General features: G+C 44.7%; 1 protein-coding gene across 1 annotated transcript; it reads left to right on the top strand.

Annotated features, from left to right (window-relative positions):
* Nucleotides 1–33,620: 33,620 nt before the first annotated feature.
* Nucleotides 33,621–60,718, top strand: LOC136143111 (glycine receptor subunit alpha-4). Its single transcript, XM_065901400.1, has 9 exons — nucleotides 33,621–33,691; nucleotides 35,465–35,595; nucleotides 35,881–35,948; nucleotides 36,577–36,800; nucleotides 36,928–37,010; nucleotides 38,731–38,871; nucleotides 41,758–41,972; nucleotides 54,842–54,991; nucleotides 60,428–60,718. Exons 1-9 carry the CDS (start codon nucleotides 33,621–33,623, stop codon nucleotides 60,716–60,718), a joined length of 1,374 nt encoding a protein of 457 aa, XP_065757472.1.
* The last annotated feature ends 11,371 nt before the right edge of the window (nucleotides 60,719–72,089 follow it).

Raw genomic sequence — 72,089 nt, 5'->3', positions numbered from 1 at the left:
CCCAGCCCACACCCACTCCTTCCAAGCAGCATTGACTGTGACATGGATAAAAAATAATTGTTGATTGCATTAAACCACTGAGATTTGGGGGTTGTTTGTTACAATATTTATCCTATCCTATCTGGACTAATACAATCAAGAAATTCTTTTTCCCTAGAGTGTTTCCTGGGACAAAGATTCTGAGGAGTTGACACTGAGGAGCATCTGTGTAGTATAATGAGCACCAGCTTCAAAGTCAGACAGAACTAGATTCAAATCTCAGTTCTGTACAAGCTATGCCACTCTGGGCAAGTCACTTAACTCTTCTGAGCTTCTGTTGCCTAATTTAAAAGTGGACATAATAATGCCAAACTCAAAGAGTCATTGTGCAGATTAAGTGAGATCATGAACAGAAAAGTGTCTGACACACAGTAGGTGCTTGTTAAAAGGTAGCTATTATCATTTCAGGAAAGCCCTGGCACTCTGTCTGGCACATAATAATAAGGACCTAAGAGGGAGAGGACTGGGGTTGGCTGCATGAACACAGCCTGAAGGGGGCTAGTGTGCCACAGCTAGCCGGTAAGGAGTCCGGGAAAAGGTCTGGAACTGCCTAAGAGGCAAGAGACCATTGTTTCAGGGTGTGCGAGGAGGGGGGATTCAGAGCACCACCTAAACGAGCTCCAGAGACTGGCACGAGCCGCGGCTATCAGAGCGGACACCAGAGACGGGCATGAGACGCTAAGGCTGCTGCTGCCGCCACCAAGAAGCCTGTGTGCAAGTACAGGTCACTCTCCACACCTCCCCTCCCGGGAGCCTGTGCAGCCCGCCACTGCCAGGGTCCCGGGATCCAGGGACAACTTCCCCGGGAGAACACACGGCGCGCCTCAGGCTGGGGCAACATCATGCCGGCCTCTGCCGCCGCAGGCTCGCCCCGCATCCGTACCCCTCCCTCCCCCCGGCCTGAGTGAGCCAGAGCCCCCGAATCAGCTGCTTCTTTAACCGCGCATCCTGTCTGGACAGGGAACAGACGCCCTCAGGCGACCTAATGCAGAGGCAGGGCCAACTCCAAAGCTGAACCCCGGGAGCTGTGCAAACAAAGAAGAGAAAGGGAAATCTCTCCATGCAGCCACAGGAGCAGCTGGTTAAATGTCCACAATCAAATTGATGCACCGTGCATCTGTGGAATACCTGGATAGACAACGAATCATCCCAAAACTGAGGTGGTGGACTTTGGGAGCAATTGTAGACATGCGGTTTGCTTTCTCTATCTAATTTGTTTCTGGTTTTATGTTTATCATAGTTTAGTACTTAGAGTTTATTATCACTGGTAGATTTGTTTATTGATTTCATTGCTCTCCATATATAATATATATATATATATATATATATATATATATATATACTTTTCCCTTTTCTCCTTTTGTGAGTGTGTTAATGTATGATTCTTTGTCTGATTTTGTCTGTATACCTTTGTTTTTACCATTTGTCCTAGGGTTCTGTGTTTTTTCGTTTTTAGTATAGTTTTTAGTGCTTGTTATCATTGGTGGATTTATTTTTTGGTTTGGTTGCTCTCTTCTTTCCTTCTTTCTTTTTTTATTACTCTTTTATTTTTAATAATATTTGTTTTATTTTTATTTTAATAACTTTATTTTTCTTTCTTTCTTTCTTACTTTTTCTCCCTTTTCTTCTTAGCCGCGTGGTTGACAGCATCTTGGTGCTCTGTCAAGGTGTCAGGCCTGAGCCTCTGAGGTGCAAGAGCTGAGTTCAGGAAACTGGTCCACCAGAGACCACCCAGCCCCACATAATATCAAATGGCAAAAGCTTTCTCAGAGATCTCCATCTCACTGCTAAGACCCAGCTCCATTCAACGAACAGCAAGCTATAGTGCTGGACTGCCGAGGTCCAGCCTCAGCAGGACAGGATTGCCTGAGGGGAGACGGAGTCGGCGAGGACAGAAGACACAACACCTCTTAGGATGCAGGAATTCTGACAAACTTTATTGCACACACTATACTTTTTTTATACTTTCAAAACAATAAACTAATTTTAGTTTATTACTTTATCAATCATCACCATCATTTTCTCAGACCAAAAAGAACCTTTTACATAAGCATTTCACATACGCAGTTTACATAATTTTCTTATTATGTCTGTAATTGTCCCTTGTGATTGAGAGCATTTGTCCCTTGTGGCTAAAAACGTCCTTTGTGGTTTCCTCAAAATTCTCAAAAGTCGTCATGTCCTTTTCCTTGGTCCGCTTTGCTTCAGTGCTTTACTCCCACATACTCTGCGTCAGCGCCCTTTTCTTTGTACGTTTCGCCTCAGTGGTGCAGGTAAGAAGCCTTGTCACGTCTCACTCTTGGCTTAACCTAAAAAGACTCTTAAAGCTTTTTAATGTTTAATCATCATTAAATCAAAAGCATTTCATCAAAGCATTCTTAAAACTTCTTAATTTTATTTATATACATTTTCATAAAACACGAAAATATATACTAACAGGTGGACACGATTTATGTGGCCACTCACTACACGTACGGGGAAGCCAAAGCGGTGGGTTTGGGGGCCATGGTGGTGGACATTGAATCTTTAATCTAGACTTTAGATCTTCCTGAAAATATTTACAATAGATCTTTTGTCCCTTATACTTATTAATATAAAACCCAGGTTTACAATTTAACTTTAACGTTGCAGCTGTATGTTCCATTAAAAAGTGTTTCATCATAACTTTATTTCTTATTAAACTTCCCTTGTGCCAATACCAATGTACTCCAAATATATCTTGCACTCCCCATTTTGGTCATATATCATCTAACTTTTCCATTAACGTAGGCTGTTGCAATATAAACATTCCTATAGCATTACTTTTAATCCAATATGCAGGTCAATAAGTAGGAACAGCTGGTGTAGTTGGAGGGGGATTTTTAGGTTTTTCCCATTTTACTCTATATTGAGGCCTTTCTTTGAATCCCCCATGAGTAATGGGAATATTAGTACTAATACAAGCAAATACTCAGAGCTTTTATTATATACATGGGAAATTGAGGGAATCCACGCTGTGGGAAGCTTTGCTTTCCCATGACGTACATACCCATGCCTGCCATGCAAGCACTATCGGTCTCAGCCTTGCTGAGGCCCAGCAGTACTCTTCAGGGGTCTCAGCTTTGCTGAGACCCAGCAATAATCTTCAGGTGGCTCTCCACATCGGACAAACTATTCCAAACAACTAGCAAGACAGAAACATAACTCCACCCATTAGCAGAGAGGCTGCCTAAAATCATAATAAGTTCACAGACACCCCTACACACACCATCGGACACGGTCCTTCCCAGCAGAAAGACAAGGTACAGCTTCATCCACCAGAACACAGACACCAGTCCCTTCCACCAGGAAGCCTACAAAACCCACTGAACCAAACTTACCCACTGGGGGCAGACACCAAAAACAACGGGAACTACAATCCTGAAGGCTACAAAAAGGAGACCCCAAACACAGTAACTTAAGCAAAATGAAAAGACAGAGAAATACACAGAAGATGAAGGAGCAAGGTAAAAACCCACCAAACCAAACAAATGAAGAGGAAATAGGCAGTCTACCTGAAAAAGAATTCAGAGTAATGATAGTAAATATGATCCAAAATCTTGGAAATAGAATGGAGAAAATGCAAGAAATGTTTCACAAGGACCTAGAACTAAAGAGCAAACAAACAATGATGAAAAACACAATAAATGAAATTTAAAATTCTCTAGAAGGAATCAATAGCAGAATAACTGAGGCAGAAGAATGGATGTGACCTGGAAGATAAAATAGTGGAAATTACTACCACAGAATAGAATAAAGAAAAAAGAATGAAAACAATTGAGGACAGTCTCAGAGACCTCTCGGGCAATGTTAAACTCACCAACATTCAAATTATAGGGGTCCCAGAAGAAGAAGAGAAAAAAAAAAGGGACTGAGAAAATATTTGAAGAGTTAAAGTTGAAAACTTCCCTAATATGGGAAAGGAAATAGTCAATCAAGTCCAGGAAGCACAGAGAGTCCCATACAGGAAAAATCCAAGGAGAAACATGCCAACACACATAATAGTCAAACTATCAAAAATAAAATACAAAGAAAAAATATTAAAAAGCAGCAAGGGAAAAGCAACAAATAACATACAAGGGAATCCCCATAAGCTTAACAGCTGTCTTTCAGCAGAAACTCTGCAAACCAGAAGGGAGTGGCAAGACATATTTAAAGTGATGAAAGAGAAAAACTTACAACCAAGATTACTCCACACAGCAAGGATCTCATTCAGATTCAACCGAGAAATTAAAATCTTTACAGACAAGCAAAAGCTAAGAGAATTCACCACCACCAAACCAGCTTTACAGCAAATCCTAAAGGAACTTCTCTAGGCAGGAAACACAAGAGAAGGAAAAGACCTACAGTAACAAACCCCAAACAATTAAGAAAATGGTAATAAGAACACACATATCGATAACTACCTTAAATGTAAATGGAGTAAATGCTCCAACCAAAAGACATAGACCGGATAAATGGATAAAGAAAACAAGACCCGTATATATACTGTCTAGAAGAGACCCACTTCAGACCTAGGGACACATACAGACTGAAAGTGAGGGGATGGAAAAAGATATTCCATGCAAATGGAAATCAAAAGAAAGATGGAGGAGGAATACTAATATCAGACAAAATAGACTTTAAAGCAAAGACTATTAGAAGAGACAAAGAAGAACACTACATAATGATCAAGGGATCAATCCAAGAAGAAGCTATAACAATTGTACACATTTATGCACCCAAAATAGGAGTACCTCAATATATAAGGCAAATACTAACAGCCATAAAATGGGAAATTGATAGTAACACAGTCATAGTAGGGGACTTTAACACCCCACTTTCACCAATGGACAGATCATCCAAAATGAAAATAAAGAAAGAAACACATGCTTTAAATGACACATTAAACAAGATGGACTTAACTGATATTTATAGGACATTCCATCCAAAAACAACTGAATACACTTTCTGCTCAAGTGCTCATGGAACATTCTCCAAGATAGATTATATCTTGGGTCACAAATCAAGCCTTGGTAAATTTAAGAAAATTGAAATCATATCAAGTATCTTTTCCGATCACAACGCTATAAGACTAGATATCAATTACAGGATAAAAACTGTACAAAATACAAACACATGGAGGCAAAACCGTACGCTACTAAATAACCAAAAGATCACTGAAGAAATCAAAGAGGAAATTTTAAAAATACCTAGAAACAAATGACAATGAAGACAACCCAAAACCTATGGGATGCAGTAAAAGCAGTTCTAAGAGGGAAGTTTATAGCAATACAATCAATCCTACGTCAAGAAACAAAAACAATCTCAAATAAACAACTTAACCTTACACTTAAAGCAATGAGAGAAAGAAGAACAAAAAAAACCAAAGTTAGCAGAAGGAAAGAAATCATGAAGATCCAATCAGAAATAAATGAAAGAGAAATGAAGGAAACAATAGCAAAGATCAATAAAACGAGAAGCTGGTTCTCTGAGAAGATAAGAAAAAAACAATAAACCATTAGCTCGACTCATCAAGAAAAAAAGGGAGAAGACTCAAATCAATACAATTAAAAATGAAAAAGGAGAAGTAACAACTGACACTGCAGAAATACAAAGAATCATGAGAGATTACTACAAGCAACTATATGCCAATAAAATGGACAACCTGGAAAAAATGGACAAATTCTTAGGAAAGCACAATCTTCCAAGACTGAACAAGGAAGAAATAGAAAATATAAACAGACCAAACATAGGCACTGAAATTGAAATTATGAGTAAAAATCTTCCAACAAACGAAAGCCCAGGACCAGATGGCTTCACAGGCGAATTCTATCAAACATTTAGGGAAGAGCTAACATCTATGCTTCTCAAAGTCTTCCAAAATATAGCAGAGGGAGGAACACTCCCAACCTCACTCTACGAGGCCACCATCACCCTGATACCAAAACCAGACAAAGATGTCACAAAAAAAGAAAACTACAGGCCAATATCACTGATGAACATACATGCAAAAATCCTCAACAACATACTAACAAACCAAATCTAACAGCACATTAAAAGGATCATACACCATAGTCAATTGGGGTTTATGCCAGGAATGCAAGGATTCTTCAATATACACAAATCAATCAATGTGATAAACCATATTAATGAATCGAAGGAGAAAAACCATATGATCATCTCAATAGATTCAGGAAAACCTTTAGACAAAATTCAACACCCATTTATGATTAAAACCCTCCAGAAAGTAGGCATAGAGGAAACTTACCTCAAAATAATAAAGGCCATATATGACAAACCCACAGCCAACATCGTTCTCAATGGTGAAAAACTGAAACCATTTCCACCAAGGTCAGGAATAAGACAAGGCTGTCCACTCTCACCACTATTATTCAACATAGATTTGGAAGTTATAGCCACAGCAATCAGAGAAGAAAAAGAAATAAATGGAATCCTAATCAGAAAAGAAGAATTAAAGCTGTCACTGTTTGCAGATGACATGATACTATACATAGAGAATCCTAAAGATGCTACCAGAAAACGACTAGAGCTAATCAATGAATTTGGTAAAGTAGCAGCATACAAAATTAATGCACAGGAATCTCTGGCATTCCTATACACTAATGATGAAAAATCTGAAGGAGAAATTAAGGAAACACTCCCATTTACCATTGCAACAAAAAGAATAAAATACCTAGGAACACTCCTACCAAAGGAGACAAAAGACCTGTATGCAGAAAACTATAAAAGACTGATGAAGGAAATTAAAGATGATACAAACAGATGGAGAGATATACCATGTTCTTGGATTGGAAGAATCAACTTTGTGAAAATGACTCTACTACCCAAAGCAATCTACAGATTCAATGCAATCCCTATCAAACTACCCATGGCATTTTTCACAGAACTAGAACAAATAATTTCACAATTTGTATGGAAACACAAAAGAAACCCAAATAGCCAAAGCAATCTTGAGAACGAAAAACGGAGCTGGAGGAATCAAGCTCCCAGACTTCAGACTACACTACAAAGCTACAGTAATCAAGACAGTATGGCACTGGCACAAAAACAGGAATATAGATCAGTGGAACAGGATAGAAAGCCCAGAGGCAAACCCATGCACATATGGTCACCATATTTTTGGTAAAGGAGGCAAGAATATACATTGGAGAAAAGGCAGCCTCTTCAGTAAGTGATGCTGGGAAAACTGGAGACCTACATGGAAAATTATGAAATTTGAACACTTCCTAACACCATACATAAAAATAAACTCAAAATGGATTAAAGACCTAAATGTAAGGCCAGACACTCTAAAACTCTTAGAGGAAAACATAGGCAGAATACTCTATGACATAAATCACAGCAAGATCCTTTTTGACCTACCTCCTAGAGAAATGGAAATAAAAACAAAAATAAACAAATGGGACCTAATGAAACTTAAAAGCTTTTGCACAGCAAATGAAAACATAAACAAGACGAAAAGACAACCCTCAGAATGGGAGAAAATATTTGCAAATGAAGCAACTGACAAAGGATTAATCTCCAAAATTTACAAGCAGCTCATGCAGCTCATTATCAAACAAAAAACACCCCAATCCAAAAATGGGCAGAAGACCTAAATCGACATTTCTCCAAAGAAGATATAGATTGCCTACAAGCACAGGAAAGGATGCTCAACCTCACTAATCATTAGAGAAATGCAAATCAAAACTACAATGAGGTATCACCTCACACCGGTCAGCATGGCCATCATCAAAACATCTACAAACAGTAAACACTGGAGAGGGTGTGGAGAAAAGGGAACCCTCTTGCACTGTTGATGGGAATGTAAACTGATACACCCACTATGGAGAACAGTATGGAGGTTCCTTAAGAAAGTAAAAATAGAAGTACCATATGACCCAGCAATCCCACTACTGGGCATATACCCTGAGAAAACCATAATTCAAAAAGAGTCATGTACGACAATGTTCATTGCAGCTCTGTTTACAATAGCCAGGACATGGAAGCAACCTCAGTGTCCATTGACAGATGAATGGATAAAGAAGATGTGGCACGTGTATACAGTGGGATATTACTTAGCCATGAAAAGAAACGAAATTGAGTTATTTGTAGTGAGGTGGATGGACCTAGAGGGTGTCATACAGAGTGAAATAAGTCAAAAAGAGGAAGACAAATACCGTATGCTAGCACATATATATGGAATCTAAAAAAAAATAAATAATCGTCCTGAAGAACCTAGGGGCAGCACAGGAATAAAGACGCAGACGTAGAGAATGGACTTGAGGACACGGGGAGGGGGAAGGGTAAGCTGGGATGAAGAGAGAGAGTAGTATTGACATATATACACTACCAAATGTAAAATAGATAGCTAGTGGGAAGCAGCCGCATAGCACAGGGAGATCAGCTTGGTGCTTTGTGTCCACCTAGAGGGGTGGGTTAGAGAGGGAGGGAGACGCAAGAAGGAGGCAATATGGGGATATATGTATTTGTATAGCTGATTCACTTTGTTATAAAGCAGAAACTAACACACCATTGTAAAGCAATTATACTCCAATAAGGATGTTAAAGAAAAAAAGAAATACTGTATAATAAATATTCAGTTACTAAGAGAAAAAACTAATAATAAGGACCTAATAAAGAGTAGCTCCCTTCTCTTTAATTCCTTCCCACATCCCCATAGCCTAAGGGCTGGCTTGACTTGGCAAACACCTTGTTGGGATTTCTACCCTCCCAGTTCCCTCCTAACCCTTGTCTTCTTGGCAGCTCCTCCCTTTACCACACCTTCCGGAGCTGGTCCATGCCCCATTCTCATCCTATCCCGGACAACCCACCAAACGCCAAGCGAAATGACTCTCTACTGAAGACCTGCATCTTTAAAAGGTTTTGTGGAGTGAATAGTGTCCCTCTTCCCAAATCAAGCCCTCAGCTCCAAGCTCCTCTGGCACCCTCTGAGCTGACTCTGATGGCTGGGATGTGCTAGGGCTATGCTGCCACCCTCCACTTCCAGTGTCCAATCTAATGCTACCTTCAGTGTACTGGGACCAAATGTGAATTCTTCAAGTGTCAGCCAACGTGGTGCCGCTGAATCCTGCAAATGGGCAAGCCCAGGGAAGACCTGAATTTGCAACAGCTGCAGAGAGAAGGCTAGGGGTGGTGAGGAGGGAGTGCCCACTTCACAGAGAATTCTCGCAGTGAGGGGATCCTTGACCTGTGGTGATATGCGACCACTCCAGGCAGTGATCCAGAAAATTGAATTCACATCTGCTCACCTCTTTCTGGAGCAGACAGAACAAATGGTTCTTGCTTCCTGTCCATATCCAGCACCCTCCTAATTCCCCCCAAAAAAAGAGGGGAAAAATCCAGCTATTTTTAATTCTCTGCTTCTTCAAAGTTGGCCTAGATCTCTCAACTGTTTTTCCTCTTCCCTCTGTGCTGGCCTTTTCTTTGATTTGAGACTCTCTTATTCCGTCAGGCTGATCAACCTCCTGAGATTACCTCTTTGGAGGGTTGCGTTAGTGGGTGTCCATGGGGACCGTGCTCTTGCTGGGGACATGGAGAGCCTTCCCTCAGTCCTTGCAAGCCATGACCTCCTCCTGGGCTCCCTCTAGCCCTGTTCTAACCGCTCTATAGACAATAACGTGTTGAATCTGTAAAGAAAAAGACCCTATAAGGAAGGTCTTATTATTGTCCTCATTTTAGGCGGAAGGCAACTGAGGCATAGAGAAGTTTCACAGCTGGTAGGATAAGAACCGAGGTTTGAACCTAGACCATCTGCCTTCCAATCCCATGCTCCTAACCAGTATGCATACTGCCTGGCTAGTGTGCTGCTGTGTGGATGAGCTCTCCCCCCTGCCTTTAGCCTCCTAAGTTACTCCCTCTCCTCTCAGACCAATTGCCTATGCTTGGGACTTCATCTACTTCAGAGAAAATCCTAATGATTTTCCCTAGTAAGGCCCTGGGCCAGTATGACCTTAGGGCACAGAGCAGGGAGCCCCTCGCAGTAATCTGAGAAGGGCCAGGAAAGGAAAGGGGGGAGAGTAGCTAAATTCCATGTCTGGAGAAGGAGGCAGCTAGTGAAGTAACTGGAAAGCTGGAAAGCCAGAGAGAATCCCCTCCCCTCCTCCTGTCCCCAAGCAATACAACTGCTCCCCCAGCCCCTCACACACACACACACACACACACACACTCACATGCACAGACATCTGTGCTCAATTATTCCAGCAGAAGGGCAGAGCAGGGCTGCCAGAGAAGAGATTGCTTGTTAGTGAGGGAGCTTGGCAAACGTGCCCTCCAGCTTTGTTTTTGAAAGCAGCCTGAGTGTTGGGGGCTGGGTGACCTGCAGAACTCCTGAGGCTCAGAGAGCACCCCTAGTGAGGGCAGATGCTGAGGAGACACTCAGCTGTTGTGCAGGATTGGTTTATTCAAGACTCTGTGGCTAGCCTCCTGGACTCCAAATCAAGTCCTAAGGCTCTATTCTGGAACCTTCCTAAGGCAGACTCAATAGGGTTATGCAGAGGAAGCCTCGTTCCCTGTTGACTCTGCTTATCCTGCAGAACCCCCTCCGTCTTCTCAACCAGTGGGCTAGCTGAGGACACGCTCAGGCCCCGTCAGCTCCTGAGACTTCGAGTCCTCTGTGTAAAGTACAGTCCTGGTGCCTGGCCCTTCAGTTCCCTGACAATAAGCCTGAAGACATATAGCAAAGCTTCCCACGATGCTTCTCTCCCAACAGCAAACCACCCTGTGTCGTTAGAAGCCGTCCACTTCACATCATCACACATCTCTGGAGTTGCCACCTACTCTTCTTACTTTTCTACCTTCACAGGCACATGGTCTCACATGTACTTACACGACTCAGTTTACTCATCTGTCAAATGAAGGCGATACTGCCCAGCAATCTCCTAGAAGTTTTGAGAATCTGATGAGATACAGTTCCAAATGATCTCGTAAAGTACACAAAAGGCTGCACGTGCTAGGAGACAACGTTTGTCTCACCCACCAGCCTGTGAGCGTCTCATCTACCTGATTGTTCCTTTCCTAGTGCCCAGCAGAGTATTCTGCACATAGTAAATTACCCAATAAAATGGTGCTTCACGAATTCAAGCTATGACTAGGAGTGTAGCATTTTAGGGCTGCAAATGACAAACCTCTGTTCCATGAGCTGTTTCCCAGACTAAGCCTGGGACCAAGACTTTCCCATATCCCCAACAGCAGCAATAGGTGACACCAAGTGAAGCCAATGTCACTCATTTTTCTTCAGAGGGGTCCAGTGGGAGTAGGGTTGTGCTGGGCTGTAAGATTGGAGCAAGGCACAATCTTTCTGCCATTTCATGGCAAGGAGCAGGGGAAAGGCAATACCTGGGACCAGTGCTGTGGTGATAGACGGTGAAAAGGGGACAGCAGCAGACACGGAGACTCGGCTCTGGCTCTGTGTTCGTTTCAAACCATTTCAGACCCAGTCAATGTGAGCACAGTGAAGGAAGAAGACTGCATGGGACCATTTCACGCTAGCAGCAGGCAGATGGCCTAAGACTTGAGAGAGTAGAAATAATCACAGACCCACAGACCTGGAGGGGTGGGACCTTTGAAGCCACCTCCTTCATTTTACACTTGAAGCCCAGAAACCCGAAGTCATTCATCCAAGGTCACAGAACCAGAGAAGTTCACAGCCATGACTGCAAACAGGCAGCTCGACTCACAGACCGGTGTTTGTTCTAATCCCCGTCTTCCTACAAAGGGGAATAGTTCTTTATTCTTTCATATCCCTCAACCCATTTGATCTTCATGGCAATCCCAGGAGTCAGGAAGGACAAGGGCTGTCATTCCCATTTGGTACCAGAGGAAACTGAGGCCCAGAGAGGTTTTTGCATTAATAGCCACAAATATTGGTGACACGGCCTAGTACTCCAGACAAAGGCAGCTGAGTGATTAAGGGCACTGCAGCTAGAGTCAGACAAACCTGGCTTTCAGTCTTAGCTCCACATATTACTGTCCCTGAAACTTTGGGGTAGTTATCTATCCTTTTGGGGCTTCAGTTTTTTCAACTATAAACTGGGGAATGTTAATAGTACTAACCTCAGAGGCACAGGTAATTAATACTCTATAACTCTTAATAATTCTTCTTTTCTCTCTGTGCCATGCCCCCAGCCTCAGTGCCTCTCTCTTCAGCAGGAGTCCAGTGGGAAGAAGAGGAGGGGCAGTTGATAACAAAAGCCAAGAAAGTGAGCTTTGGAACACATGACGACAGTGCTTCCCTAACACCTGGCCCCAGCCCCTCCTTCCTCCCTCCTCCCACCAAGGACGCTAGATAAAAGAATACTCTTTTATGAATGGATAAAGAAGATGTGGTACATATATAAAATGGAATATTACTCAGCCATGAAAAGAAACGAAATTGAGTTATTTGTAGTGAGGTGGATGGGCCTAGAGTCTGTCATACAGAGTGAAGTAAGTCAGAAAGAGAAAACAAGTACCATATGCTAACACATATATATGGAATCTAAGAAAAAAAATGTCATGAAGAACCTAGGGGTAAGACGGGAATAAAGACACAGACTTACTAGAGAATGGACTTGAGGGTATGGGGAGGGGGAAGGGTAAGCTGTGACAAAGTGAGAGAGTGGCATGGACATATATACACTACCAAACGTAAAATAGATAGCTAGTGGGAAGCAGCCGCATAGCACATGGAGATCAGCTCGGTGCTTTGTGACGGCCTGGAGGGGTGGGATAGGGAGGGTGAGAGGGAGGGAGACGCAAGAGGAAAGAGATATGGGAACATATGTATATGTATAACTGATTCACTTTGTTATAAAGCAGAAACTAACACACCATTGTAAAGGAATTATACTCCAATAAAGATGTTAAAAAATATATACTCTGAGTGGACTGGCACTCCCCATGCCATTTGTGTTCCTGGGCAGGCAGCCTGCAAAATCTTTAAATGCAAATAAAAAAAATAAATCAGCAAATCCCAATTGCCTGACCTTGGAAGTAAAGAGACAGACAGGTAAACAACAGATGTAGAGGAATGAGCCAGGAGGACTGCGGGTCCCACAGCTTGGGGGTGGGGGAGGAGGTGAAGGTGAAGATAAAATGAAGGCAAGGAGATAAGTGGGCATAAATACAGATGCTCACCACATGTCTGAACCTCTTTTCTCCCAGACAGACAGCCAAGCAGCTTTGTGGCCTCGTAGGGCCAGGCCTCCATCTCCCTTAGCACCACCAAAACCAAGGTCATTGCCAAGTCCTGACACTGGCCCAGTGAGAATCCCAGGAAGCAGGATCTTGGTTCAGAAGAGAAGAATGATAAACAATTGCTCTTTCCAGAAGCCCTTCCCCTTTATGCCCTCATGTGTACTTGTGTGTTCCTTTCCCATCTATACCATTCGCCAGGTTCTTAGAACACTGGCCTGGTTCTGTCCTGGGCCCTCTACCAAGGAAAGTCATCCCTCAGCTACAAAATAGGTCAGAGCCAGAGTGGAGACTTCAGGCTTTCCTGTCTGGTTGCTTCCACTGTCACGACTCGAGTCTCACAAGTTGCTCTTCCTAAACCATACCCTTGGGAAGAGGGTTTTCCCATTCCTTCTCTTACTTCTCTTCTTTGGCAACAGGTCCTTGAAGGTTACTATAGTCAGAACTGGCCCTGTTCAGGCTGAGCCAGGCTGGGCTAAACTGATAGGCCTCCAGCAGAAATTTAGCCTGAGGCAAGTGAAAAGCAGGTTTTCCAAGTACCTCTCTGCTAGGGACCCTTCAGCTCAGCATGTGGGCTAAGTCTCTTCAACAGTATCACTGCCTTTGGTTTTGTTTCCTCTGTCCCTATACAGGGAATGCAGTATCCTCAAACCACCTGTCAGGTTGTCTCAGCCCTCAGGTTCCTGAGCTATGGAGCCCATTTCTCAGAGCAGCCAGGGGGTCTCTGGACAGGTGTAGTGTTGGATCAGTCAGGAGAAGAGCTAAAGCTTCTCCCCACCCTTGAGCAAACAGGGAGGCTAGTCTCAGTGGATCCAAGACGGCCAAGCTGGCAATGCAGTTGATTGGGCTCCTTGGGTCAAGTTCTCAATACAAAGATGGTGAGATTGTGGACATGAAGAGAAAAGGGAGCTCACACCCCAATGAATAACATTCAGGATGTGGAGGCCTCTTGCTGGTTTCTAACCACATGTCCTCATTTCACTTTTGCTGTCCTCCAGCAGGGGCACCTCCTCCAGGTGGACCAACTGGCATCCATGGACAGATCCAAATGCCCAGGTGTTTGGCTTCTGGGTTCTTAGTACTCCCTACTCACAGCCACTTCTCTCTCAAAGAAGAAAAAAGAATCAGGAGAAAGGAAACTCACAATTACTGAGCAAGTATTGGTTGCCAAACACTGTCTTGGGTACTTTCCTATACCTTCTCCAATTTCTTTCTTTCTATTTTCTATTTTTTCTTTGGTGGGGAGGGGGAGTTGTACGTCAGCTGCAAAGAATGGCATTGCTTGGAATTTTGTTAGAGTCACACTTTTTATTGAAGTATAGTTGACTTACAATGTTGTGTTAGTTTCAGGTGTACAGCAAAGTGATTCAGTATATACATATATATATATACATATATATCAGTATATATGTATATATACATATTCTTTTCCATTATAGGTTATTACAAGATATTGAATATAGTTCCCTGTGCTACACAATATATTGGTCCTTGTTTATTTATTCATCTTACTTTATTTCTTTCCCTCTTTATCGTCTTTCCCAGTGCCATTTCTTTTCCTGATGGACACCCACTCTTTTTTTTCTTATGTGTTTGATTTACATAAGTAATATTATCTGTACATCTTTTTTCTGCTTCTTTATTTCACACAGTATCACAATTATAGAGAAATAATTATGTTGATATCTATGGATCTAGTGTGATCATTTTGATTACTGAATAGTATTCTAAGATTTGCATATTTGTTCCCCTGTTGATGAACATTTAGGTTGTTTCTAATTCTGCAATATTGCAATGGACATTTTCATACAAGCCACTTTGTGTACCTGTGAGAGAAGTTCTTGTGGGATATACATCCAGAAGTAGAATTGCTCTGTCATAGGGTATGTACAAATTTTCTAAATATTTGCAAATTCCTCTACAAAATGGCTGTATCCATTTACATAATTCCCTGTTTCCCTACATTGTTATTAACACTTGTTATTAGCTTACTCTTTTTAAATGTTTTGCAGTCTGATGGATATAAAAGAATATCTTGTTGCTGTTTTAATTTGCCTTTTCCTAATGATAATGAGGTTGAACATTTCTTCAAATGATTATGATCCACTTACTGGAGCTTCCCCTTCTGTAAATTGCCTATTTGTACATTTGCTGTTTTCTCTATCAAATTTCCCATCTCTTTCTTGCCCTACATATTCTGGATATTAATCTGTTTTGCTCATATATATTACAAATATTTTCTCCAAATCTGTTACCTGTCTGTTCAATTTGCTCATTGTGTCCTCTGTAGAAAAGAAATCTTTATTCTTAATGGACTTTAATCAAATCCATCCACTTTTGCCTTTATGGTTTGTGCTCTCTACCCCTTAGGAAAACATTCCCACCCCCATGCTGCAAAGATATTCTCCTACATTTTCTACCAAGAGTTGTATAGTTGCTTTTTATGTTTAAGTCTTCAATATCTTTAAGAGTTTATTTTGTATATGGCATGAGAAAAGCATTTAATCTTATTTTTCTTTATAATAAGCCAATTTTCCCACTATTGCTACATTATGTCAGTTCTACATAGAATAGACTCTTCCTGTGGTCTTCAGTTTTGATCAGTAAGTCAAGATCCATTATCAAGCTCCTATTGTGTTCCAAAGCCCTGAAGAGGAAGTCTAGTGGAGCTTATGACACAGAACTTGCCTTTAGGAAACGTGTTATCTAGCTAGAAGAATAAAACATGGACACAGGGACCTGAGAATATGCACAAAGCAACACCTAGGTAAGGGTAAGTAAAGACCTTGGAAGCTGAGAATACAAGTTTAGAGGGTTAAAAAGGGAGCAGGTTCCCTATTCCCAGGCTAGGATGGATAAAAGTTTTGGACTAGTGGTACAGGGACAGCATTTGATGTCATCACTCTGAGATACTCATCCAATCAGGCTAGCTTTATGCAGTTGCCACAGGATGAAAGAGATAGGAACCACTAAGACTTCACCATTTGCCATGATCTGGACTTGCTGGTACACTCGGGGTTTCTTTCCCATGCCCTTTTCCCTTTGTATAGCTCCCAAGCCCCAGGGTACCAATTAAGAAGGAAGCAAAGTCATTTTTGACTAGAGTCCAAGCGCCCAGTCCACAAAATCCCCCTGAATCAGCTTTTCAGAGAAATGGACTGAATTGAAGGGAAACTATTTATAAAATAATAATAATAATAATACCCTCACAACCCTTCTGGAGCCCACATATTTTCCACAAATATGTTCTACCTTGGTCACCACTGGGAAAGGAGGCAGCCGACAGAGGGAGATTTTTGTGGACTGAATGCCTGGACTCTTGTCAAAGGACTTTGGGGTCAGGGAGACACCAGACAGGAGTTCCCAGACTGACAGGACTGAGCTGCCTCCATTTTTCCAGAGGCCTCCCTCTTTCCAGAGGCCTCCCTCCACCCAAACTCCTGGCATCTAAATAGTTTGTCTATGCATTTCTTATTCTGTGGCCAGAAAACTATGGAGGCTTCAGAGAGAGTCAGCGAAGCCTCCTCCCCCAGCAGTCCCCCTCTGCCTCAGGATGCCACATCATGCCACAAAGGTGTAACCTCTTGCTTTCCAAACGTGGCCCTCCCAGGAGTCTGCACTGCAAAGCACACGCCAATTATGCTCAGCAGGGCAGCATGTATTTAGTGTAGCCCGCATCAGGAGCTGATTTTGCTTCTAGTAATCTCCTTCTGCTTTAGTGCTTTGAGACTTTGGTGGGGTGGGTGGGAGGGGAATGGAGGGAAAGAGGGGTAGGGGAAGAAAAGCCAACAGAACTCATCAAAAGCAACAAACAATAAAGTGCAAGCTCCTAACTCCTTAATCCCCTCAGGGACCAGTCCTCACCATAGCAACCAGTAAGTCTCCAGGCCTCCTCAGTCTCCAGTCCAGTTGTTAGTGAAGAGTGGAGGCTGGCTGCTTTGGCTGGGATAATTGCAATACTAGGCAAATTAAACTGGTCCTGAGGAGATGTGGAAGTTGAAGGAGGGGGCGGCGGCAGAGAGAGGAGAAGGAACACTGAGGTGAGGAATGGCAGGTTTCCATCAGGCAGCATCTCTCAGGAGCTCTCTCAGGAGCTCTCTTGGGAAGGTGGAGAGGACCTCCAGTGCCAACTTGGATTAACCCTCAGAGGTCCTGGGTGAAGGCTGGCTCACTCCACTCTCTTCCCCCTTCCCCTCAGGCAAGTCTCTGCAATCTGAGGGATACTTCAGGGTGGGTGGATACCAGTCAGCTCTTTGTAGCCCAAAGTGACACACTCCTTCTTTGGCCAAAAGCAGAAAGAGGAGCTAGGAAGTAAAAGTCGGCAGGGTTCCCACTTTTACCTCGCCCAGGAGGTAGCTGGTCATTTGTGAGAGTCTCTCTCCCGAGAGGAACAGGAGGCATGCTCCTCAGGAAAGATTCCCGGCAATTCAGCTCCTCTGACCAATAACTCTGCCACCCCAGGCCTCCCAAAGGCACCATTGCTATAGCCTTCTTTTGGTTCACTCTGTCCACTAAAGGGCACTGACCGCCATGGATAGACAGCCATCTGCCAAGAAGGGAGTCTTCAAGTCTTATCAGAGTCTCTATACCTCCCGCTGGCAACTGCCTTGGCAACTACTTTCCTAAGAAACTGAGGCTGGAGCTGGGTATGGGGCTGGAATAGAGTCACTGACACACATAATGAGCTGGGCCTGGACTCGGAAATCAGACCCAAGGCTAATCCCCAGGCAGCTCACACTGGCCCTACCCCATAGCAATATGGATGAATTCTTAGTTCTTTTCCTAAATGCATGCTTTGACAAGGAAAGGGGAGGCAGTAAGTTGGGGAGGAAAGACTCAGGGAAGGCCCTTAGGTGTTTTGCTCACGTCCACAACTAGTGAAGGGTTGCTTCCTCAATTTGTTCCTAGTGGGTTTGATTTCCCCTATCGCAAATGGAACTGAATACTCTTTCCTCTTTAAAAACACTACCTTGGGGCTTCCCTGGTAGCACAGTGGTTAAGAATCCACCTGCCAGTGCAGGGGACATGGGTTTGAGCCCTGGTCCGGGAAGATCCCACATGCCGCGGAGCAACTAAGCCCGCGTGCCACAACTACTGAGCCTGCGTGCCACAACTACTGAAGTCCACGTGCCTAGAGCCTGTGCTCTGCAACGAGAAGCCACCGCAGTGAGAAGCCTGCGCACTACAACGAAGAGTAGCCCCCACTCGCTGCAACTAGAGGAAAAAAAAAAGCCCACGCACAGCAACGAAGACCCAACGCAGCCAAAAATTAATTAATTTTTTTAAAAAAACCCACTACCTTCCTTCCTCTCTATGTGCCCCTGTGCCTGATACCATCTGCACACTCTTTCCATTCCCTTAGTGAGGGGCAGAGTCCCAGAGTGTGAAAATATAATCATCTTCCCTTTAGCCTCAACCTCCAAGGCCTTAACACCTTAGACTTACTAATTTCTGAGTCAGGATGGAGTCTTGATTCCACTCACACGCTCACTCACCATTTACTGAAAGTCACTAGACTAATGTCCATAAGGGCAGAGGTCATGTCTGATTTTGCTCATCAGTGTGTCTCCAGTGGCTGCTTGGCATGCAGTAGGTATTCACTGAAGATTTTTTTGAATGAAACCTACTATGTGTATAATCTCAGAGTCTCTTGATCACTTAAGACAACAGCAGCATCTAAAGCTTCCCTTTATTGAACAACTACTATGAGCCAGATCCTGTGTTAAGTACTTCAGATGCACACTCTAATTTAAACCTTGTGACAACACTGAGGGGTAGAAACTATTATTTAATTCCATTCCATATATGAGAATAATGAAGCTCAAGGACATTAATTAATTTTTTCCAACTCACATGGTTAGTAAGTGGCAGAGCCTGGTACCAAACCCAGGCCCCTTGGACTCCAAAGCCTGCCTCCCTATGCTGGGGTTAGGGAAGTGCCACTGAGATTAAAGTTACTATTTGGCTCCCCAAAATGCCAGTTAACTTTTCATAGAGATAGTTACTCGGCCACATACTTTATTCCCAACACTGGCAAATCAGTTTGTCTGAAGGGCCCCAGGTGAGACAGTGTGGGTTGCTAAGTGTGCCTTTCTACTTGTCAATACCCCTTACCCAAGTACAAAGTTTTATAGTTTACAAACTTATCCCTCTTATAGTCCTCACAGCAATCAGAAAAGTGAGTTCAGTTACTATTCTTCACTTTACAAATAAGGAACCTGAGGCTCAAAGGAGGTGATACAAATTGCCTAAGATCACAGAGCCAAGAAGTAGTCTAGCTGGGGCTAAAATCCACTGTTTTCTGACTCTAAAATCCCTGAGCATAAGCCACTGGGTCTCCTTGGCATGCAAAGCATTGGAAATCTTGCTTTCTGGCATGTGCCAATTCCCACTAAAAAACTGCTGCCTTCTCTTCAGACAAAGATGATCTAGGGCACCAGTGATGCGTCCCAAACTGCCAACTGGGAAGAAGCTTGGCATCTCTCACACACCTTCAGAAGTAGAAATGCATCACCTGGCAGGAAAACCTTTTGATGCTTTCTCCTCAAAGGTGCTGTCTAAGAATTAGCCTCCCCCCACCCCACTACCCGCCAAACTAGGCAGGGATATGTGCTCAGATGCAGTGCAAGCTGTCAAGGGCTTCTGCAAGGTCTGTTTGTTTTCCCCTGGCACCGAAATGAGGACGAGGAATGCATGTCACTTCTTCCCTCCATCAGTCCTCTTTCCCCTCTGAGAACTCTTAATCATTTCTAAAGTCCAATGAATAAAGAAAACAGGCCACCACACCTATAGATTACAGCACTGCTCTCTGGAAGTAGGCATTGGTCATAAAGAGATCACTGCTGGATGGGGCAAAAGCCAACAGATTAGTGGGGATTTGCACCAGCCTAAGTAGGCTTACCTCCTAAGTGGCAAAGTGGCTTGGACAAGGATCCCTCAGAATTCAGTTAGTGACTTCTGTACAGCCTTCGTTCTCCTCCCCCTCCTCTCCCATACGGCTGTCACCCCTCCCCCATCTCTCCCAGAATAAGATGCAGTCCTTTTCTGTCTCTCCCACTGTCAGTGGACTGAAAGAATAACATTCCCTGTGCTCCCTTTGCTGAATTATTCATCTTTGCTGCCTGAGCATGACAAAACTTCTCATTAAAAGCCCTGGGTGGGGGTGACCCACCGGGCCCCAGGCCACACAGCTAGCCGGAGAGAAAGCCAAGGGGAGGAAGAGTGGCCGGCGTGGAAGGTTCCCCCAAAGGGCCTGTGAGACGGAGTCCTTGAGACCCGGGGACTCGGGAGGGTGATGGGGCACAGGCATGCTCTTCGCTGTAGGGTGACCAGCGTGGTGGTCTGGGGTGTCAGCCTTCTCAAAAGCTTTGGACAAACACAGAAGGCCTGACCCACCATGCTTCTCAGCCCTAGAACGTCCGAGTGCTGAGCAGTCAAAGAAATACTGTCACGAAATTGAAGAGAGCTCGGTTTCTGCCGTTAGCACTCTGCTTGGCTGGATAAAGTAGGGCAAGTTGTCCATCCCTATTGTACCTAGAGGGACAGAGCCATGTGGGGTAGAGAGCCGGAGTGAGAAGAGGAGACCTAATTTCTGGTTCCAGCTCTGCCATTAACCAGCTGTGTGACCCTGGGCACACCGCTTGGCTTCTCTGTGCCTGAGTTTTCACTTGTACAAGGGAGGCAATACAGATGGTGCGGCGATTCAGGGCGTGGACTCTGGAACCAGGCTGCCCGGGTTCACATCTCAGCTCTGTCTCTTCCGAGGTACGTGACAGTAACAAACCTGCTTAGCCCGACAAAGCCTCAGTCTTCTCATCTGTAAAACAGGGACAATAGTGCCCGCCTCAAAAGATTGCTGCAAACTGTACAGCAGTCAGCACACAGCCTTGAGGGACACTCAGTAGACGGTAGCTATGTGCATCTCATCAGATCCTCGTTCTCCAGAGTTTGATCTGTTCAAGTCACTGGGACCTGGCTTTTCACTCCAGAAGGAGCACGACATTCTGGTGATGAGAACATGTGGTTTGCAAGTTGCCTGGGCCAGCCCTTCAGAATATGTCCCTATGGGTGCACACCCCATGTGATGTCCTGCAAACGCTCGTGTGGGCCTCCTCATTTTCAAGGCATCCTGGGGAACACTGCCATGGAGACCAGTGCTCGTGGGCATACAGGACATTTGCCCACAACTCTGAATAGGACAGAGCAAGGGCTGTGGGGGAGGAAACATAATTTCCCTCTATCCTTCTGGGTTCTTAGCTGAGACCACCCCCACCCTGTAATAAAAGACAGATTAACAGGAGAAAAATGGGCTGCTTCCCTTGGCCTCTTACCCCAGACCTGGCTGCCTTGGCTTCTGTTTGCTTTCCATTTGGGGAGTGACCGAGGATTCTGCCAAGAGCCAGGAACCTTCAGAGAAGGGCCCTGGGCCCTGTCACCTTCAAGCCCATTAATGGTGTTGTAGGCAATCTCGCCAACAGAGCAGCCAGGACTGACTCCGCAGAAGATTGCCACTCAGCACTGTCGTCCCAGTTGGGGCTGCCAGCAGTGCCTCCCCACCCACCCACCCATCCATCCATCCATCCACTGATGCATGCATTCATCCCCAAATATGTACCTGCCACGTATCCTGTGCCTGGCCCTGCACTAGGTGCTGTGGGAGCTCAGCAATGAGAACAACACAGGCCTGGATCTCAGGGAGCTTACAGTCTAGTTGTGGGGGGGACTTATGAGGAGCCACACACATGGACGTGAGATTACAAATCATGAGAAACACAAAGAAATAAATAGAGAGGTGTTGTGAACACGTGTAAGATGGAGTAGGAAGCCAGGAAAGAAGTCCAAGGAGGTGATGCTTAGGCCTGACCCCGAGGGAGAGAAGGCACCAACCAGGCAATGAGTGAGGGGAGAGGGTGCAGGAGGGCCGGGTGTGTCCCTGCCCCGGGTCAGGGTGTTTCCTAGCATTCTGCCTTTGTGGGTCAGACTCTGGGGTCTGGATGCCTGCTGGCTTTCACTTGACAAACAAACTGTGACTGCTGCCGCAGAGGCTTTTCAACACCTAGCCCTCAGACCTTGGGCATGAGAGTCTGAGAGACAACTTGATAACAGGTAGATCCCTGGGCTGCATAGCCCCCCAGAGACTTGGATTTAGCAGGTCAGGGTGGGCTCAGGAATTTGTATTTTTAACAAGGTCTCCAGCTGCTTCTAACACTGGAACTTGGAGAATCTCTTTACATACAATAGCATGGGGAAAATGGTTTGGTGGCAAAAACCGAGCAATTAAGTTGTCTATGTTTATGAGCCTGGGTTATATAGTGACTTTCTCTCAAGAGCCTTCTGTGGTCCCTGCATGTGATTGTTTAATGTCAGGCTCTGAAGAATGTGGGCTCCCTTCATCTTGGACTTCCTGAGTGGGCTTTTTCTTAGGGTTACCGCCTGTCCCGGTTTGTCTCTGACTCTCCTTGTTGTATAATTGAAAGTTCCATGTCCCAGGAAACCCCTCAGTGTTGGCAAACCAAGGCGATTGGTCACCTTATTTTCTTAGAGAAGAGCCCACCTAGATTTACCTTGGAAAGGAAGGAGTCACTAGGATAAGAGTTCCCTCCATATCTCTCTGACCAAAGTGCTCCCTAACGTGCTAAACTTGCCTTCTCATCTATCTGCAAAGAGCCACACAGAATGCTTCTCCCTCTATCCTCCAGCATACATCCTCTCTTCTTTTTCTTTCTGGACAAGTATCATTTCAAAAAGAAGCCATGACAACAAGCCAGTAGGTCCCACAGCATATCCAGGGTGCTGGAGATGGAAACCAAAGATGCACTGAGGGCTAAGCCCTGTACTTAGAAACTAGAGCAGAAAGAAGCTATCAGCTGCCAGATTCACAGGGTAATAGAAAAAAAGACATATAGCATCACCATGGCAGCCAGCCTCCAAAGGCCCCCAGCACCTGCTCCTTTCTATACAAGATTTCCCCAAACAGGAATATTTCTTACTTCCTTGTTTTTCTTTTCAATAAAGATGTTAATTTTATTTCCCCTCATTTGTGCTTAATGTTCTAGTAAAAAGTTAGCTTCTCCTCGGCTCTCCAGCCCCTCCCTATCTCTCCCAAACTTTTTCTTCCCCCATCTCCCCAGCCTCCCTTTCCCTTCTGTCTATCTTCTCTGGTTTATTCTGTCTGTACTCACAGCTTCCTGTCCTCCCACCCCTCAAGGAATATTTCTAACCATCTCTTCTCCCAGAGCTAAGCCCTCATCCAGGATATTTTCCAGCTGCAATTCTAACTGGCCTAGCAAGCACTGGTCTTTGCTCTGGGTGAGGGATATATGGTACTCCCTCCAAAGCCCACATCCTCTGTTCTGGCACCCCTGGCTGAGGGGGCACAAGGCAGCAAGACCACTTCAGCCCACAGAGCAGATGAAGGGAAAGAACTACTCCAGGGCCGAGAAGAAGAATAATAGCTTATCAAGTGCTGACTGTGTGCCTGGCCCTAGGCTAGGGCCCACAGGTCTAATTTATTATCTCATTTAGCAGATGCGGAAACAGAGGCTTAGACTGGTTAAGTCACTTGTAGAGGGTCACACGGCTAGCAAGTGACAGAGCAAGGATTTAAACCTAGGCAGTCTAACGCCAAAACCTGTCCCTTCCACGACGACCTTCGGAAGAGGTTTGGGGGAGGAAGATTCTGTCCTGACTCACTCAGTGGGAATGGTCCCAGGTATACCCTTTAATCAGCATTGTTTGGAGGGGTCTGGTCAATGGAAAAGTCCTGGATAACAAACATATGTCTTTCTGCTTAGATCCAAGGGACTAGTGTGGCAGAAAGGAAAGCAAGGGAGTTGAGGAGTCCTTTTTCCATTCATCCAACACACATTTAGCAAATATTTCCCGTGAGCCAGGCTCTATTCAGCCTATCCATATGCATCTGTGTTGTTGTGGAAAGACTGTTGGGTGCTAGGAGCTCTGTTTATGAAACCTGGCTCTCCACCTTTCATCTCTGAGCCTGTTTCTGGGAATAATGATACTTGTGAGTTAATGAAAATCATGGCTCTGGAGGTGCCTGACACGAGAGCGGTCAACTTTGTAGAGGCAGAATCACTTCTACATGGGAAAGTTCCACTGAAACAAAGGTGGGTGGTGCTGAATTCTCCCACAGACAGGATGGGTCTGGGGGCACTGGGACCCTCACCAACTCTCTTAGGAATGAGCGCTCTCAAAGCAAGGGTACCCAAGGTTGCCCACGGCATCACGTGCTTGCCCCTTGGAGCACACAGCTTCCTCTTTCCAGATCACTTACTTCTTGTGGTCAAAGAAGAGACCCAGGCCTCTGTGGAACACAGCATTTGGATCTGACACCAAACTCCTATGCTGATGAGGACTCTGGATAAAGACGCTGCTGAGCAACATTATTTTTATCATTATCGTTATTAGAGTGGGACCTTGTGTGCCCAGGCTTGCAAGGGAATTTGGCCCTGCAGAACAAGGGTTAAAGAAATGCTTTAGGTAAGGGGGGGGAGCGGGATGCCAAGAAATTCTAAGGAAATCCACTCATTTCATTTCTCTCTCTTGCACTCTTTCCTTCTCTCATTTCTCATCTCAGCTTTGTTTTTGTTTTGTTTTGTTTTCTTTTTTTGGAGGAGAATGAGTTACTGAGTAAACGGTGGAGGAAGCAGCTTATGTGTGCATAATTTAGCAGACTTGTGGCTTAATTAAGAGGACTCCCTTGGCCCTGCTGCTGACCCTTTACAGCAAAGTAGCAACTTGGGAAGACATTTGCCTGGGCCTGTGCTCAGCCGGGAAGAGCTCACGGCTACCAGGTGCAGGGCAAAGTATAGGTGTGCACACGTGCGCCTTGTGGAGAGGGCCAGGGGAAATGTCACAGAGCACAAAGCAGAGGACCGGTTTCGGCTTCCAGTGGAAGGCAGGAATGTGATGGGGAGCAGGTTGTTCGGGAGCCGAAGTTTCTGAGATCTACTCCAAGCTCCACACCAAATAGCTGAATCACCTCCAGCCCGTCATTTCACCCTTTCAGTACTTTCTTGAGCCTTCAAAAAAGGAGATTGGATTTGATCTATAATATCCTATCCATTTCTAACATTCTACGACTTGGTGGTTTTGCATGAGATTTTGAGGGGAATTCCAGCGCTTCCTCATTTGCCCCATACAAGACTCTGCTGTTGAATTTTAGTCTTTCCCCTCATTCCTCACCAAATAATATGTTTCAGGGGCCAAATGGAAGCCACAAGGCACTTTGAAACCACCTCTGAGGGCAAGTCAAGGCTGCCACCATCTCTGCTCATGACAGACTGAGCCAAGCTTCCGCACAAAGACATCAGAGGGAACCTGAGAGTCAACTGCACTTTCCTTCTTCTCAGCTCAAGTACAGAGAAGGGTTGAAGAGCATTGATGACAGGGGGCAGGAAGCGGCGGAGCAGAGCAGAGAAGAATCAAGCCCTTTAGGAAAAAAAATACCTGCTGTGTTAATTTCAGCCATGATTCATCTGGTAGCTGAAAAGATCCCCTTACTAGGGTGGAGACAAGTTCACCACTAACTACAGCAAAGTTTGATTTGGAAGGAAGTATTGATTATGGACTATCTACTGTCCCTTAATGTTCTAAGGATCTAGTTTGTTCTGACTTGACTAGAGCAGCCAGTTGGGGAATAAGCCTGCCTGGCTTTGACTCCTGGCTTCATGGCCGACTTTTTTGACCTCTGTGGGGAGAAAAAGCCTATTCCATGGCCAGGTTCTGGGGAATGTAGGCTGGAGAAAATGCAGTTTCTTCCTACAAAAACCTCTAGAGTGGCCTTTGATCCGTAGGAAAGCAGGATGCTGTCCTTTCTCCAATCTGCACTCACCTGAGACCAGGGAGATCTGCATGGCAGAACCAAGACCCATGATGAATCAATCATTCTTTACTTCTTATTCTCCTTTTCTTCAAATGAAGAGGCCTACCCTGATCCTCACTGGGCATCGGTAGACTTCAGTTCATCTCTGAAAAATGACACTCTTAACTCACAGGTAAGTAGAGGTCTGAGTAGATGCAGAGCAGTGGAGAGGCCAGAGTCTGAATATAGAATTGGACATGAGACAGACATCTAAACATTTCCTGGACACTAACTGCAAAAAGAAGCCTAGTTTCATCTCTGCTTTAGTCTATCTTATTGGTTGGCTTGAGTTTCATCAACTTGTAAACATAATATCTTTATGCTTGGGAAATTGGAGGTTGAATGAGAGTAGAGGTACAGAGAGGACAGAGATGTGAGGCAGAGAAGACAGAAGTAAACTGTGTTGTGGGTTTCATTTTCCCATCTGTAACGTGGATCTAGGAAGAACCAATCATAGCAGATCAGATTGAAACAAGGAGTTAAAATACAGTGAAATGTATCTAATAATAATTATAAATCCCACCAACTTGGAACAAAGAATCTTCTCTGCCTCTGACAAGTTGGAAGCGCTTGAATGCCAGAAATTTCTCTACCACAGTAACTAGAACTCCTTTCTAGTCTCCATGGAGATCAGAGAATCCTCTCAGAGTAAGGGGATGAGGCTGGCCCTTTGGTATCATTAGAGTCTATGGTGGACTCAGTTCTACCCCAGGATTCAATCAATGCAATTAACATGAGCTAAGACTCCCCAGGCACTGGCCTTCTTAGCACTGATTAACAGCTTCTCCAGGACTTGGTCTGTGGTATGAGGAGTATCTCTTTCGTTTCACTTTATGTGTTAATCTTCTGACTTTTCCTGGTGGCTGCTTGATCTGGAATGGAATCTGAGTCATCGAAAAAGAGCCACTTCAAATTCTCTCCCTCCAGTAGCTCAGGATGAGCTGAGCTCCTCTGCCCATGCTTCCAGTCTTCTCCTGGATGCTTCTCTGAAGAGTGAAAATATTCGTCCTTACTCAGTGAACCTTCTAAATGGTCCTCTTCTACTCCATTCTACCATTTCATAGACCCGGTTCTGTACATGGAAAATAAGTTAGTCTCCTAAGTGTTTTTGCTTAAGGTGATGCAACTGAGTAGACTTCCCTGGCTCCATGCCACTGCTTGCCTGAAAATGTCAAGACCTCAGCATCCTATTTGTCTATGCTGAAACTGCACCTTAATTGAGGCTGGTTGTACTGGGCTTGCAGTTGTGAAACAGCACCTGCCTTTGACTCAGCAGTGGGCACACTGCTGTGGAAAGTGAGGGAATTATAGAACACGTGGGATGTAATACACAGTAGAAAGGCAATGTGAAGGTTACAGAAAGAAACTGACAATGGGCAGGAAAGAGAAGTCAGAGTTCTCAAAGCAGCACTCTCTCGGTGTTGGACGATGATGTTGCTGACCGTGCAGGAGCGGGTGGCAGCAAAAGCTACTGTGTGTGACCTGCTGAGGTTTGTTGTCTGATTAGCAGCTCAGGAGTGCCTGTTATTGATTAGAATATGTCGCTTTGGGACATATGCCCCATAACTTTCACAAAATGTGTTAACCCACCCTATACACAGAGGAGTGGTTCAACTTGGCACCTTACCAAGGGATTCCAATTTTTCCCGTGTAAGTGACTGTGTCGAAAAGGGCTTCATTAGTGCAGTGTATGTAGAAACCACAGCCACCAATCAAAGAACAAGATCCACCTGCACTCAGGAAGAAAAGGACTACTCATCACACCCCAACTTCATCACACCCCACAGTCACACTCTGAGATGATAATTGCTAGTGGCAGGGGCATCATCTTCACACTATCAAGAGGTGCTCTGTGTGTGTGTCTGCATGCACACACATGTATATATTCAGATGATGAACACTACAGGAGTGCAAGATTAAACTATCACATCTTTTCTAATGTTAAATTCTAGTTCCTGCCATATAAAAATTGCTGATCTAACTATAACTATAAAATTGGTATCATTAATGCAAATTCAGCTTTCTGCATATTTCTGTGTATAGTCACCAACTAAATTCTTCCTTACTTCGGTGTCCAATATCCTATTGCAACAGACATTGAATTTATTCATGGGAAAAAAAAAAGACTTGAGGACAGACAGAAAGACAGACTGAAAGAAAGACAGAAAGGAAAAACAAAGACAAAAGAGAGAGAGGAAGAGAGGCAGAGAGAGAGAATGAATCCTAAATAATTGGAGACCACTTAGAGAAGCACCACAGCAAGAGTGCTAAGAGTGCCGTTAATCCCCCTAACTATCCTACAGAGGAAGGTGCTTATTATCAGTCACAGACAAATCTGTATGCACCACCAGAGATACTCAAGGGACTCGGACATGTATATTCTGTTTAGGGTTGGATTATTGGAGGATAAGCTTCTTGGGGTGGTGTCTAGCAGGTGATGACCTCTTGTGATGTGACTAGCAGACAGATTCTGGGATACATGGAAATGAAGTTCATTCCTGTCTGCTGAAAAGTTATCTCTCTCTTTTTTTTTAATTGAAGTATAGCTGATTTACAATATCGTGCTAGTTTCAGGTATACAGCACAGTGATTCAGATATATGTATAGATATATATAGATAGATAGATAGATATTATTTTTCAGATTCTTTTCCCTTATAGGTTATTACAAAATATTGAGTATAGTTCCCTGTGCTATACAGTAGGTCCTTGTTGATTATCTATTTTATATATTGTAGTGTGTATATGTTAATTCCAACCTCCTAATTTGTCTGTCCCCCAACCCCATTTCCCCTGCGGTAACCATAAATTTGTTTTCTATGTCTGTTTCTATTTTGTAAATAAGTTCATTTGTGTCTTTTTCATCTCTATTTTTTCTAGGCCATGTAATAAATGTCCAGATCAAATGCTTCAAGAGGTACTCAGGCCCTGGGGCACTGCTGATGACCCATGCAGAACCTTCTTTCGGAGGCAATTACATCATTACCCCACTAGAATGTAAGCTACATAAGGGCGTGGACTTCATCTGCTTTGTTCACTGTTGTATCTACAGCACCTAAAACATCTGGCCTGTGATGTGCACTCAATAAATATTTGTTAAGTGCATGCATGAATCAGTGGGAACACAGTCCGTTCCACACAGTAAATATTTATTCATCATTCCAAGTCCTATTACTTTTATGTTACGTAAGGGCTTCACAGCTTACACATCATGGATGATCACAGTCCCCAAGTGAGCGAAATAAGATATTCATGAGCATGATCACCAGCAAAAACCAATTTACTTTTGAGGAGAAGCGTGACATGGTCCTATCATCCCTGAAAAAGAATGTTTCAGAGTTATGAGAGCCAAGAGACAAGGAAAGTCAATGCAAACTCTGTGGAAACCTTAATGAAACTCTCCTGCATGCCTAGTGAATCACTCTCAAGTGGCTGGTGGGATGAGTAATGATGCTGAGGGTCCAGCAGGAGAGAAATGGTGCCTATCTGGGTGCTAGTCAATACACCATCCCTGCCTGGAGCCCCACTTCTCTGTTGACTCCTAGACACTGAACAGAGAGCCAGCAACAGAGGCAGGACCATTGTTCACTGTGCTATCCTGGTGCTGATAACTGGTTCATATTTGAGGTCTGAGAGAAGCTCAGTCAACCTCTCCACGGGCTCCCCCAAATTCAGATACCCAAGGCTTGGTCTGCAAAACCCATGCCGGAAATATTCCATAAAAGAAGGAAAGGTAATCTTGGAAACATGGGACTTAAATCAATTACTCTCCAAAAGTCTTAGGAGAGCACTGAACATATCTAACACATCTGCCATTTTGTTCTTTCTTCTTCCTTCCTCCAGCTGAGTAGAGGACTGTGAAACTCCCACCACCACTATTACCTCACACACACTGTGCATATCTCCTTGAGTCTGTAGGGCATGAGGGCTTCCCGCCTCTGCCGGCAGCGCTCCGTCAGCACCAGAAGTTGAGCCCCCACTTTCAAGTAAACTGTCACATCCTTGGAGGTTGAAAATGACCCTGAAAAGAAAAACTCACACACAGCAACAAGATGCAGCCTTGCTCCTTGGAGATCCAACCGAAACGCCCCTGTCCTTGTCAGCAGACATTTTAAAAGACGTCCTTTTTTTTTTTTTTTTTTTTTTTTTTTTTTTTTGCGGTACGTGGGCCTCACACTGTTGTGGCCTCTCCTGTTGCAGAGCACAGCTCCGGACGCGCAGGCTCAGCAGCCATGGCTCACAGGCCCAGCCGCTCCACGGCATGTGGGATCTTCCCGGACCGGGGCACGAACCCGTGTCCCCTGCATCGGCAGGTGGACTCTCAACCACTGCGCCACCAGGGAAGCCCCGAAAGACGTCTATCTTTTATTTCACACATGCCCCCAACTTCTTACCCCAATGCTTCTGAAAAGTAGCTAATGCTTTGAGAGTTTCTTCAGCTTGGGAACACAGTCGACTTTTGAGGTACCCCCACAGACCACTTTATACTTAAATAAGTGGGATAAATAGTATGGGGGAGTTGGATCCAGGACGGGATGCCAAATGACTCTCCAACTCTGCCCCCAAAATTAAGCCCTAAAAGTCACTGAATTCACCAGATAATACCCGATCCCGGACAGACATGCTTCTCAGACTGAGGTTGCAGAAGCCTGCTTGTCAGGAGGACACAATTGTAATTTTCCTTGTATTGGGCTGAAATGTGACAGACTCTTTCCTGGAATGAAACATTTATGAAAATGATGTGCTTAATCCATTTTTAGCAGCTCAGTAGTTTTTTCATGATGAAATCATCTTTCATCCAGTAAAACATTTTACTTATTGTAGCTTCTACGCAATCTCCTGCTGCAATCCAGCCACTTCTCGTGGCCAATGGGAAAACCAATTTCAAAAGAGGAAAAGGGTGCAATACATTTTGGAGCATGGAGATTCCCATACACCATAGTTTGATAATAAGAAGAGAAAAAATTTGTGGGGCGAGGCTGGACACAAATTTGTGCCCCTCCCACACCAGAAAATGCTGAGGTCATCTTCAGAAAGTGTGGGAACTCTTGAATGGTCATCTCCCCTGCTTCTTGTCACCTCCTAGGAGCAGCTTATCCAATTCTTTGCCTCCCTGGTCCCCCTCCTTCTCCCAAAGCCTTTCAACACCCTTGGGAAGCCATATCCCTTCAGCAACCAGACCCTTGGTCATGGCGGCAGCCTTTCATAAGAAGGGATCTTTCCTCCCAGGAAACTGATCCCGCTGTGTTCTCAGCACTCAGGGACCCCACGGGACACATCAGCGGAGAAGCAGAGTGACCAGGTCATGCAGCGCCTTGAACTTCAGCTTGAAAGCAATAGGGAAGAGTTGAGGAAGGGGAAGTGACAAAATCAAGCTTGTCAGAGGGAGTGAGTTAAATAGGATCAAATGCTTCTGCTGCCCGCCCCCTTAGTGCCCTAGCCTGCAGCTCTGCCCTGAGTGGTGCTGTAAGTCTTGGTTCCTGCCCACGGAGTGGGGATTGTGATGCTTACAGAAAACACGGAGGGAGGGTGAGCAGGTGAAAGAGCTGCTAAAGATATTTTCAGGAAAATTAGTACTTCGTATTTTGTACTTACTGGCCATATAAGCATGATATCAGGCTTGTAATGTTTCCAGTCCCAATTCCAAAAGCCCAGCTCCGCCATCAACATTCTAGTGTGTAATCTTTAAAATTATCTTCTTTCCCCTTCATTGGTGGTTTAAAAATTCCTCTTCTTTAATAATAACACAACCACAAGGGAGATGCAGCACAAGTTCTACCCTTCATTGCCTCTAAGTGGGTCCCTTTGAAGAGCTTGCAATCCCCGCACACCCTTCTCTGGTGGGGCTGAGGGGCCGCAGTCAGCGCTGGAATTGACCCCTATAAAGTGACACCGACCCCTCCCCTGAGTACACACTCAAGAACTCAGATGAGCTGTTGTGAGAGTTTCCACTGCAGAATAAATGAAAACATTTTGCTTCTCACAGTCGTAATTTAAAAAGAGAGCGTGAGAAAATGGAGATAATGGGAAGTTGAGAGAGAAAACGGGAATGGAGAGAAAGTGAGGGTGAAAGAAGAGGGGGAGACAGACCCCCACAGAAGGTGAGACCCAGAAAAGAAACAGGAAGGGAGATTAGAGATGGAGAGAGTAAAGATGAAGGAAAGCTTCAGGGAGAGAGGGAGGAAGAAAGTAAGGAAAAAGAGGGAGGGAGGGAGGGTGGATGAGGCACTCGCGGAAGTCCCAGAGCGGTTCAGGTGGTGCTTGAGCAAGTTTGGGGAAGGGTCGTCAAGAAAAGAGCTGCTCAAGCACCTGGATGCTGTAAGCAAATGGGCAGAAGCAAGGGGATGGCGAGCGGCCCACACTCCCTGCCTCTCTACTCCATCCTGGGCTTCGGGGCTGCCGGGTCATTGCTCTTGACCCCCTTGACTTCTCTGAAGCTTGCAAAGCCTGCTGTGCGCCAGGCCTGCCCTGCCCCTGTCAGGGACACCTATTCCTCCTTACAGCCTCGCCAGGCTGGGGAAAGGGGGATTCAGAGAGCTAAAGAGAGCCCCCCAAGCTCAGCAGAGATGAGCTAAGGGAGGCAAGCAGGCAGGAAAGAGGATGCACAACTACAAGGATGAAGATGGGTCATGCAGACAGACAGATGGACAGACTGATAGGCAGGCAGACATAGGAGAACTCCGAAGTTCCTCTGCCTTATACATCCCTTGTGTCTCCACCCAGAGGGTTGAGGAAAAGCCACCCCTGCCCTCGGCCTCCTCCTCACCTCCTCTCATCCCTGAAGCTGTCAGCTGGAGGAAACCCACTGGCCCCCCTAAACCCTCTCAGGTCTTTGTCCCCCTTACGAAAATCATTAAGCCTTTAGAGTTCGGCCACAGCTTGGCTCCAGGCTAAAAGGGGAACTGCTGGGGAGGTTGGGGAATCAGGGCAGCCTGCATGCACTCCTCCAGCTGGACAGTTAGAAGCTAGAGAGAACACCTCCGGCCCTCTCCAGGCTGCAGCGGCAGCCCAAGCTCCTCCCCAGCACACAGCACACAGGCTCGCTCGGAACCCCACTCCAGCTGCTGGCGACTGTGCCTTTAAATTGCTGCTTTCAGAGGGTGCATCTCAGGGGGAGGCGGGAGGGATGGAAACATCTTCCTACAGTCTCCCTCTTCCCTCCCCTCCAAGACTCTCCAGGGTTTAGAGAGTGACTGCTGCCCAAAAAGAATCTCCTTCAGCACCCCAGCAGGCAGGCTGAGGCCCTCCGGAGCCCCAGGCGAGCCAGAGCAGGAGCAGGTTATCTGTGTCAGAATCACTTCCAGGGGAATAGTTCTGGCCCCTGACTGGTAAGGACAGGGCAGAGAAGAGAGAAGAGGAGAGAGCGTGCAACTCCTAGCCCGGCCCTCCTTGGGTTCCATGCAAGTGGCCCAAGTAGGAAGAAGGCTCTGTACTTTCGGCGTTCCCGCCTGGATACTCCCTCTCACCTTGGCAGCCAGGCTGAGAAAGGACTCCAGGGTCCCCGCAGAATGACAACTCTTGTTCCAGCAACCCTCTCCTTCCTTCTCCTCTGGACCCTGCCAGGGCAGGTCCTCCTCAGGTGAGCTGAGTGGGGGTAAGAAGGAGATGCATGCAAATACTGGCCGGGGGTAGCACGGGCTCTGGCACAGTTTCCTTGAAGTTTACAAAAAGCCCACAGTCTGGAAGGCTCCAGGGGAGGACACACCCTCCCCCAGTCAGATCCCAGGAGACTTTCATAAAGGATGTCAAAGCTCCAGAGCAGGTGGGAAGGCTTCTGCATGGGTGAGACTTTCCTGGGCCAGGGTAGGGGCTAGGGAGTGAGCCCCAGAACAGAAGCCATCTGTCCTGTCATGCAACCCTATCTCCCTACCAGCTTGGCCACACGTTCCTCAGATCCTTAAAAATGACACCAACATCTGCCAGCTGTTCACCCAAGAGACTTCAAGGAGTAAGGATTTTCCCAAAAACACATCACAGTGATGTTGGCTGAACAAACCTTGGCCCTCTGCAGTCACCTTACCCTGCCCAGGGGGGAACCTGTCTACTCGCTGTCCCTGGAGGGGCACTAAGTGGCCATCATTTCCTGGGCTTGGGGGCAAGACATGCTTTGGGCTCCTTGTAAATGGCCTTCTACCCATTCTCACTTTCTCATTAGACCAGGAGCCATTCTAGGTGGATAGGGTGAGCTGAGGAGGAAAGATGGCTGTGCCTTAGGCTGAACTGGTCAGAAGAATGCCTCCCAAGGTGGAGGCAGGTGAGTGCCACCGCAATATCGTCCTCCTCCTCTTCGTTCAAAGAGCACGCCAAGATCTGCTTGCCTCTGAGGAGCCTCCTGCCTCACTGGTGGCAGACACATTAGGGGGCAATCAGGCAGGGATGCAGTGGGTGGGGGGCAGTGATAAACTTCTTCAGAGTGAAAAGCAGCCCGAAGTGCAATGGCAGCTCAGCTGGAGTTGATACGAGGATGCAGGCAGAAGGGGGCACCCAGCTGACGCTTGCTGGCCCTGCTGGAGGGGAAGTTGCCTCAAGGCCCAAACTTTGGTGGTAGCATTCCCACTTGAGTGATTGGAGCAAGGCAGGCCCTTAGGAAATCTTGAGACCAAATCCTTCATTGTATTTATGGAAACTGAGGCCTAGAGAGGGCAAGTGACCTGGCCAAGGTCACTTAAGTACCCAGCAGCAGAATCAGCGTTCTCCCCTTACCCCATCCCAAGGCCTTCCATGAGAAAGATTTTCAGCTCTGGAACCTCCCTAGTCCTGCCAGTGTTTGGAACTTTCCAGGAATGAAAGGGAGCAAGGAGAGGCCGCACACGGTGAGTCTGCTTTCAGGTCTGCAGACAAGGTAACCCTGGAAAAGCGGGGCTGCCACGGCGGTTGGGGCCCAAGACAGCTGAGCCCACAGCCAGTCCCAGGGTCCTGGGGCTGGAGCTAGCGGGAGAGGTGACATGAGAGTGAGGTTGAGGACAGTGGAAAGGGTCTGGCTGCTCCACCTGCAGGGCCACGTGGCCTCCCGGCAGGCAGGTGACAAGCAGCCAGCAGCAGCACCTGGCCAGTGTGGACACCCCATGGTGAAGCCACGCACTTCTGCTTGCACCAGCACCACCACCCGCCTCCTTGGGTTTTCAGAGCCTGCTTAGGCCACCTGCTCTGGCCGCCCCCACTCAGGGCCAAGGTGGCCTCTGGGTTTCTGTACTTCTCATTTTGCAAGTGGGCACCTAGAAACCCATCTCCTAATCCTCCTGCCTGATGGAGAGATCAGCCAAAGTGGGGAGGGAACGAGGAAGGAGAGGGTCTGTGATAAAGGCAGAATACAACAGATCTCAGTTATTAATTCTTTATCTCTCCTGTCCAGGGTGGCCTTGGCAAAAGAAGAAGTCAAATCTGGGACCAAGGTGTCCCAGCCCATGTCCCCCTCTGATTTCCTGGACAAGCTTATGGGGCGAACATCTGGATATGATGCCAGGATTAGGCCCAATTTTAAAGGTAAGAATCATTCATCCTACAAAATACCCTTCCCTCCCCACTTCTTTTGGGGACATACTGCCGAGCTAGCCTCCATTGCCTACCTCAGGGCCAGGAGGCTGGAGGTACAGGGCTGGCTCTCACAGCTCAGAAGGAGTGTCCCCTCCCCATCACCCATGGGCCTGTGTGCCAGGCACTGCCTTCTCCCAGCAGTACCCTAACCTCAAGCTCAGGGAGGGAGTCTTGGAAATTTCTCCCAGATTCCTGGAATGCCCTGCCAATATGGCTGTGCTTTGCTACTCTTAGGCCCACCTGTGAACGTGACCTGCAACATCTTCATCAACAGTTTCAGCTCCATCACCGAGACTACCATGGTAAAGCATTGCCCTGCTCCCGCTTCCACTCTGGTGTGAATGGGTGAAGCCCAGCAGATAGCAAGACTTTCCTCCCTCTGCCATCCTCTCCCTGTTTCAGGGTCATGGCTAAAGCCATGGGATGTCCAAAGTTGGTCACTGGGAGTTTATCTTTCCCCAGCCCAGGGTTTTAGTGGCTAAAGGCAGACTAGCCTAAGCAGCAGATGGTCCAGTTTGGCAGGTAGCTTGATGCATAACCTCAAGGCTTGGGAAATCAGATAAACCTGTGTTCAAACCCTGACTCTACCATCTCTTAGGCAGGTTACTCAAATCTCTCTTTGTCTCAGTTTCCTCATCTGTAAAATGGGGATCTTAACAGCACCCTCATCTCAGGGTTGACATGAGATTTAAATGAGATGATGCATATGAAGAAAGCGCTTAGCAGAGAGCCTGGCACACAGTGTTTAATAAATGTCTTTTCCCTTCCCTTCTTTGCCATGTCAGCCCAAAGCAGGCTCCTCCCACATTGGAAAATGCCCACTGCCCCTGAGATGTGCTCCCAGCGTTTCCTCCTCATGGCCCTCCTGCCCAGGTAGGCTTGCTAGGCCCCTGCAATAGCACTGCCTCTGATGGGCCCATCTCTGTTCAGGACTACCGGGTGAATGTCTTCTTGCGGCAGCAGTGGAACGACCCACGCCTGGCCTACCGAGAATATCCTGATGACTCGCTGGACCTCGATCCCTCCATGCTGGACTCTATTTGGAAGCCAGATCTGTTCTTTGCCAATGAGAAAGGGGCCAATTTTCATGAGGTGACCACAGACAACAAATTGCTGCGCATCTTCAAGAATGGAAATGTGCTCTACAGCATCAGGTGCAGCTGGCATACAGCCAGGCGAGCTCGGGGCAAGGGGTAGAGGCTGAGGGGTGGGTGGAGGGTTCCCTGTGCTGTGCTGAGGCCCAGTAAGCCAGCCTAACTTCTTTCTTACTGACCCTGCCAGGCTGACTCTCATTTTATCCTGCCCAATGGACCTGAAGAACTTCCCCATGGATATCCAGACCTGCACGATGCAGCTGGAAAGCTGTAAGTATCCCTAGAAAGTCATAGAGTGAGGCCTGAGATACCAGCTAGTTAACCCCATGCCATGATATTCCAGACAGGATAAGGGCAGCCCAGAGTGGGGATGAACTTCCCCAAGCACACACAGTGAGCTCTTGGCACAGGTGAGACTAGAAGCCAGGGCTTGCTAACACTCAGCCCAGTGTGCTTTTCCATCCCTTCGCTATTGGCAGGTCTGGCTGCCCCACAGGGCTGGGGAATGGGAAGGCTCCAGCCTTACATACAAATGTGCTTATGCTGGATATGGAGGGTCATTTGAAGGGTACCTCCTCTGTCCAGATATAATTTCCGTCTCACAGTGCCTGAAGTAATTCTACCTTTACTTCCCCTGAGTTAAGACATTCAAGATGCCTATAAAAATCCAGAGTTGGCAGGGAAGGCGGGAGTCTTTGAACCCTGATTCCTTGTGAACACATAATTTTTTTAACTGAAGTATAGTTACAATGTTGTGTTAATTTCAGGTGTACAGTAAAATAATTCGGATATATATATATATATATATACATTCTTTTTCGGATTCTTTTCCATTATAGGTTATTACAAGATATTGAATATAGTTCCCTGTGCTACACAGTAGGTCCTTGTTGTTTATCTATTTTACATATAGTAGTATGTACAGATAGCTTTTGTAGAGAGGTGGGAGAGGACAGTTCTAGGCATAGGACAGTGCCCAGGATAGCAAGGTCAGCCAAGGGCTACCAAGGGCAGGGGGTGCCAACCTGCAGAGGCTGCCCTAAGTGCAGAGAAGCTAAAGGATAGCAAGGCTGGACCATCGCCCATGTCCATTCCTTTGCCATCTCCTGGACAAGTGAGACTGTGAGATCAGGAGATATCCATTTGATCCTCAAAGAAGTCTTGTCAGGCTGTTTCCAACATATAATAATAGTAATGGATAGAATATGTCCTATGTGGTCAGCTTTTTAGAGTTCACAAACCACCTTCATATCCAGGTCCTCATTACCCCCTCTGAAAAGTAGGTGGAGCATTTTACAGAAGGGGAAGTGACTTGCCCAAAGTCACAAAGCTACTCTGGGCCAAGGCCCTACACTGGACATCCGTGAGCCTTGGTGTTTCTGTTCCCATTTCTACCCGACGTGTGAGTATAGTCACCTACGTGACAAGAGCCTTCACATACTACTAGCTATCTGTGAGCAACTTGGCATTTTCAATGTTAGCTCCCAATTTGCCCCAGGTCAGGACTCTGGCTGAGAGTCTGTGGTATGCACATTGTCCCATGCATGACTGGCAAGATATAAATAGCTCTTTCCTCCCTGGAGTGAGGTGGCAGAAGCCCCAGCTCTGAGGCTGGCTCAGCTCAAGACGTGGTCGGTACACATGCTTACTCCCCTGGGTTTGAGATGGGGCAGGAGGTTCCCAGCTGGTTTCCTTGACATCTTTCCAAGCCTTTTGATGTGCTTTCTAGGTCTGCCAGAATAATTTCTCTTTGGGCCTTTCTAAAGCTTGAGAACTAGGTAGGAGAGGAATCTTTCTGATTTACCCACTTAGGCTGGGCCCATGAGGCAATTGACCCTCTTCCGAATGGTTTTCCTTTCCAAGATGAGCATGAAACTCCTAAAACCCAGGCCTTATTCCTCATTTGTTCTTTCCTGCCAGTTCTAACCCTCTCCCTGCCCCCGTCCAACCACCACACTCTGCAGTCCTCTGCCATCTCTATCACTTTCAGTTGGCTACACCATGAATGACCTCGTGTTTGAGTGGCTGGAAGATTCTCCTGCTGTCCAAGTGGCTGAGGGGTTGACTCTGCCCCAGTTTACCTTGCGGGATGAGAAGGATCTAGGCTATTGTACCAAGCGCTACAACACAGGTAAAAATCCAAGATCTTTACTGGCTGTGGGCCACAAGAGGGCCTCCAGATGGGAGGGAAAGGGGCAAGGCAGCTAGCCTCTACTGAAGGTCCAATCTGTACCAGATGTGGCGCTAAGTGCTTCATATGACTTATCTCATTATGGTAGGGGTGATCAGCCCCATTTCTCAGAAAGAGAAAACTGAGGTTCTAAGAAGTTGAATCAGTTGGCCAAGTCACACAGCTAGTAAATGGTTGATTTAGAATTCAAATCCAGATCTGTCTAATGCCAAAGCCCTTGTTCTTGTCCCTATCACACGCTGCAGAACAAATGGTCCTGTGCCAGTGAGTGGCAGGAGTGTTCCACCTGTCCTGGGGCCAACTTCACGTGGAAAGTGGGGAATCTACATCTGGGAGTAGTCAATGAGTTCACTGAACCAGGAGAGAAGAGAATTCAGGTCACCAGCTGGCTTACCATCCATACCTCCTACCACTGTCCCCACTGCTCAACTCTCATGAATTGGCTTGGTTTCCCAGGTGTGAAAAGCATGCCAGGAAATGGAGAGGAGCTGGTTTTCCAGCCTGAACGTCTGTCCCCTGCAGCTTCCCTAATCGCTGCTAGCTCCTCATTTCCCCTGGCAATTTGGCTGTGAAGAGCTATGACCCTGAGATAGAGGCCACAAGCTGAAGAGGGGAGATCACACTCCAATGGTGTGCTGATGTGCTTTGGGTGCAGCCCTATGAATTTGTGTGTGAATGTGGAGGTGCAGGTAGCTGGGGAGACGAATGAGCCACTGAATTTAGAAAATGCAGGTGTGAGTGGAAATTGGTATAACCTTTTTTAGGGGGAAAAACTGGCATTTTGTATATAGACTGGTGGGTTTTAAATTTTGGTATGCATTATATTTCCCTGGGGAGCCTGTTAAAATATTGATTCCTGGGTTCTGCCTCTCAGAGATTCTGATTACATGTGCTTGGAGTGATGCCCAGAAATCTGTGTTTGAACAAGCATCCTGAGGATTCTGATGCAGATGGTCCAGGGGGCACGCTAAGAAACTTTAGTCTGGAAGCTAAATTTGTTTCCCTACCTGTTGATCCAGGAATTCCACTGCCTGGAATTTATTATGAGGAAATATTCTGAAATATCATATTGACTTTAGACCCCAAGAGGGTTCCTGGGTCACTGTTTATACTAGCAAAAACTTGGAACTGCTCTAAATATCCACCAATAGGGTGGAAGTTAAGTAAATTACATAGCCCATCTGCTTGGTGGGATATTATCCAGACGTTTAAAAAGAATGCTTGCAAGGTGCTTATATCAACATGGGAAACTTCAAGTGGAAAAGGGTAAGATTCAAAGTTGTATACACAGAATGATTCTACTGTGATGAAAGAAACAAACCAAAAGCATGTGTTTAAAAACCCTGGAAGGAAATAGCACTAAGCGTTTCTAAAGCGGTATGATACAACAGGTAAGAGCAAGAACCCTGGAGTCAGATAGAGCTGAGTTTGAATTCTGGCTGCACCATTTACTAGTTGGGTGCCCTTGAGCAACATAACTTAATCTCTTTGAGCCTCGGTATCCCTGTCTATAAAATGGGAAATAATAATTTGACCTGCCCCAAAGAGTTGCTATGGGATTCAAATGAGATAAACTATATAAAGTCAGGGCACTTAGTAGGGGCTTGACAAACGTAAGCTTATGAATATTATTATTCTTTCTCTACTTCTCATTTTCATTCTGTGCTAAACAAGTGTTAATTTTGTCATTGAAAACAAAACTGCTATCACCAAAAAAAAAAAAAGGAAGGAAGGAAGGAAAGAAAGGAAAGAAAATATGGATACCTAGCCAAAACATGTCATGGCAAGAAGCCCACGGTGGGTGGACTCAGGAAAGAGTAAGAGATCACAGCATCACACAGCATGTCAAAGCCATAATCAGTCACTGATGAAAGCACTAACCTTGAGGGATCAGACAGTCCTGTTAAGAGTAAGCCTAGGCCAGAATAAAATAATAATATACACATCCTCTGTTTTTTGCTTTGGTTAGCCTAAGCGTCTGCTGCCAGAAGCTCTGAGCTAGTGTTTTCTTAGCCTTGGGGATGGAAAGCAGGGTAAAATGAAGGTGGCTGGCAGAGGAGGCGAGCATTGGCACATGTGCCTGGGGCCAATGCACTTTTTGTGGATGGAATAGAATGCTGCTGCCAGATGCTTTCTGGGAACCCGCTGCCTGCTGTTCAGAGCTGGTCTCTGTTAGACATTGTTTCCAGATGTTTGCTATCCTGCTCTTACTTGCTTAAGACACAGGCAGTGTCTATCTCAGTGAATCATTGCCAGAGAGCTTCAAGGGTCCCAGCACGCACAAGCTAGGCTGCTGAGATTTGAGTGGAGTATAAGCTCATTTTGTTAATCATGATAATAGTACCAGCTACCTACTGTGCTCAACACCTCAAATACATTATCTCATTTAATTCCTACAACTGCCCAATGATGGAGTTGATATTGTTGTTACTCTATTTTACAGGCAAGGAAGCTGAAGCTTTAAAAGCTTAGGTGTTTTGCCTGAGGTCACACAGCTAGTGAGTGGAAGGTTCTGGATTCAAACCCATACAGTCTGGCTCTGGAGCCCTCCCACCCTTAATCCTCTTGCAGTGCTGTCACAGGGAAGGCCTTCTGCTGGCAACTAAAGTGCTGGGAGCAAGAGGTCAAGTCCCCAGTGGCTTCTCTGAGAGTTGCCTCAAAACACGCATCTGGTGCTCCCTGGGGCCATTTCGAAAGGCTCATTTATTGGCGCAGGTTAGGTGCCCAGAGGCTGACCCACAGAAATAGAGCTGCCCTTGTCCTGCCTCTCAGGCTCAGCTGCAGGCTGGCGACCTGGGGCCTGATACCTCACCTCTTTCCTTGCAGGGAAATTCACCTGCATCGAGGTAAAGTTTCACCTGGAACGACAGATGGGCTACTATCTGATTCAGATGTATATCCCCAGCCTACTCATCGTCATCCTGTCCTGGGTCTCCTTCTGGATCAACATGGATGCTGCCCCTGCCCGGGTGGGCCTAGGCATCACCACTGTGCTCACAATGACAACTCAGAGCTCTGGCTCCCGGACCTCTTTGCCTAAGGTGAAGAGACATGCAAGGGAACTTGCTTGCCATAGAGCTCCCCATTTCCCATTCATCCCCTGTTCCCTCCTGCTGACTATTTTCCTTGGATTTAAGGTAGAGAAGAGCCATCGAGCAAGAGCAGGTGGCCTGCATTCTCTTCCCCCAGAACATACCGCTAATAACATTGCCAACAGTGTGGAGGCTGGGGTTGCAGATGCTGTCTGGCTGGGGAACGAGTAGAGACAGTGCTGACTTACTTTGACTTTCATCAGGAAATACTAGCATGTCCAAGATTAAAAGACCCTTAGCAAGTAGAAAGTCCCACTCCCTCATGGTACAGATGAGGGCATTGCAGCCCAGAGAGATAGAATGACTTTCTCAAGGTCATGCTTCACAAGAAACAATCAAACAATCCGACATCTGTTTCTTGCTATGTCGGAAATCGGATACTATTACAAAAAACTCTAGAGACAATGTCCCTTCTTTTGGGGTGAGAAAACTTTGAGGTAGCAAATAGCAATGAAAGTCAGTAGACTCTGATCACCTAGGGCCTGGCGATATTTTGATTATGCAGAGAGATTTGTGCTGATGGAACTGGGCCTAGGTTCTCCCTGCCTCATGTCTTCATGTGCGGAATTTAGAGGTCGTCACCTCAATGTCCTTACAGTCAGCAAGGCTCTGAGAAAATCAGGGAGCAAACTCATTCATTCATTCAATAAATATTTACTGAGCATGTACTATGTACCAGGCACTGTACTAGGCCATGGAGAAATAATGGGAAACCAAAACAACACAGCTTTTGCAGATCTTCCAGTGAATATATTCCCTCTTGCTCTGTATTGATGGAAACCAGGCGCTGTGATGGCCCATCTCCCAGTGTTTATTTTTAAGAAGATTTTTACTGGGGACTTAAACAGGGGGTAATCCAGACACCCAGAGTTAATTTACAAATTTGCTATATAGTGGGGAGGTGGGGGTGGGGGTAATAGTGGTTAAGAGTAACAGAATAGAGTCAGGTAGATTTTGATTTAAGTCCCTGCCTTGTCATTTACTAATGGTGATCTTAGGTAAAGACCTTAATGTCTCAGTCTCCTCACCTGTAACATGGAAATATTACCTCTTCCATAGGGTTATTGCAAGTAATAAATAAGATAATGTATGAACACAGAGAACAGTGTTTGCCACATAATAACCACTCAATAAATGTTAACTATTGTTATAATTATTAGGAGTCTAGGTGGAAAGAACTGGGTGGTAGACCTAGGCCTAAAGCAGCTGGTGGTGTTTCCAATCATTTTTGAGTCACCAGGAAACCTTTGAGGTGGTCCTAAGCCCTCTGGTGATAAATAGTGACAAAACTCAGATTAAGATCTAATGTCCTGGGCTTCCCTGGTGGGGCAGTGGTTGGGGGTCCGCCTGCCGGTGCGGGGGGTGCGGGTTCGTGCCCCGGTCCGGGAGGATCCCGCATGCCGTGGAGCGGCTGGACCCGTGGGCCATGGCCGCTGGGCCTGCGCGTCCGGAGCCTGTGCTCCGCGGCAGGAGAGGCCGCAGCAGAGAGAGGCCCACGTACCGCAAAAAAAAAAAAAAAAAAAGATCTAATGTTCTAGGGGAAGTTGTCAGAGATCACTTCCTATACAAGCATACTTCTTTTTTTGTTGTTGTTTTTTTTTTTTTTTTTTGCGGTACGCGGGCCTCTCACTGCTGTGGCCTCTCCCGTTGCGGAGCACAGGCTCCGGACGCGCAGGCTCAGCGGCCATGGCTCACGGGCCCAGCCGCTCCGCGGTATGTGGGATCTTCCCGGACCGGGGCACGAACCCGCGTCCCCTGCATCGGCAGGCGGACTCTCAACCGCTGCGCCACCAGGGAAGTCCAAGCATACTTCTTTTTATTGCACTTCGCTTTATTGCACATAGCAGATACTGCGTTTTTTAACGACTTGAAGGTTTGTGGCAACCCTGCATTGTCAGATGATGCTTAGCATTTTTTTAGCAAAAAGTATTTTTTAATTAAGGTATACACATTGTGTTTTTAGACATAACGCTATTACACACGTACTAGAGACTACAGTGTAGTGTAAACATAACTTTTATATGCACTGGGAAACCAAAAGATTTGTGTGATTCGCTTTATTGCAATATCTGCTTTATTGCAGTGATCTGGAACTGAACCCACAATATCTCTGAGGTAGGCCTGTAAATGTATTTCCTAAATGGACAAGGATATTGAAGCGGCTCTGAGAGGCATACTGGGATTAGGCGAGGGCTACAGGGCCAGGTGGAGCTGCAGTAGTGGCCTTGTATGAAGGCCAGAGGCAGAAAAGTAGTTCAGACCTAAGAACCTGCCCTTGTTTATTGCCACTGCCACATAGGAAGGAGATTCTCCTCTAACTCAGGGAAATGCTGCAATTTATGCCTTATTATTGCTGAGAGAACTTCTTCCTCCAGTCCCCTCCTGTAAGCAAGCGCAATCCCTCTGCTCCCAGGAATCACTTCGTTTTCTCTTATGGAAAAAATGGACTTTGTTGGAGGATTATTTGATTTGGTTTGACTTGGGGTGCGGGTTGCCGTATTTGATGCCTTATCAGATTTTGATGACCTTTTCTTTTTATGTATATATATTTTTATTGAAGTATAGTTGATTTACAATGTTGTGTCAATCTCTGCTGTACAGCAAAGTGACTCAGTTATACACATAGAGAAATTCTTTTTTCATATTCTTTTCCATTATGGTTTATCACAGGATATTGAATGTAGTTCCCTGTGCTATACAGTACGACCTTGTTTTTAATCCATTCTATATATACCAGTTTACATCTGCTAATCCCAAACTCCCAGTCCTTCCCTTCCCCACCCCACCTCCCCTTTGGTAACCACAAGTCTGTTCTCTATGTTGGGGACAATTTCTTGGCCTCATTGGCCAAGAAGCAAAATATGTAGGCATAAATAGTTTCATTGGCCAGCCCCACAGAGCAAGGGACTAAGTCAGGGAACTTCCGCTCACTCTTGAGTTTCTGCAACATTAGATTTTATGGGAACCCCAAGAAAAAAGGTAGTGCCAGGTCAGGGGCTTCTGAAAGCCACAGCAATTCCACCCCCAGTACAACTCTAGTGTCCAGGATGAGAGCAGCAGAGGCTCGCTTTGTAAGGGAACTCAGCTGGGATGGCCATTCCCCATGCTCCCGGAAGCCACTCCTTCTTTGCCTTTATGAGGGCTAGGGCTCTCAAAGGCACCCATGGCTGTCTCTTTGCCAGGTTCTTGATCTACACGACTGCAGGTGGCTCAGTGCATAATGGAAGGGTTAAATGGAAGTTTCTACCAGACACTGACAGATTAGACCTAAAGTTTCAGTGGGCAGGAGGGACCCAATTCTTTCAAAATCTTGTAATCTAAATGGCTCACAGCGCTTGGGGCAAGTAGTAACAAGGAGGGCCAAGAGAGCAAACAGAAGCCAGCAGAGACAAAAACGAACTATCCATCCATTCATTAATTCAAAAGATACTTACTATGTGCCAGGCACTCAGCTAGGCACAGTGAACACGATGGAAACAGTCCCTGCCACTGAAGAGCTCACAGTCTAGTGAAGGAAATAGCCAGATATATTTGATGGAGGCTAAGAAGGTGTAGGTAACCTGAGCACGTACAGTAGGGGCAACCAACCCAAACTAGGATGATTAGGGAAGACTTCTCAGAGGATACGGTATCTGAAGTGAACGTTTAAGTAAAAGTTATCGAGGTAAAGGAGAGATACAGAGAGAGATTATCTCCTTGGGAGACAACTGAAATTGATCATCATGGCAGGGTCATAGATTGCAAGGGGCGAGACAAGGCTGAAGTAGTAGGCAGGGGCTAGATGTCATGCTAAGGGGAGCATTGACTGTATCAGAAGGATAATGGAGAACGACTGAAGGGTTGTAAGCAGAGGAGTGATATGATCAGACTTACATTTTCAAAACAAAATTCTGGCTGCTGTTTGGAGAACAGATTGCAGGTGGCAAGCGTAGATGCAGGGAGACCATTTAGGAAACTGTTGCACTCCTTCAGATGAGCCAGGGTAGCAAGTGGATGGATTCCACAGATATTTAAGGTGTATTGTTGACACATGTATTGTTAACAAGACTTTCTTCCTGCTGCTTGAGGTGTCCTTTTCTTTTGATGGTCCAAAGTCCTTAGTGGACCTCCCTTGTCATTACCTCATTAAGGATTTTTGTAGCACTTAACATTCCTGGGGGCACAGTGGGACTGGGAGATGGTGAATGAAATAGGATGACCTCTTAGTAGGTGGCAAAGTGGAAACACCAAGGGATGCTTAATCAGGGTTGCCTAGCAACCCACCACTACCATCTCAGTGGAACTGCCTTAAAAGAAAAAGAGCAGGGTTTCTCAATTTTTTTTTTTTTTACACACACTCACTGTACTTTATTTTTACAAGAGATAAATAAACTGACACCAAGCATTGTAAATGGATGACCACAACAAAAGCAACAATGATTGCAATTACCAAACACGAAACACACTCATACTAGGTCATAATATTGACATTCAGTCCAGTAATCCTCCACTGTTAACAGCTCCTTTACTTTGCAGTGAAACTTGATTTGTATATTTTTGCCTTTGAGTCCTTGTGGGATTTTTTTTTATTCAAAAAGAAAGTCACAAAAATTATAATCGTCCTCATCAGTTCACTCAGTCCCATGCAATTAATTTTTTTTTCATCTTCATATTTTGTTAGCACTTTTATGAATCCATCAGTTTTCCATTAGAGTTCTGAAAATGCTTATTCATTCAGTTCGGCAGTATAGTCAGTTACCAGAAACCTGTACTTGTCAGAGTCTTTTCCATGAATTCCTTGAAGATGAAACACTTTTATAGGAACATTTTTGCAAAAGCATCAGAGTACACCCAGAACTGTCTGTAAATGACAAAAGAAAGACTTAAAAATGACCACGCTTAGAGATTTGATGAAAGTTCATAATAAGGAAATTGACAAGGAAATTTAGTTATTTCTGAGATATACATTTTAAAGTAATAACTAGAATTATGACTTATAACATTATACCAGAACATATAAAATTTTTAGAAATTTCATATAATGTCTGAAACATTTATATTAATATATTTCCATACAAATAACCCAAAGAAAGTTTAGTATTAGTTGTTTTTTGTTTGTTTGTTTGTTTATACAGCAGGTTCTTATTAGTCATCAATTTTATACACATCAGTGTATACATGTCAATCCAATCGCCCGATTCAGCACACCACCATCCCCACCCCACCACAGTTTTCCCCCCTTGGTGTCCATACGTTTGTTCCCTACATCTGTGTCTCAACTTCTGCCCTGCAAACCAGTTCATCTGTACCATTTTTCTAGGTTCCACATACATGCATTAATATACGATATTTGTTTTTCTCTTTCTGACTTACTTCACTCTGTATGACAGTCTCTAGGTCCATCCAAGTCTCAACAAATGACTCAATTTCATTCCTTTTTATGGCTGAGTAATATTCCATTGTATATATGTACCCCAACTTCTTTATCCATTCATCTGTTGATGGGCATATAGGTTGCTTCCATGACCTGGCTATTGTAAATAGTGCTGCAATGAACATTGGGGTGCATGTGTCTTTTTGAATTATGGTGCTCTCTGAGTATATGCCCAATAGTGGGATTGCTGGATCATATGGAAATTCTATTTTTAGTTTTTTAAGGAACCTCCATACTGTTCTCCATAGTGGCTGTATCAATTTACCTTCCCACAAACAGGGCAAGAGGGTTCCCTTTTCTCCACACCTTCGCAGCATTTGTTGTTTGTAGATTTTCTGATGATGCCCATTCTAACTGGTGTGAGGTGATACCTCACTGTAGTTTTGATTTGCATTTCTCTAATAATTAGTGATGTTGAACATCTTTTCATGTGCTTCTTGGCCATCTGTATGTCTTCTTTGGAGAAATGTCTTTTTAGGTCTTCTGCCCATTTTTGGATTGGGTTGTTTGTTTTCTTAATATTGAGCTGCATGAGCTGTTTATATATTTTGGAGATTAATTCTTTGTCCGTTGATTCCTTTGCAAATATTTTCTCCCATTCTGAGGGTTGTCTTTTCGTCTTGTTTATGGTTTCCTTTGCTGTGCAAAAGCTTTTAAGTTTCATTATGTCCCATTTGTTTATTTTTGTTTTTATTCCATTACTCTAGGAGGTGGATCAAAAATGATCTTGCAGTGATTTATGTCAAAGAGTGTTCTTCCTATGTTTTCCTCTAAGAGTTTTATAGTGTCTGGTCTTACATTTAGGTCTCGAATCCATTTTGAGCTTATTTTTGTGTATGGTGTTAGGGAGTGTTCTAATTTCATTCTTTTACATGTAGCTGTCCAATTTTCCCAGCACCACTTATTGAAGAGACTGTCTTTTCTCCATTGTATATCTTTCCCTCCTTTGTCATAGATTAGTTGACCATAGGTCCATGGGTTTATCTCTGGGCTTTCTATCTTGTTCCATTGATCTCTGTTTTTGTGCCAGTACCATATTTTCTTGATTACTGTAGCTTTGTAGTATAGCCTGAAGTCAGGGAGTCTGATTCCTCCAGCTCCGTTTTTTTCCCTCAAGACTGCTTTGGCTATTCAGGGTCTTTTGTGTCTCCATACAAATTTTAAGATGATTTGTTCTAGTTCTGTAAAAAATCTCATTGGTAATTTGAAAAGGATTGCATTGAATCTGTAGATTGCGTTGGATAGTATAATCATTTTCACAATATTGATTCTTCCAATCCAAGAACATGGTATATCTCTCCATCTGTTGGTATCATTTTTAACTTCTTTCATCAGTGTCTTATAGTTTTCTGCATACAGGTCTTTTGTCTCCCTAGGTACGTTTATTCCTAGGTATTTTGTTCTTTTTGTTGCAATGGTAAATGGGAGTGTTTCCATAATTTCTCTTTCAGATTTTTCATCATTAGTGTATAGGAATGCAAGATTTCTGGGCATTAATTTTGTATCCTGCAACTTTACCAAATTCATTGATTAGCCCTAGTAGTTTTCTGGTGGCATTTTTAGGATTCTCTATGTATAGTATCATGTCATCTGCAAACAGTGACAGTTTTACTTCTTCTTTTCCAAATTGTATTCCTTTTATTTCATTTTCTTCTCTGATTGCTGTGGCTAGGACTTCCAAAACTATGTTGAATAATAGTGGAGAGAGTGGACATCCTTGTCTCATTCCTGATCTTAGAGGAAATGCTTTCAGGTTTTCACCATTGAGAATGATGTTTGCTGTGGATTTGTCGTGTATGGCCTTTATTATGTTGAGGTAGGTTCCCTCTGTGCCCACTTTCTGGAGAGTTTTTATCATAAATAGGTGTTGAATTTTGTCAACTCTTTTTCTTCATCTATTGAGATGATCATATGGTTTTTCTCCTTCCATTTGTTAATATGGTGTATCATATTGATTGATTTGTGTATATTGAAGAATCCTTGCATCCCTGGGATAAATCCCACTTGATCATGGTGTATGATCCTTTTAATGTGTTGTTGGATTCTGTTTGCTAGTATTTTGTTGAGGATTTTTGCATCTATATTCATCAGTGATATTGGTCAGTAATTTTCTTTTTTTGTAGTATCTTTGTGCGGTTTTGTTATCAGGGTGATGGTGGCCTCATAGAATGAGTTTGGGAGTGTTCCTTCCTCTGCAATTTTTTGGAAGAGTTTGAGAAGGATGGGTGTTAGCTCTTCTCTAAATGTTTGATAGAATTCACCTGTGAGAAGCCATCTGGTCCTGGACTTTTGTTTGTTGGAAGATTTTTAATCACAGTTTCAATTTCGTTACTTGTGATTGGTCTGTTCATATTTTCTGTTTCTTCCTGGTTCAGTCTTGGAAGGTTATACCTTTCTAAGAATTTGTCCATTTCTTCCAGGTTGTCCATTTTATTGGCATAGAGTTGCTTGTAGTAGTCTCTTAGGATGCTTTGTATTTCTGCGGTGTCTGTTGTAACTTCTCCTTTTTCATTTCTAATTTTATTTATTTGAGTCCTCTCCCTCTTTTTCTGGATTAGTCTGGCTAATGGTTTATCAATTTTGTTTATCTTCTCAAAGAACCAGCTTTTAGTTTTATTGACCTTTGCTATTGTTTTCTTTGTTTCTATTTCATTTATTTCTGCTCTGATCTTTATGATTTCTTTCCTTCTGCTAAGTTTGGGTTTTGTTTGTTCTTCTTTCTCTAGTTACTTTAGGTATAAGGTTAGATTGTTTACTTGAGATTTTTCTTGTTTCTTGAAGTAGGCTTGTATAGCTATAAACTTCCCTCTTAGAACTGCTTTTGCTGCATCCCCATAGGTTTTGGATTGTTGTGTTTTCATTGTCATTTGTCTCTAGGTATTTTCTGATTTCCTCTTTGATTTCTTCAGTGATCTCTTGGTTGTTTAGTAACGTATTGTTTAGCCTCCATGTGTTTGTGTTTTTTACGTTTTTTTCCCTGTAATTCATTTCTAATCTCATAGCGTTGTGGTCAGAAAAGATGCTTGATATGATTTCAATTTTCTTAAATTTACTGAGGCTTGATTTGTGACCCAAGATGTGATTTATCCTGGAGAATGTTCCATGTGCACTTGAGAAGAAAGTGTAATCTGCTGTTTTTGGATGGAATGTCCTATAAATATCAAGTAAATCTATCTGGTCTATTGTGTCACTTAAAGCTTCTGTTTCCTTATTTATTTTCATTTTGGATGATCTGTCCATTGGTGTAAGTGAGGTGTTAAAGTCCCCAACTATTATTGTGTTACTGTCGATTTCCTCTTTTATAGCTGTTAGCAGTTGCCTTATGTATTGAGGTGCTCCTATGTTGTGTGCATATATATTTATAATTGTTGTATCTTCTTGGATTGATTCCTTGATCATTATGTAGTGTCCTTGTCTGTTGTAACATTCTTTATTTTAAAGTCTATTTTATCTGAGTATAGCTACTCCAGCTTTCTTTTGATTTCCATTTGCATGGAATATCTTTTTCCATCCCCTCACTTTCAGTCTGTATGTGTCCCTAGGTCTGAAGTGGGTCTCTTGTAGACAGCATATATATGGATCTTGTTTTTGTATCCATTCAGCAAAACTGTGTCTTTTGGTTGGAGCATTTAATCCACTCATTTTTAAGGTAATTATCGATATGTATTTTCCTATGACCATTTTCTTAATTGTTTTGGGTTTGTTTTTGTAGATCCTTTTCTTCTCTTGTGTTTCCCACTTAGAGAAATTCCTTTAGTATTTGTTGTAGAGCTGGTTTGGTGGTGCTGAATTCTCTTAGCTTTTGCTTGTCTGTAAAGCTTTTGATTTCTCCATCAAATCTGAATGAGATCCTTGCTGGGTAGAATAATCTTGGTTGTAAGTTCTTCCCTTTCATCACTTTAAGTATATCATGCCACTCCTTTCTGGCTTGTAGAGTTTCTGCTGAGAAATCAGCTGTTAACTTTATGGGAGTTCCCTTGTATGTTATTTTTCCCTTGCTGCTTTCAATAATTTTTCTTTGTCTTTAATTTTTGCCAGTTTGATTACTATGTGTCTCGGCATGTTTTTCCTTGGGTTTATCATGTATGGGACTCGCTGCACTTCCTGGCTCTTTCCTTTCCCATGTTAGGGAAGTTTTCAACTACAATCTCTTCAAATATTTTCTCTGGCCCTTTCTCTCTCTCTTCTCCTTCTGGGACCCCTATAATGCGAATGTTGTTGTGTTTAATGTTGTCCCAGAAGTCTTTTATGCTGCTTTCATTTCTTTTCATTCTTTTTTCTTTATTCTGTTATGCAGGAGTGAGCTCCACCATTCTGTCTTCCAGGTCACTTATCCGTTCTTTTGCCTCAGTTATTCTGCTATTGATTCCTTCCAGTGTAGTTTTCATTTCACTTATTGTACTGTTCATCTCTGTTTGTTTGTTCTTTAATTCTTCTAAGTCTTTGTTAAACATTTCTTGCATCTTCTCGATCTTTGCCTCCATTCTTTTTTTTTTTTTTGCATTACGCAGGCCTCTCACTGTTGTGGCCTCTCCTGTTGCGGAGCACAGGCTCTGGACGTGCAGGCTCAGCGGCCATGGCTCACGGACCTAGCTGCTCCGCAACATGTGGGATCTTCCCGGACCGGGGCACAAACCCATGTCCCCTGCATCGGCAGGCGGACTCTCAACCACTGTGCCACCAGGAAAGCCCCTTTGCCTCAATTCTTTTTCCGAGGTCCTAGATCATCTTCACTATCATTATTCTGAATTCTTTTTCTGGAAGGTTGCCTGTCTCCACTTCATTTAGTTGTTTTTCTGGGGTTTTATCTTGTTCCTTCATCTGGTACATAGCCCTTTGCCTTTTCATCTTGTCTATCTTTCTGTGAATGTGGTTTTTATTCCACAGGCTGCAGGACTGTAGTTCTTGCTTCTGCTGTCTGCCCTCTGGTGGATGAGGCTACCTAAGAGGCTTGTGTAAGTTTCCTGATGGGAGGGACGGGTGGTGGGTAGAGCTGACTGTTGCTCTGGTGGGCAGAGCTCAATAAAACTAATTCTCGGGGCTTCCCTGGTGGTGCAGTGGTTGAGAGTCCACCTGCCATTGCAGGGGACATGGGTTCATGCCCTGGTCTGGGAAGATCCCACATGCTGCAGAGCGGCTAGGCCCGTGAGCCACGGCTGCTGAGCCTGTGCGTCTGGAGCCTGTGCTCTGCAACGGGAGAGGCCATAAGAGGCCCGCGTACCGCAAAAAAAATAAAACAAAACTTGACGCTTGACTGTTGATGCGTGGAGCTGGGTTCCCTCCCTGTTGGTTGTTTTACCTGAGGCAACCCAACACTGGAGCCTACCTGGGCTCTTTGGTGGGGCTAATGACAGACTCTGGGAGGGCTCACGCCAAGCAGTACTTCCCAGAACCTCTGCTGCCAGTGTCCTATCCCCACGGTGAGCCACGGCCACCCCCCGCCTCTGCAGGAGACCCTCCAACACTAGCAGGTATGTTTGGTTCAGTCTCCTCTGGGGTCACTGCTCCTTCCCCTGGGTCCCAATACACACACTACTTTGTGTGTGCCCTCCAAGAGTGGAGTCTCTGTTTCCCCCAGTCCTGTCAAAGTCCTGCAATCAACTCCCACTAGGCTTCAAAGTCTGATTCTCTAGGATTTCCTCCTCCCGTTGCCGGACCCTCAGGTTGGGAAGCTGGACATGGGGCTCAGAACCTTCACTCCAGTGGGTGGCCTTCTATGGTATAAGTGGTCTCCAGTCTGTGAGTCACCCACCCACCAGTTATGGGATTTGATTTTACTGTGATTGCGCCCCTCCTACCGTCTCATTATGGCTTCTCCTTTGTCTTTGGATGTGGGGTATCTTTTTTGGTGAGTTCCAGTGTCTTCCTAGGGTTTCTCAATCTTAGCACTATCATCATTTTGGGTGAGATAATTTTTCTTTAATGTGTGGGTTGGGAGGGGCTGTCCTGTGCACTGTAGGATATTTAGCAGCTTCCCTGGCCTCTACCCACTAGATGCCAGTTGCCAGCACCACCCCAAAATTGTGCAACCAAAAATGTCTCCAAACATTTTGAAAGGCCCCTGGTGGGGTGGGGTTGGGGGGAGTCAGCCCTGGTTAAGAACCACTGAGGTGGAAGATTTCTCTAGTGAGACCTGCTCCTTACCTGGAGTCTGCAGCAACCTCACTGTCCAACATAGCAGAGGCTGATGAAAAAAGTTGCCTGTCATTAGTCCTACTCCTGCTGGGGAGCCCCATAAGGTGAGCTCAGCTGCTCAAAACAATGTACGGAGGTGATCTGATTGAGGAAGTGAAAGGACTTCATAAACCTGAGCTCTGGCCTCCCTTCTGGTCTCACCCAGCCACAACCCTGTTTCAGGAGAAGTGAGCATTCACTCTTCACAAGGGAAACGGGAGAGAAAAGTACAGTCATCCCTCAGTACCAGTGGGGGATTTCTTCCAGGACCCCCTGCAGATACCAAAATCAGCAGATGCTCAAGTCCCTTACATTTGGCCCTTCGTATCCTCAAACGCAGAACCCATGAATACAGAGGGCTGACGGTACTTAAAGGCTACCAAGGCAGGTAGTAGAAGAGAGCACTAAGGAATGGATAGGCAGAAGCCAGCAGTGCCTTGAAATGAGAGAAGCATCCATAGCCGGGGGTGATTTGTACACTCCATTGGGATCCCTGCCCTTTTCTGCTCTTCATTGTAAGACATGAGGCACTCACTCACCACTCAGTTCAAACCCCCACCAGGGTCTCTCACAAAGAACAGCAGGAAAAAAATCACAAGGTCAAGGAAGAATAGGGTTGGAGGAAGGAAAGGAAGGACCTCCTAGTCTGATATTGATACTACAGCCTAGGTAAAGGGCAGCACCACTGAATTGAAAGCCCAGGATCCCCAAGCCCTACTGCTATCTTCTCACTGGGTAATCTTGGCTAAGATTTTTCCCCTCAAGGCCTCCAATGTCCTCATGTGTCTCACATGGGAATAACGCACCCCACCCAATTACCACCACAGCTGTGATGACCCTAGGAGAGAACAGAAGGCAAACAAATACAGCATTCATGTTCATTGCTTTTTATTGAAGGAAAAGAATCAGAAGGCAAGAATGAAAAGAATAATAAGAAGCAGAAGCAGAAGTAAGGAAAGAGGAAAGAAAGAAAGGAAAAGAAGTGTAGGGAGGAAAGGCAGATGGAAGGGGAGGGTGGAGAGGGCAGAGAGGTGAAGGATGATGGGTAGCCCGATCTCTTTGACATGGGCCTTCAGACAATGGGATATATCATGGGAAGCTTCTTTAAAAACCAGAAGAAATTCAGGATAAAACTGAAGAACAGCAGGCAGTTGATATGGGTTGGCAACTCACTGGACAGGCCATGGAAGGACTCTTGGAAAGTTGACTGCTCCATTGGCGGATGTTGCAGGTGTCCTACGTGAAGGCAATCGATATCTGGATGGCTGTGTGCCTCCTCTTCGTGTTCGCTGCCCTGCTGGAGTACGCTGCTGTCAATTTTGTCTCCCGTCAGCATAAGGAATTCATGCGACTTCGAAGAAGGCAGAGGCGCCAACGCATGGTGAGTATAACTAGGGAGGGGCCCACTTCCTTTCTCCTTTGGACTCCTTCCTCCCTACTACTCCTCCCACAAACCAAGACTTGACCTAGGCTGCAAGGACTAGACAGGCAATCAGGACCCTGGATTCTAGTCCTAAGCTGGTCACAAATAAGCTAAGTACTTTAACCTCTTTGACTCTATTTCTTTTTCTGTCCAATGGGACCTTAATTCCTGTAGGGCAGTCTAGCAGACTGATTAAGAGCATGGGCATAGTAAGCACTGAAAAAATGTTAGCCAATATTAGAACCTTGTCAAGTTAGTTAACATGAGATTGCTTTGAGAATAATTAGTGGTTGCTCCTGACTCTCCTCCCACCCAGGAGGAAGGTACCCCAAGTTGTCATATACTGTTTGGTGGTTAAGAATTCAGATCAGGCATTGTTGACTTTCTAGGGGAGCATTATAAAAGGGTCCCCATAACTAAACTGGAATTGAAAAACCACCACTTGCCTCTTCTGGCTGTTGGATTTCTTCACCTTGATCTTCATTGGGCACATCAGAGTTGTTGGGCATGAGCTGTTGTTCTCCCTCGCTCTTGTTTGTTAACCCCATTTCTTCTACAGTAGAGTGATCACCTGGGGAAATAGAGTAGGGATTTTGTCATCATGACAACAGAGGCAGTTCTTCCTCCCCACCATTACCCAGACCATAGGTGCTAGGTATGTTGCCATGACAACAGAGGTGCCAGGGCCACTCTCACAGAAGCCAGTGCCCAATTATGAGCAAAGCTAAAAGCCTTTGCTGAGCTACATACTGGTCACTTAATCATCAGACACACAGAGCTCTGGCCTGTCTTGAGCTCTGACTCCTTGTTTTCTGCCTTATCTGGAGGCTCCAAAGCCAAGCGGCAGGCACATATGACCTCTTGGGGGAGAGGAAACAATGTTCTATCTAAGCCCACTGGCTCTAGCCTGTCGGGGCCACTCTAGCACTAAGGTTCTTCTCTCTTCTTAACATCCCACCTCCCACTTCAGCTGCTCCTGGAGTACCCTTACCATATGTCTGCACTAAAATTATCCTCCGGGATTTCATGTTCCTTGCTAAGGTCCCTTTCTGCTGAGGGCAGGGCTCCTGCCTCATCTAGTGGTTTGTCAGAATTTATCAATTCTTGCCTGGCTTCAGTCCTTGAGTTGTGTCCTGGGAAGCCCGCCCTCTAGTGGATTGATCCATAACTACATCTCCTTGAGTAGGACCGATTCTTCAAGAGACCTAAAAGCCTTCGTATCCAATTCTGAGACTTAGAAAAAAATATATGGACTTGGCAGAAGGGCAAGAAAAGTAGATGCACCCTTTTCTAAGCTAACTGTCCCCACCTCCTTTTTAGCTGTGTCAAGCCTGCCCGCAGGTACCAAAATCTTATCTTTATAGGGGTTTTTATCTTGATGCCTTCTCAATGCCTACCTTGGGAAAGAAGAGCAGGCTGCCAACCAGTTCCAGAGTCCTTTTGCCAGCTAGATTGCCTGTGTGGGTGTCCCGGCAACAGAAGACTGCTGCAGTTACTGTAGAGCTACTCCAGGTTGACACTAGTCCCGCCCCCTTCCCTGCACCTCTCCAACCTCCAACTGCCTACAGCCTATCCCCTCCTGGTCATGTATAGGGTGATCCTGATTTCATAATGAAGTCTGTCATAACCCGTGCTCAATATTTGCAAAGTTATAACATCAGCCTGGGCCCTGCTTAGGCACCTGGATCCTGCCTCAAAGTGGACTGGGCTTATGATTAATATAAATAAAACCTGAAAACCAAAACCTGTGCCATTAGTCCTGTCCCTTTTTGAGTTTCCTAAAGCCACTGCCATCCCAGAAGAAATGTAGCAGAATCCTAGAGGTCACTGAGCAGGTTGAAAAAGTTGATGCAGGGTTAATCCATTTCTAGAACCTCTCTCTGGGCCCTGCTGTTCCAGCTAGAGCAGCAGCTTTTAGTCTTGAGAGGAGCCCTCTTAAGGGAGAGAGAGAATCCATATGATTTTCAGGGATCCCTTAGTCAAGAACAAGTTAGGAGTATTCTAGAAGCCAGCCAGCTGTTCACCCAGCTCCAGAGTTCATTCTGTTCTTCTCAAATCTCTCCTCAACCACCCATCTCCACAGCACGGTGATCTCCTTCCATGTCACGGTCTAAAAATATTGGCTTGGCCAAAAAGTTCATTCGGGTTTTTGGGCAATCCAATAGCTCAATTTTTTCCCCCAGACATTTCCACTTTGTCTTCCCAGCTAGTCTAGAAACCCCACAGGGAAGAGTCTGTCTCTCCTTTTTTATAATCTCAACAGGCCCTGGCACCAGGTTCTGGACACAGCAGCCACAGAATCTACTCCACCAACCTTTGCAGGCTGATTGGCAAGGGCTCTCTTTCAAGATGGAAAGAGAAAAAGCCTTACCATTATCAATAGAATGACTTGAGAAATGGAAGAAATTTCAAAATATTGCCAAATCCTCTCAGGCGCTTGATCCCAGAACCCTGCTTGCCTCTTTCCATCCCCCAAGACCCTCCCCCATTCTCCAATTTCCTCTCTCACTTCAATATATATCACTCAATATCTATCCCCCCTTCCCATCTCCACACCGCGCATTCCCGCCCCAGCTTGGTTTTGGAATATCTTTCCTCTCTAGCTCCCCAGCCCTCCTCCCCTATAGATATCTGCCACAGAAATGTTCTATTTCAACAGCCATGGAAGCCACAAAGTGGAGTTTAAGTCTCCACTGTCCCTCACACACACAAACACACACACGCGCACACGCACCCCCCTCAGAATTTGTCCTAAATAGGTAATACCCAAATCCAGGATCCCCACCCTTGAATTTTAGGCCACTCATGTTTGCTCCCCCAACTACAAGTGGTGCAACATGTTAAAATTAAAAAGAGCCAAGGGTGACATTCTATTGGCCATATTTTCTCTCCTGTGTGAAATAGCTTTTTCCAGCCTTGGAATATTTCCCAATAATTCCCTTTAGATTTACTGTGATTGGAGAAAAGGGGAAATAATTAGATCTATAGAAACAGAAAGAGTAGTTGGATTCAACTCTCTCTTTCAGAGATTTTTGCAAACAAATATATTCCATGCTTGTATCCTCTGGCTGGAGAGCTGAGAGGATCAGGATGAGCAGCAGGGAACAGGGAGTCTGAGGGACTCTGAACTGGAAAGCAAAAGGAAAAATCATTTTATTTACCCCCTCATTGTTCACTTATGTGGGAGATATTTTGTTTGCCTCTAGTTCTTCATCTATAAAATGGGTCCAGCACAACCTCTCTGGTAGAAACAGTGTGAAAATGAATTACAGAATACAGATGAGGTGAGCCAAGGCCTGTGGTGACAGGTTATGTAAAGAACTTTCAGGAGAGAACTGAGGCTGCCTCACCACAACAACTCAGGGTCAAAGCACCACCACAGGAGTGAATTGCCTCTGGCCTACACGTGTACAACTCTCTTCACAAAGACTGGAAAAATCGAGGATTGAATAGCAAGGCTCCCTGGTGGGCAAACTTAGAGAGACCCTTCTCTATGCCAAAGGTGCCACTCTTTCTAAAGGCCGAAGGGCATCACGCCCTTGTGCAGTGTTGGGGCAAGGAGTAATTGCTTTTCCTGCCAAGTACTCTGTAGCTAAGATTCTCTTCTGAGTAGACTCTTCAGTCTGAGATCCTGAGAGGAGGCTGGCTTCATGAGAACAAAGCCGTTCCCTGTCCTTCACTCTGAGGCATGTGGTTCATCAGTCCATTCATTCATTCAACTAATGTCTACTGGGTGCCTATTGGATGCCAGCTCTGTGCTAGGCACTGGGGACACAGCAGTGAGCAAGACCGATGCCCTTTCCCACGTCTGTACCATGAGCCCACAGGAAGCAGAGAAAGAGGTGGGATCTGTTGATAAATCTCTGACCTAAGCTTGTCTGCCTCTGATGCCCAGTGACAGGCTAGGCCTTCTAGTGCTGTCATAATCAAGGCTCACTGGGGCCCACCACACCAACATCTCATCGATTAAACCACTTTTCAGTGGGTTACTATAGCTACAGAGATCTCATTATAAACATCCTATGATGTCCTTCTAACTGCATAGCATGTGTAAAATCTACTTTTATCTACATTTTATGTATATCTGTCACATCCATTCAACATACATGTGCCTTATTCTGTTTTAGTACTGAAAGCCCTAGTCTCAGGAAGCCCTCAGCCCTGGACAAACTGAGAAGAGAGTTGGCGCCATCCCACAAGGGGGCATTTCACTTCAGGTTATTTCTTACATAGCTGAAGCTTTTACTCCTGTAAACATCAATACTTTACAAAATTATAACCATCTTTGAATGAAGTATTTCTAGGTTTTGGTATATACTTACCTGTCGTCTGTCTAATTTCCAGGCTGTGAACCACTACTTCTGATGGCAGTATGTCCTTTAGAAGTAGCCAAAATTGGGCAGGTTTGGGTTATACAGAAACCAAGAGTAAATAGGCTCTGAGTGGGGCCCTGAAAGGCTCTTATATGAGTAAAGTTCTCTCTGTTAATCACTCAGGGGCTTTGGTTCTCTCTCTCTCTCTCTTTCTCTCACTCTCTCTCTCTCTCTCTCTCTCTCTCTCTCTCTCCTTTTCCCTCTCCTTCTCCCTCTCCGTCTCTCTCTAGATCTCCATCTATCTTTGTGGCCTTACCTTCTGGCTCTCAGCTGTGTTATAGCTACTTAAGATTGTCAGCTGTCATTTATTAGACAAACTTTGTGTAGTCTGCTACATTGCTTAATGCTTATATAAAAATTTACCTCTTCAGTGTTAATGTGTTCATCAGAATGCATATATTGTACATGAATGGAATGTGTATTGGGTAATAAATGTTACCCTAGAAGCACACGTATCTGCAAGAGCATGATCACCTTTACGATAATTCAGATAGCCCACTAGGTTATTTGAAGCTTTTGGAATTTTCAGCTTTAAGTCGAGATAAACATTTTTGTTAAGATACTATGTACAAGCAGAATTAATTTTGCAGCTTTTGGAAGTCATTAAAGTCAAGTTCCCAAGTCTAAATATCTCAGCTGTGCTTTCTAAAGGTTTCATTGTTCTGTTTATTCTATTTATTACCAGTCAGAGATAACTTGACATTGAGATGTCCCTCTTGCGGTGAGGTGGCACTTCACTGAGTTTTAGATGGCTCTAAATGATGTTATGCATTTTAAAAAGGCCGCTCGGGGCTTATCTGCAAATGGAATCATAACATATACCATCCATACCACATATAGCTGCTTAAAATACATCTATCTCATGAGTAGTTTTGTGGTCATAAAAAAACAGGCAGTGGGCCTGTGTACCCAGCCACCCTGTCTGCATAGCACCACCTGAGATATTTGTGTGGCCTGGTCTCTATTCCTCTGCCTTAGAACTGTGACCCCAAATTCTGCCTTTTCTTCCATGTAATTCCAGGAGGAAGATATCACCCGAGAAAGTCGCCTTTATTTCCGTGGCTATGGCCTGGGCCACTGCCTGCAGGCAAGGGATGGAGGTCCAATGGAAGGTTCTGTCATTTATAGCCCCCAACCTCCAGCGCCTCTTCTAAGGGAAGGAGAAAACATGCAGAAACTCTACGTGGACCAGGCCAAGAGGATTGACACCATCTCCCGGGCTGTCTTCCCTTTCACTTTCCTAATCTTCAACATCTTCTACTGGGTTGTCTATAAAGTGCTACGGTCAGAAGATATCCACCAGGCACTGTGAATAGGAGCTAAAGAGTCCAGCTGTTGGCTTCCTGCTTCCTCCTGGGTGGGCTTTCCCCCTGCATTAGATTCCATCAAGATCTTGAACAGTTCCTTCCTGATCTCTCACTCAGAACTTCAACAGCCAATCCCAAAGCCATGTGGGTCTACAATGCAGGGTGCCAATAGTGGCTTTACTTAGAAAGATGGCTTACCTACCCTAATTCAGATTTTCTCCATACTATCCCATTTCTCATGAGAGTAAGGTTTGGACATGTTCTTGGGGCCAGGATGACCTTCTTCCCTGACAGGAGCTTCTCTGTTTTTCAGCTCTCTGGTGGAGACTATTCAGACCACTGCTACTAGATTCTGGCATTTGTCATCTTAATCTGCACCAATCTTTGCCCTGCCACGTCCCACCCAGAGCCTGACCTTTGCCCTCTGTACCTTCTACCACAGGCTCAAATAGGGAGTCTTTCCCATCCACAAGTGCTGCCCTGTGTGACCCAGTCAGGTTTCCTTGACTGTGGAAGGAAGGCAAGGGGATAGATTCCCCACCTCTCAGCAAGGTTGGAACAGTCATCGGCTGCACTGGGGTAGGGCATTGCTATATGACCCAACAGAGAGGTCTTCAAGCTTCCTTGGAAGCTCAATACTGTCAGAATGAGGTCAGAAATCTTGGACTCTCAGAGAGACCACCCTTCCAGATCTACCTGAATTTCCTGGTCTCAGAAATATTTGTTTTATTCCCTAACTAATTAACATGGCAGCAGGGTGTGTTTGACTGGTATGGAGTGTAAAAAGATAAAAATGCTTGGTCTTTAAGAAAGTTACTCAGCGATGCTAGAAACCTTTTAAGAAAAGTGAAATCCAAAGCAGTAGGACCTAGGAGGAGTACAATACAGAAACTGTCCTCAGGGAGTCTTCTGTTAGCTGTGCTTTTATTTGTTTCTTCTTTTTCTCCAAAGTCTCTTTATTTCCCAGGACCCCTCATTTCCAACTTGCTCCTTTTAGTGAGCATATAATAGTGCCATGTAACCTTGTCTGGGATAAAGTGGGCTTCAAGGAGGGAGGAACTAGGTATATAGAGGACCCCTATCCTGGACAAATATTGACTTGGCCAATCTCAGGATGGAGTTGTAGAAGTTGTAGAAGTTAGAAGTTAGAAGGTTGGAGTTATTTCTTAATCCTTCTCTTGCTTCCTTTCTCCTTCCACAGTGAGGAGGGGAAGCAGTCAGTTGAAGCTACCAGAAATGTCAGAATAGAGGGGGTGTGAAGGGCTCATCTCAGGCCTGACATACCACTGGGACATGGGGAAGCATGGGCTTGGTACTCTGAGTCCTTTGAAATGACTCACTGTGAAGAACTGAAAAAGGGAAGATTAAAGTGCTGAGCTAAACAACTGGAAGACAGACGTGATCAAATGATCTCTAACATCTTGACTTTTTCTCTGGACCTACAATAATTAACTATGTGAGTCTAATCTCTCTCTCTCTCTCTCCTCTCTCTCTCTCTCTCTCTCTCTCTCTCTCTCTTTCTCTCTCTCTCATCTTCTTCCTTTCCCCTCCCTCCTTTACTCCCTTTCTCAAAACGGTGTTCAAAATGGAAAGTCAATAAATCCAAAGACCAAAGCAAATCCTATAGTCAAACCAAGAGCTCAGCTTCTTTCCTCCTTCTTTTCCTATTGAGCTTGGCTGCTCTTTCCTGTTCACTGAGATACTCTTCTTGTCTCTTGGCTTTGAGGAGAGCATTCTGGGCTGATCAGGGTAGCTGGACCAGAAATTAACCTCATTGAAAATATTAATTATGACTCTGGTGGCCAAGGAGATTTAAAACTAAAGGACTGGCTAAAGAAAGGAGATTAAATTGAGAGGGCAGAGAATCCCTGTTTTCCCATTTCTGCCCAGGTAGTGCCAATCAATGAGAGGCCACAAGCAATACCCCTTTGAAAGGAGCAGAGAGTATCTCTTTGATACTCTCTATGGTGGGGCTGGGGTGTCAGGCTGCTGCAGCCCGAAGGCGGGGGTAGCGGGGGGGGTGGACTATGGAGATGAGCTTATTGCACAGAGCTCTACTTGTTATAGACCTTGTCCAGATGGGTCAACTGCACAAATCTGCCCTGTTGGAAGTCTCACGAACAATGCTCTGGAGACAGCTATAGCACTGAGCAATAGAGCCTGCCCAACTGGGACTCAGCTCAGGGCATCAGCTGGTGCTGGGAGCCAAAGAAGCCAAAGTACCAGCCAACATAATAGCCCAAAGGAGTTCACAAAGCTACTCAGAAGCAATGCCAGGTGGAAGGTACTCTCCCTCCCCATTGGAGCTAGCAAGTGGAGAAGGGAGACACAGGGTGTCAGAATTCGGTGCAAACAGCTTTCATTTTCCTCACCCTTCCCACACAAGTTTCAGGGGGCGGTGCGGGTCTCACTAGAAGTGTCTGACACCTAGCAATCCATTCCAATCATGGAATTCTTGAACTTTGACCCTTCTTACAGTGAGTTGGCAGGAGACAATATAAGAGACTCATTTGGAGGTCATTTCCATCTACCTCATTGTGATAGTACTCACCGCTAGAGATCCACACTGCTTTCTCCCTGGATCACGTATGAAATGATTTTAAGTTTTAAAACAGCATATTTTCTAAAGGGGAAAACACTTCCTACATAAATAAAGTGTTTTGGTGTTTTCATTAATTCTTAATATTTAATGTCAGTTAAATATTTTATACATATGTTTTTCCAGAGAAAGGGCTTTATTTCTTCAGTTGTTGTTGAGGCTATCAGCGCCTTCATCTTCTCTTCAGTTTGCTCTGCTCTTTGGAGAGCCAGTGGTCTGTCTTCCTCTTTCCTCTCAATCCACTAGCAGGGCCACTTGCTCTCCCAAATTTCACAGTCATACTTTTTTTAAAATTTTCTATGTTGAAGAAAGGTAGTGATTAAAATTTATTCCTTTTACTTTCTCCCATAAGCCTCTTTCCCCACCTGTCACCAAAGAATTGACACTCTTCTAGCTGAAATGTTGACTGCTAACATTATTTTTCCTTTTCACTGAGCCATGCAAATATCCCAACTTAGTCCAGAACATATCATCTCCTAGGAACCTTTACATGTGTCCCCACTTGCCTCTCTCCATTCTCAGTTTACTATTAACAATGTTGTAATTATTATTAATATCTTGTCATTTTGGGCTGTCAAAATTTTAAATTCAAATTCACTATGTTGGGATTAAAGATCTTCCTAGTCTGCTTTGCTGGTGAAAAACAAATCAGCCAAACATGGGAACCACCAAGGGGTTAGGAACCCAGCTAGTATTATCCCTTGCTCAATGGAAGAAATGTAGAACAAGCTCTTTGAGGGCAGAGACTGCATCTTACACAACTTTCTAACCCACACAGATCCTGGTACATAGCAATGCTCAGTATGTATATGTAGAATGAAAGCATGACTTTTCATATGACCTATTATATACCACATTTCTATTCATTTGCTTTCCATTAACCTGTTGACCACAGAAAAATAGACTTGGAAGGGAACTTATAAAATCAAATAAAATTTACACACACGTGTGCATGCACACACACATAACCAAGCTGGTCCTTGGGTATAACAGAACCAAAGCTCAGAAGACATCAAAACCTGGTAAATTGCATTACTGAATAAAGAATGATAGCGATCTGAATAAACATTGATAATATTCTAAATAGGAGGACCAGTATCAAGCTATATTTCAAAACCAATCACCAAATGAAAACTCTGGTAGTGACAAGAGTCCAGGAGCAAGGATTCTGGCAGTACAACCATCTGCCTCTCCCTGCTCCATATGCTGTCCCACCAGACAGCCAGTCATCCCTGAAGGGAGAGCAATTAGCCTGTTCTTTCCCACCTCACATTCCTTGCTTCATTATACTTCACATCTAGGATAGCGCTTATCTACAGTCTGCAGACTTGGACTGGTGGCATCAGAACAACTTGTTATCAAATCTTAGGCCAGAAGGAGGAAGGACATCTGAGCCAAGGGCTTTCTTGCTCACAGAGCATTCTCTTCATGAAAGAACAAAGTACTACTGCTGTCATAAAGCCACCTGAAAAAGTCACATGAGAACTCAGCTATTGCTGCCCCACCTGAGTAGCTCTGTTTTTCTCAGCCTCTCCTTTCACCATGATGCTTTCTACAAATGCCCTGGCTGCATTATACCGTGTACATTACCAAGGAAGTACATGCTCTCGCTCTCAGCTCCCTGGAATAAGGGCAAGTTTTACTATTACTTAAGTTCAGGGAACATTTTGCCTTACAGAGCTGGATCTAGAAAAATGTGCACATATTGTCTATTTTAATAGCTACCATTCATGACAGTGTAGTGATTAAGAGCGTGGCTTTGGTACCAGACAGAGCCTGGGCTTACATTACAACTCACTAGATATGGGTTCTTGGACAAATGGCTTCATCTCCTTCAGCATCAGTTTCCTCCTCTAAGGGGTCTTTTGAAGGCTCTGAAAGATCCAGCACACAACAACTATGTGGCCTTGAATAAATCATTGAACGTTTCTCTGATTCAATTTTCACATCTGTTCAATGAAGGCGATAACAGCACCTACCTCATAGGGTTGTTGTGGGAATTATATGTGTTAATGTAGATAAAGTGCTTAACTCAGTGCCTGGCATGTAGTAACTGCTCAACGAAGATTAGCTATTATATGACCAGACCAATCATCGTAGTCTGTCAGACTTTTAGCACATGGACCTGGTTGGCACTTCAGATTGCCATTTTGTGTGTCTCATCTTGCTGAGTCCACACTCACAAAAAAGGTCAAGTGAAAATCACCTCTCTTTTATATTTTCAGTCTCTTTGCTGTAACTGGGTTCTTCCTGCTGGCATATAACATGCTTATAAACTATGTAACCATGGCAAGTGGCTGAATCTCTCTGAACTTCAGCTTTTTCAGAGAGAGAGAAGGAGAAGAAGAAGGAGGAGGAGGAGGAGGAAGAGGAGAAGGAGGAGAGGGGGAGAGGGAGGAACAAAAGGGGAGGAGAGGGGAGAGAGGGAAAGTCTCTCCCATTCAAAATGAAAAATAAAAGTAAAAACTACCCTCTATTTGACCCTGAAGTTCTCTCTAGCTATTGATTTATTGCCCTCCTTCCATTCATCATCAAGTTTCTTAAAGGGATGTCCTTATTAGACATTTACACACCTCACAGCTACCATTTACTCCTTAACACACTGCAGTCTATCCTCTGCCTTCTTCCCCCTCATTCCATCTCATGTTCCTCACACTGCCTTCCTATTTGCTGTGTGTCAGGTCAACATTTTTCTGTCCTAATCTTTCATAACTTCCTGTAACATCTGTCAGAGCTGTCACACCTTCTTTGAAATTTTCTTCTCCCTTGGCTTTAATTCTCCAGTTTCCTCTCTCAGCCCTCTGGTCATTGCTTCTTGCTGTTCTCATACTCCAGTATTTCATCTTTGGCTGTTTGCACGCCTACTGCTTGGCTGTTCTCAACTATTTCCGTGGCTGTGATAACCTGTATGCTGATGATTCTCAAATTTCTATCTTCAGTTCTGAATCTCCACAGCTCTAGTCCTATTTTCCAATTCTCTGTTGAACATTCTGACCTGGGTGCCCACAAGGACCTCAAACTCAACATGTCAAGAGCCAAGCAGCTCAGAATCTCCTTCAAACTTCCTCCTCCATTCTTCCAAATCTTCGTGAGTGGCACTTCCACCTACCCAGTCACCTAAGCCAGAAACCTGGGAGGCAGCCTTGACAACTCCTTCTTCCACGACCCTCAGATCAAATCAATCCCCAAGTCCTGTTGAGTCTACCTTTCAAATATTTCTGAAATCTGTCCCTCCTTTTCTATCCTCCCGGATCTCATTTTGTCTCAGCTTTTGATTCCAGTATGATTTCCTATCCTCCACACTAGTGCCAATTTGACCTTTCTAAAACAGAAATCTTTGGGAAACTCTTCCTTGCTTTTCATCCTTCAATAGCTCCCTATTATCTTCAGGAAAGAGGCCACATTCCTTAAACTGACCTCCAAGAGATTTTCTGCTCTGGCCCCAGCCAGCACCTCCAGCCTCTTCTCTCGTCACTCCCTCACCCCCCTAAATGCAAGCTGCATTTGACCAAGCTGATCCACCCACAGATCCCTGAACCCAATGACTCATCCTGTCTAATGCTCTGTGCCTTTGCACATGCTGTTCCCTAGCCCTCCTCTGACCTCTTCCACCTAAGGTACCCCTACTCATCCATCAAGACTCTAACCAGATATCACATTTTCACTCAAACTGTAGTGACAACCCCAACATCCAGACAGATTTGGGTTCTCCAATAATGCCTTGTACATAGCTCTATATTTGTACTTGAGAGATTATATAGAGTTTTTTTTTCTGTTTCCCTCACACACAAATATGAGTTTTTAAGTAAAGAATTAAAATGTATTTCTTTCAATTCCTCATACCAAGCTCAGAGCATGAAATGAATTCGTTTTTGCTAGCTAATTTTTTAAGTAGTGAGCACTTAAAGTTTTTAAATTAAAAACATTTAAAAAATTTTTCAACCACTCAATTTCAGCATTAGTTCTCACCAGCTATACTTACTTTGCAAAGGTTGTGTCATGAGGGACTATACTATCAAGGTAAAAAGCATCCTTGTAATCTTTTCCTTTTCAAAGCACTTAAGTGGCATGTCATCCTCAGAGCAAACCTTTTAGGTAAAATAACTATGTATTCTTGCAAGAGATGAGGAAATGAGGCTCAAAGATACCAAGTGACTTACCCAAGTCTCTCAACGAGTTAGTGACAAAGCCAAAACCCTATTTCTCAGTTTTCCTATTTCTCAGTTTAATGTCTTATTTACTGGGCCAGGAATTTTTAAAGTCAGCTTCAAGGAGTCCTAGAACAGGTAACCACCTCCTCTCCTCCCCTCACATACACACTATTTGCACATTCAGTCAGAGTAACTCTACTTTCAGCTGATATACCTACTTCACCATAATACTTCATTTGGGGTAGGAGTGGGGCGGGGGGAAGAGAGTTTACTGCTGCTTTTATAATTTGGGGGAAAAAAAACTGCATTATCTAAATACAAATTTCAGAGGTAATCCATTTAACAGTCAATGGGTGTTACAACTGTATTGTTTGGATACTAGTATAGAAAGACCTTGTGTTTTAAAAATAAGCCAAAATGAAGGGCAGTCATGACAAAGGAATCTAACATTTGGGCATCTTTCTGACTCTAAGCTCCTCCTCAAATTATCAACTTACAGAAGTCCTGAATTCTTATCAGCCTCTCTCCCCTTACACTTACTAACAATGCCTTGTTGACTGATCCGTCTTATCAGTCCTCAATTTAACACTAATCATTTAACACTAATCATTAACTACTTCAGGCAGTGAGAATCACTGTTATAAAGACAGCCTTGACTATCAGGAGGGCAAGAATGCTTGGGAACTTTGGTCACAGTAGCACATTTGCTATCTTGACTGCATTTACCACTATTCCCACACAGAGAAACAAACAATTGGCTCTTTTAGAAAACTAATCTCTCATGGGATTTCCCATAAGGCAACTGGGTCAATGGATCACAATGTCTTAGAATTCTAGATGCTGGCACAATAGAGCTGGAAGGGCCTTCCCAGATCATTTTGTCTTGTCTGCTCATCAGACAACATGGGGACACTGAGGGCCTGATAGGATAAATTCCAGGCCCTAAGTGTAACTCCCTTTTTTTTTGTTTTGTTTCAAATTAGTTGAAGCTGTTAAGGGTAAGGATGGAATAGAAAGTGAGGGACCAAAGTGTGGCATAATTTATTAGTTTCAGAGACTCATTTCTGAGACTGCTCTGACAAGTTGACTACAGCAGATTCAAGGCCAAATGGAATCTGTAGCTGAGGAAAGTGTCCCTGTGATACCATTCAGTCTCCAACCTCTGCCATGTTAGTCTATTTGCTGATACCCACATTAGATGTCCAAAGTCCCCATAGAAAGTGGATAGCACAAATCTTGCCAACACTTAGGATGGTACAGGCGTAAAATGGTGATGCCAAGCTCCAAATTCTACAAACTCAGGGTATCCTTGTCCAGGGTTCTTTTGTGAATTTATTTGTGAAGCCCTTAGTCTTACACTTCTTTTACCCTCTCCCTAATGGAAACATACCTGTTATTGCCCATTTGATTAGGCTAAGCTTCAAGCTGTCCTTTAAGGAAGGAAATAATGTGACTTTTCACTAATACATCATTATCCTTCTTTGAAAAATACTCCATTGATTTTGGAGTTAACCTTTCCCGTCCCATCTCTTAGAATTTCAAATTTCAGGTGTATGAACCCTATTCACATAAGGCCACCTAACACAGTACAGTAATGTGTCATGGAAATTAATCTCATTCATGTCTATCTGCTACTTATATATTCCTCTCTCTCTGATATCCTTGTGGATTCATTTTCAGGGTAAAGGATTCAAGGGAGAGAGAAAGGGTAAAAACTAATGAATATATCTTCAAAACTTCACTGGCACTATGGTTGATGTTATCCCTCAACCAAGAGATAACCAGTTAGGACTGTATCTACAAAACAGTATCCATTGCTTCCCTTTACTCTCCCTTGGGGTGGGGTCAGGGGCAGGAGTGCACTGCCTCTCTGACATCCCCATTTGTTATGTTCCTAACCACCTGGGAACCAAACCTAAGATGAAAAGGAAACATTCCCTGGCACTAACCTCTACCCAAGGGTGAAGGTGGGTGCTTTATGATGATCTTTGGAAGGTTTCTTGCAGCCACATTTTTGTTTCAGCTCACTTCAGGGGGAAGGCCAGGTCTTCAATTTTTATTGGGAAATCTAATTGCTTTTCCTGTGATTCCTTGAGCTCCTTCACTCTGTTTCACTCAAGGGGTGTACACTGGAGGTCCATTTGCCTTACTAGGTACAACCTCATAAGGTTAAAGAATGGCTACTGCCTGACTGCCCTTCCAGACATTCTTCACCCTGCTACTTAGCCTCCTCCTGGAAGGGTGAAAACCTAGTGTGGATTGGCATCCATTCTTTGTGTCTCACTGAGTCCCCAGTTTCCCAGAGGACCAACGCCTGAGATTCAGCTCCTTTGCAGGCTCTTAGTGCCCTAAAAAATCTCCCAAATTGAGCCCAGGTAAGGCAAAGTTCTTCAGTCAGCAATTTGAAGGTAGCGACTGAATGATCAGTATGAGAGGTTCACTCAACTGTGAACCCCATTAAGGTAGGAATAAGGCCTTCTTCATCTGTAGCTAAGAGCACAGTGTTTGAGACAACCGAGATGGGCAATAAATGCCAGCCCAATGAACAACCGCACCTGTGAAAGTAAGTGCATTTGGCCCTACTGCTAAATCTCTCCAGTTGGAAGGACCAATGAGTAAGTTTTCTTGTGTTTTTGGAGGAGGGAGTGGTGTAGGGGAGCAGGTAAGGAGGGAGTATGAGTCCACACGATAATTGGGAGGATAGGGTTCAGGGTAAGCTGAGGTTGGAGTTCTCTGGGTATTGTTAGTTTGAACTGGCTTTTTATTTGTTTTGTTTTCTTCAAAAGTCAGTGTTGGACTTCCCTGGTGGTCCAGTGTTAAGACTCCATGCTCCCAACGCAGGGGGCACAGGTTCAATCCCTGGTTGGGGAACTAAAACCCCGCATGCTGCATGGCGCGGCCTTAAAAAAAAAAAAGTCAGTGTTGTCCAATGATTTCTTCATCCCATAATCAAAAGCAGAGAAAGTTTTTTAAACTTTGCCCGTAGATGTGAGAACAATCTCTTCAGCTGGCTTTCAACTATGAATATTGCCTCATCCCCCTCGGATTCATTCATAAATTTTTGTGGAGCACCCACCACAATATGCCAGGCACTGTACTAACTACGAAGGCAACACAGTGAAGAAGACACATAGCCCCTGCCCTCAGAGGGCTTATATTCTGGTGGAGGAGACAAACTGTAGTAAGTTAGTGGAGAATAGTAAAAGGGAAAAAGTATTATGAAAATATATAAGAGGGAGAATTGACCTGATTATGGTAGAAGCTGGGGGAAGAGGTGTCATGGAATGCTTCCCTGAGACAGAGACATTTAAGATATGACCTGAGGGGAAAGTGAGAGGGAGGGAAGCAGGAAGGACATAAAAGGAGGGAAAAGAGAACAAAGGGAGTTTTTAAAAGGAAAAAAATGAAACAGATTTGCATTTTGCCAAGAACATTCTGAGTCACAGTGTGGGAAACAAATTGTAGGGAGACAAGAGTAGGACGTTACATGAAGATGGCGATGGAAAAAGGGGAATGTAGTGGGTCCAAGGGGAACATAAAGCAAGGGCACTTCACCTGGTCCTGGAGGTCAAAGAAGGCCTCTGTGAAGAAGTGACATTTCAGGTGAGACCTGAAGGCTGGGTTAGGCATGGTGAGGAGCTGGAAGGGGTGAGGAGTTGAAGAGAATCTCCATCACAATAATCTTCTGCTTTAGCCACAGCAGTCCTCGTTTTTGCTAATGCTTTGGTCTCAACCTGTAATGCCAAGTGCCTTTTCTTTCTAGTCAAATCATGTCTATCTTTCTAGGCCCTCTCAAATCCCACCTTTTCTGATCACATCCAAATATGGCTTCTCTTGCTTCTAAACTCCTATTCCATGTTTGTCACTTAGCGTTTAAAGATACACCATTTAGTGTTGTTATTTAACTTTACACATAACCACAAACTCTATAAGCTCCTTAAACTTATGAACTGTCTTCGATTACTTTGGCATCACCCAGGGTACCTAGGTCAGTGATGGGCACATAAGGTACTCACTGAATGAATGAATGAATGAACGAGGCACTAGAGCCCCTGCAGGCCTCCTTTAGTAATTCACTATTATCTGTGAAGCTGACAAGGAAAAGGTTTTCTTTCCCTACAAGATTTCTGCTACTTGCATCCAAAGACCTAAGATTTGAAATCAACAGCTCCTTCCCACTGGTCACTGCTTCTCACCCCCCTTCCAATCCCGCCCCCTCTCCCACCACCATCTTCTATTGTTTCTTCTGTCTTCTGGTTGTCAGCCAGGATGAGAAAATGGTCTAGCTGTCCTCAGAGACTTACACCAGCCTGGACTGCTCTGCAGTGCCATGAAGGGCCAGGACTTTTGTTTACAGCTGGGACTATGGTGAGGCGGTGAGCACAGCTGACAGCCCCACGCTGGAGCAAACATCAATCTTCTTCTGTCCTCTCAGCCAAGTTTCACAGACCAGCTCTATTGAAAACTGGCTGCACCCGCCTGGGTCTCACTGACGTCCCACCCACAACTCTGGCCTGGGAGCTGCTGGGTGAATCTTGGCTTTGTACCTTTTAGGCACTGCCCTTGCTCTCTTCTCTGGCCCCAGCCTCTAATCATGCTACCTCAACTTTAGGGCTTTGAAAGAAC

The sequence above is a fragment of the Phocoena phocoena genome, chromosome X (genome assembly GCF_963924675.1).
Source record: "Phocoena phocoena chromosome X, mPhoPho1.1, whole genome shotgun sequence".
NCBI lineage: Eukaryota > Metazoa > Chordata > Mammalia > Artiodactyla > Phocoenidae > Phocoena > Phocoena phocoena.
Note: the sequence above shows the minus strand (reverse complement) of the source record. Positions and strands in the feature narration are given on the sequence as shown.

Coding starts and splice junctions, on each gene's coding strand:
- LOC136143111 (XM_065901400.1), top strand. CDS start 33,621: ATGACAACTCTTGTTCCAGCAACCCTCTCCTTCCTTCTCCTCTGGACC. Junction 33,692..35,464: donor CCAGGGCAGGTCCTCCTCAG/GTGAGCTGAGTG, acceptor TCTCCTGTCCAG/GGTGGCCTTGGCAAAAGAAG. Junction 37,011..38,730: donor CACGATGCAGCTGGAAAGCT/GTAAGTATCCCT, acceptor TATCACTTTCAG/TTGGCTACACCATGAATGAC.